Raw genomic sequence first — 72,089 nt, 5'->3', positions numbered from 1 at the left:
TTGTTGTGAGGGGGGAAGGGCAAGGAGATTGTAAGCCCTTTTGAGTCTCCTGGAGGAGAGAAAAGGGGGATATAAATCCAAACTCCTCCTCCTCCTCCTCCTCCTCCTCCTCCTCCTCTTCTTCTTCTTCTTCTTCTTCTTCTTCTTCTTCTTCTTCTTCTTCTTCTTCTTCTTCTTCTTCTTCTTCTTCTTCTTCTTCTTCTTCTTCTTCTTCTTCTTCTTCTTCTTCTTCTTCTTCTTCTTCTTCTTCTTCTTCTTCTATTGAGTGTCCTTGCGCCCCCTCCCCCTGTTGGGTAGAAACTTGGAAAGCCCATCTCAGAAGCACTAAGAGACAAACTATTCCGTGTGAACTGTCGTTGGTCACATTCCCCCACCAGCAGCCAATCAGAGGAAAGGGGAATAGGTGGAGTGCTGACGTCACGACGTGACATCGTGACAAAAATTTTTTTAAAGAAAAGGTCACTGCCCCAACGCGACGTGGCAGCCAATCAGAACATTGCTGCCAAGCAGAATGCGTGTGCGAATGGAGGCAAGCATTGTTGGAATGAGTGATAGATGCACATGTCAACAGTGAGCGCACACTGCTGAGGGGAGGGAGAAACATCAATGAAACCTGGATGAAAAGGTTCTGATTCTTTTGAATCTGTATTGTATCTCCTTTTATTTTTCGGTGGGAAAATGGCCAATGTTTTCTTGTTCTTTGATTTTGGGGATTATTTTTCTTCTTAATATACCTTGCAATGCTATAGTTAAATGAATTATTAACTTCAGTCTTGGAGTTTCCTTTATTCACTTGTATTCTTTGAACAAAAGAAAAAGAGGCAAGAGCAAAGTTTAAGAAAACAGACAGCTGCCCACAGGCTATCGTGTTTGCATAATGAATGTTCTCCATCAAACAGAACACTTGAAGCCCTTCTCATTTGTGTTTTAACATTAACATTCTTGAAAACTGCCCTCAAACGTAGAATGAGCCTGTGTAATGTGGTTATTTTTTTTACAATGCCAGAAATTATTATACCTTAAGGATATTTCAGTTAAGCCCATGACTTTCAGTTAGTCAAGGGGCTTAAATAGCTTCTGATTGTTCCCAAGTCACAGGCTTGTACAAACAGTTACACACACAAACAATCTCTTGATGGTTTTGAGCATCCCCCCCCCCCCACAAGAGAGAAGTCATGGGACATTGCTGACATGAGTGGAGGAACGGCAAGGAGGAGCAGTGCCCAAATGTTTCCTTCCCTGCTTATTTCCCCACTAAAATTCACTCTCCCCTGTATATCTGCAACTCCTGAATGTGCAGGATAATATCTGGGGAAAGGGATTTAGGCTGAAAAACAGCAGCAAGAGAACAAAGTAGTTCCTTTCTTCCCCACCTACTGGTTCTTCTTTTTCTGTTCACAACTGGCAAGATTGGGAGACACATCATGCAGTGGGAGTGAATAGACTTGAGAATTTATGATAGTGCCAATATGCTTATGTATACAAAATAGAGAAGGGTTCAGTTTTGTTTTATTTTTAAAGTATTTTTCTGTGAGTGCAATTTACAAATGCCATCAATCAATCAATCAATCAATCAATCAATCAATCAATCAATCAATCAATCAATCAATCAATCAATCAATCAATCAATCAATCAATCAATCAATCAATCAATCAATCAATCAATCAATCAATCAATCAATCAATCAATCAATCAATCAGACAGTCAAGAAAATAAGCTTCTCTTGAAGGAACAAGCTGCTCCAGGGGCGTAACGAGGCAAACTGTAGCCCTGGGCAAAACCTGAGTTGGATGCCCCCCCATGGGTGGCCACTTCACCACAACCATATTTTTTTGCACCTGGACATTGGTGCCTTGGATGCATTTTTAGACATATCAGCACCAAAATTTCAGCATATCATTAGGAGACTTATGTCCTTATGCTACCCCCCAGGTTTGGTGAGGTTTGGTTCAAGGAGTCCAAAGTTATGGACTCCAAAAGGGGGTGCCCCCATGGCAGCTGTGAAAAAGGCAAATTCTATGATAGGGGTAATTAGGAAAGGAGTTGATAATAAAACTGCAAGGATTGTCATGCCCTTATATAAAGCCGTGGTGCGACCGCACTTGGAGTACTGTGTTCAGTTCTGGTCGCCACATCTCAAAAAGGATATAGAAGAGATAGAAAAAGTGCAGAGAAGGGCAACGGGGATGATTGAGGGACTGGAGCACCTTCCTTATGAGGAGAGGCTGCAGCGTTTGGGGCTCTTTAGTTTGGAGAGGAGACGTCTGAGGGGGGATATGATTGAAGTCTATAAAATTATGCATGGGATAGAAAATGTTGACAGAGGGAAATTTTTCTCTCTTTCTCACAATACTAGAACCAGGGGGCATTCATTGAAAATGCTGGGGGGAAGAATGAGGACTAATAAAAGGAAACAAAGATTATTGGGCACATTTCTGGGATGTTCCTGCAGGGGGTGCATTTTTTGATGTATCAGCACCAAAATTTCAGGATATCATCTGGAGACTTCTTGATGGGACCCCCCCCCCAAGTTTGGTGCAGTTTGGTTCAGGGGGTCCAAAGTTATGGACCCTCAAAAGGGGTGCCCCATCCCCCATTCTTTGCTAAGGACATAGTGGCTACCTTTTTGAGGGTCCATAACTTTGGACCCCCTGAACCAAACTGCACCAAACTTGGGGGGGTCCCATCAAGAAGTCGCCAGATGATATCCTGAAATTTTGGTGCTGATACATCAAAAAATGCACCCCCTGCAGGAACATCCCAGAAATTTGCGCAAGAATCTTTGTTCTGCATTGAGTTTTCTGCATTGCTGTCAATGGAGGTTGCAGGCTGGGGGGGGGCACATTTCTGAAGGCACAGTCTCAAAACTTTCATGGTTTCATCAGGAGACTGCCCTAATGATACCTCCCATGTTTGGTTCATTTTGGTTTAGGAGGGCCAAAGTTATGGACCCTCAAAACTGTAGCCCCCACTATTAGCTCCCATTGGAAACAATGGGGGATGGGGCACCCCCTTTGGGAGTCCATAACTTTGGACTCCCTGAACCAAACTTCACCAACCCTGGGGGGTAGCATAAGGACAGTCTCCTAATGATATGCTGAAATTTTGGTGCCGCTAGACTAAAATCTGCACCCCCTGCAGGCCAAAAATGGAAAACCACTAAAAATACCCCAAAACGAACCCTGCATTTTGATGCCCCCCACAAGGTGGTGCCCAGGGCAGCTGCCCACCTTGCTCAATGGGCATTACGCCCCTGAGCTGCTCCCTTTTTAAGGAAAGAGGGAACTCTGGAAAAGTATTTGCTGCTTCCACTCCTGTGGAAACATTTACTTCTAGTTTCTTGGGCAAAGTTTGACAAGATTAAAAAAGACTTCAGCTCTATGTAATTTCTTTTCTCTCCTTTTCTCTCCTCTACTTATGTTCCATGAGCTTCCTGATCATTCTTCAGTTAACAAAACATAGTTTGCCATCCATCTGACTGGTGAAATGTAGCTTTCACTAGCCCTGTAAACCAGGAATCCAAACTCTGCTTTGCTTCCAGTTTATAATCCTGGTTTGGAGGACAAGTAGAAGAGACAGCAACCTCCACCATGCTCAAAAGTCATTACAAAATAAGCAGGCTATTGATGGAGGAAAAATTGGGAGGAAGGATTTTGTAAGTTTTATCAAACTCCTTAGAGGCTCATTCACAAGGCTCCAAACTGCAATTTGGTTCTGTGTCTGAATCACCCCTAAATCTGATATGACAAGTTTCCAATGCAGTAATTAATGCATAAACAGTTGCTTAAACCAATGTGGCTAATTCACTGTTTTACAAGTGAACCATAGATGGCCAGCTCTGTTTTTACCTGCCCAGCAACTACTACCAGGCTTCTAGTTATAGCTGCATAGATTTACTCAAGCTTCTGTTATTTCTGTACTCCAGTCTTTCCACAAATGGAATGTGTAAACTCTCATGTCTTATTTTTGTTGTTGATAGTTCAAAGGTTAGACTAATGAAATACTTGTTTTAAAAAGCATTTTAAAGGCTTATTTATAACAATACTTGCAAATGTCTGATGAGTGTTGATCGTTTCCAATAAAGCATTTGCACAATTTTGCCAGCAATCTCTTACATAGATCAGCATTAAAGCACCATACATCAGAAATAATAAAAAGTGGAAATACATTTTGTCAGTATGTACCAAGTACCAATCAAAGTGAAGGATTGATGTTGTCTTTTTCTACTTCTTTTCATCCAAGGGGCATTCAAATAAGATTTAATGAAAAAGATCAATCCGTAGTGGCTCAGTAATTACCTAGAAGCTTTTCCTCCTTTCTGCATCAAATGTTGAATAACATGATCAAATTCAGTAACATTTTGTTTCCCTTTTTAATAATGGAGTTTTGATATTTTTGGAGGAAGACCTCCACTAGAATTATGTTCTGATGGTTGTTGTCAAGTCTGCTGACACAGTCTTCCTCAAATATATTATGTTTGTGTCTCCATCAATGTGCAGGGTCATTATGAAGAGGAAATCAATGGCAAACCTCTTCTGTTAGGCGGATTCCGTATGGACCATTACAGTAGCTTCCCACTGGCATATACGATGCTGGTGGAGCCCCAGGGCCGTTTGCATGCTGAGGTGTGAGCAACCCCAGAGCAGCCACGGCCCATGGAGGCGCCTCCTCCACAGCCTACGGAGGTGCCTCCACTTTCTTTCCCCACACTTACCTTCTCTCCCTGTGGAGCTCCACGGGGAGAGGCAGGCACGCACATGCTGTTCTCTGATCCCTGGGGGTCGAAGGGCACTGTGGGCATGCCTCTCCGTCCCTGCAGAGCTCTCTAGGGAGAGAAGGTGAATGAGGGGGAAAATGGAGGTGCTGAAAAGCAGTGCCTCCAACCCAGTGCCATTTGCATGGCGTGGGATGGGAAACGCTGTTTCCCAAAAGCTTCGCTCATTGAGCGAGGCAGGAAAACAGTGTTTCCGCTCCGGTGGTGGTGGTGGTGGGGAAAGCATGGCACTGCCTTGATGCAGAGGCGGCAGCTGTGTGTACAGCACCCCTGGAATTGTGTTTTTACCATTCCAGGTGTGCTGTTTTTGGCCCATGCAGAATCCTCCTTTGTCTCTCGCCTTGAAAACCCTACTGCGTTGCCATAAGTTGGCTATAACTGTACAGCACTTTACACTCACGCAACTCCACTGATTAGCCACTTATTGTCTAATCACCCATTCTGTACATCTGTTGCCACCATGTTCTTATATGGTACTGTGCATGTGCACATTGTTTACCAGTTGATAAGAGCATCATTGTTTACCAGTTGATAAGAGCATCAATGGACAGGAGACATAAAAGGAGCAGTTCAGGGCACAAAAAAGGAGCATGGGAGTCCTTATGTATATTCAGCTTCTACTGGCAGTGCTTTTCAAGGACAAATATCAGACAGCTTATAAATCAAAACTTCTATCCTATCTTCTAATACTGAATACATGGATTTTGACCATGCATAAACACACAAAGCTGTCTTATACTGAATTGGACCATTTTTCTGTCCAGGTTAACATTATTTCATCTGACCTCCAGGGTCTCAAGTCCTGCTGATCATGTATGGTCTGATCCTTTTAGCTGGAAATGCTGGGTAACTGAACCAGGTTCTCTACCACTGAGCCACGGCCATTCTGTCATGGATATATAGATTCACTGAAAAATATTTTTAGAATTGTGACCAAATCAATAGTGTATTGTCATTGGATGGATCATTGTAGCAGCTAAATGTTCCTCCATGTTTCTCTTCTCAATGATATATGTATTTCTTCTCCCCTCAGTAACCACTGAGACCTGAATGTATTCCTAAATATCATAGATAATTTTTTTCCATTGGTAGCCGTAGTAATTGTAAAATCATACCCACTAAGAAGCACATGATATTCAATTCAGTGTTCCCAAGTATAATGGCTGTAGGCACCATGGCACCCACCAGTATGTTTTGGGTGAGCACTTGCCTCACCTGCAAATAAAAGACCCTGTCATGGCTTTTCAGAAATGCCACTGAAGTTGAAGGATCTTCCAATGAATCCAGAAGGCAGTGTCCTTATGTCTGCAGGCAGCATCCGTCTGAAAACAACTGTTTTCATTACAGATAGATGGTTTGCTTGGAACTTTCACACTTTGTGGAACTTTGTAGTGTTCTGTGATTGGTCCCAGCACCCATTCTACTCCTGGTTCCCAAAATTCCTGTACTACTTTTTTGAACCTTATTCTAAAGGGAATAATTTATCAGATTAGATAACTCCTTGTTTAGGTCCAGTCTTTCTTTTACATACAGATGGAATACTTGCTTATCATACAGCAATAAGAAATATGAAGAACCTCCGACAGATATATGCATTTTTCTATGATAATTCGTCATAATTTCTGCAACATTTCCATTCAAAAATTGTAGTCACTGGACACATCAAATTTGGCTGACTTAATGCATTTGTTCTTGACAGGGAAATGTCACTACTTGGATAAACTTCATTATTGCCAACTGTAAGATTTATAAAAGACTGCTGCTGTATCAAGAATTATAGTTTTTCAGAGTCAGAACAGATGTACCTTGGGGACATCTCCCACAGCTCTGACTTTAGTTGTAAAAGACAGCAGTCCCAGATGGGCATATCCCAGTACTAGTGAGGCTGCATCATGTTGTAAAACCATGGGTAGATAATTTCCTTTCCGCAGTTTTCCAGTGGTTAAAACATGCTTACTAAAATATTTAATATTTAACTATGCAAAAGATAAACAAGCTGGTACATTATGACAGAACAAATCAAAGTAAAGATGGTAAAATGCTCAACAAATATTGAAAAATGATGAGAATGGAAATGTGATCATATAGACAGACTGCAGCTTAATGGGGAGGCAAATATTGACTGTTGTCCTAGAACTCACATCATAGGATTCAAGAAGTCTCAGATGAAACAGGCACTCTTTACCTTGGGGCATCCCAACTAATATTGCTGACTCCCCCAGCACTACCTTATCAACCTACCTTGACTGTGGGGCTTTCCGCACTTACTGTGTTGTACCGGTTTCTACTCAGGTTCAACTCAGTGTATCCACACTACAACCGAGCTCGACGTTGTCTTGTCTCTGTTACCCCCGCTCGGAACCGCGACATCCCTGTCGCAGTTATGAACCGCGACTCGCTGGTGGAACAAGGTCGATATCGCTTCGAAGCTTCGAAATGCAAACGCATCGAAACGACACCGCATCCACGCAACCAATCAGGAGCCACTTCATTCGCATGCGCAGAACGGGAGAGTCGTGACAGGCAGAGAGCACGGCTTTTTTAATACAGTTTCCCTCACGTTTCGAAGCTACGATATCGAGATCGTTTCAAAGCGACGATTAAACTGGAAAAATTTTGGCGCCAAAGCTTCGTAGCTCCGACTGCGACGGAAGTAGTTCACCGCGTCAATGCTACGTAGCTGCGACGTACGGAAACTGTAAAAAACAAAACAAAGAACGTTCCCATTTCCCGCCGTAACACAAGCGCCAATCACGATCAAGGAGCGAAACAGGTACCAAGATGATCCCGCCCACTTAGCTCGGTTCCAGGGGGCCAAGGAAGTTGCTGTGCGGACAGCCAGGAATCGCCCCCCATTGAAGGGAACCGAGTCGACCTTCACTCCCTTTTGTAGTGCGGAAAGCCCCTGTGTTTGATGTCTACAACTTTTGCTCTAGGCATGCAAGTCACCATGTGGCCCAAATGCCTGTCACAGACTCACACCGTATATTCTTAATAATAAAATACCCAATAAAATACTAAAAACCCACCTCCACCCAACTTCAGTATGAGAGGATATTTGTCCATCATCTATGGAAGGGATCCTATTTAGGGGAACATTTTTCTTAGCTTGATGCCCTTCAACTTGGGGACCCTGAATCTCCACAACACAAGAGGGGGACTGTTCTAATAAGTCCCTGAAGGTCTTGTTTACATGCCGCTCTCTCCCCATGTCAGCAACCCTAGTCTCAAGGAATCAATCCTGCTTCCTGAGGGCCAAGAGGTCTATGCATTGAACACGCACCCATGATTTCTGACCAATGGATAGTTAATCATACATGTCTTACTCCCTGCAAAACCCCCACTAAATTTCTTCTTTAATGACTGGTTTGGTTGTTCACAGATGTTTTACAGTTGAAAATACGGTGCCTACTTGAATCTGTGTAGATTTCCAAAGCAGGAAAAATAATGTAATATATGCTCTGTGTTGATGAGGACCTTGTTTGCTCCCTTTTACATCGGGGTGCTCTCCTGAAACCTCTATTCTGAACTCTTAAGATAAACATCCCTGACTGAAATCCACATTTGAAAGCACTGGATGAAAATCTAGGGAGGCAAGCAACCCCCAGGACACCTTTGTGGCTTCTCAGAGGGTGGAGTCACAGGATGGAGGAACTGATAAAATTGCTTTTCTTTGCATTCATAAACATCTTCTGTTGGATCCAAGCCAATATAACAATCTAGTATTTTTTCCCCTCTGTCCAGTGATATATACAGTCCTTCAGGTTTGGTGCTGTTTTGAAATAAGGGCAAACTGAATGACATCAGGCAGCCAAAAAAAATTGAAAACAAGTTCTAGGCTTTGACAGATTAGAAAAAGCTGTTTTATAGGTAACAGGATTCAAACTACTGTTCCATGCAGCAATATCTTTTGTTTGATTTGGGGAAGAAGAGTAGTATTTTACTCGTATAGAAAAAATGTTAATGCCTAGCAATGTAATCCTGAACTAAGTCTACTGAAGCCACAAGATCAGTTCCAGAGTCAATGGACTTAGAATGATATAACTCTCTATTTGTATGCAGTCATATCTGTCACCACTTTCAGCCTGCTCAACTGCCTCAACTGGAGACAGCCAGTGATACCTGCTAATTGTTCATATAATAACTGAGCATGCCAATTATATTCTCAAATGAATAGGTGAGTCAGTGAAGTAAACAATGTATCAGGTTTAAAACACAGAAAAAACCACTTAATTCCATTTTGCTCAATGCAAAATATTTATTTTATGATGCCAGGAGAAATAATGGTATTTTTAAAATCTCAAAATACCATGAAGTTGGAGTGGTAGGATATTAATTTTGCAGCTATCAGTACATATTAAAATATAAAATACTCACATGTGACTCTTCACATCATTCTTCTGCCTGTGGCTCGAAAGGACAATACAAAAGGTTTTTTATCTATTTTTTACTTATTCTAGCAGTTTTATTTTCAAGACAACATTTTTTCATTGCCCTCAAGACTCACAATTTCCATTTTTTTCTCAAAGAAGAAATGAAATGTGTTACCCTGTAGCCCTTCCTTGTGTATTACTCTTTATTAATATTTGGTTTGCTGCTGAGTGAGCCAGCCAGCCAAAAAATGTGCAGAAAACAAGGCAAATAGCACTGAAGCTGGCCAATACTTTTTTGCACCATGTTGAAATACTGGGCAACTTAAATTGAGAACAATATCCCAATATTTCTGATCTTAATTACAAACTATTTATTGGGTGATTGGCAAGATGTAGGACAAAACGTACGAAGTGTGAAGATCACACATGCATGTATATCTTCTTTGGAGTCCTAGCTAAGACCCTGAGGTGATTATATCAAAAAGAAGTTCTGGTAATCTATATGCTAGGAGAAACTACGAAGTCACCATAAAGACTGCTATTTAACTTGTTTATTTGACATATTTATATACCCTACTTTTTCTCCAAAACATTCAGACCCAAAGCTAGTAACAGCAAATACAAATGTGCAATAATAATCTGTTAAAATCATTAAACAAATCAATAAACAAATAAGTCATTTGTTTTTCAAATTAGGATGCGTGAATTCAGTAATATTCATAAATTGTATACATGTAGAACAATGACCACATTTTCTATGTTCTACAATGGGAGAAGTAATAGATGCATCACACATGAAATCAGATCTTACTCAATAATCTCATAAATTAGAAGTACGTCTATAACCAATTCTGGGATGATCTCCACATCCAGGAATATCAGCAATAACATGCTAATGATATTATATCATTATTGATATTATTGGGCAGTGGAGTAAAATTTAAGGCAAAAGTAAGCCAATTAGAGAGAGTCTTGGAACTTTTTTCAATGTTTGAATTCTATTGACTTGTATAACTCTTTGTCAAAGAAAGTGCCAAAGCATGCTTACAGATGGGGAAATACACAACGTTAAGGCTGACGATGTCAGGATATTGAAAATTGCAAGGTGGTCATATGCTGGTCTAGAATGACTGGAATGTAACAGTCAGCAGAATTGTAAAGGTCGGAGCCTCTCTGTCTGGGTCTGCAGTGATTGGCATGTAACAGTCAGCAGAATTGTAAAGGTCGGAGCCTCTCTGTCTGGGTCTGCAGTGATTGGCATGTAACAGTCAGCAGAAGTGAAAAGGTCACAGGCCAGGATGATTAGATCATCTAGCTAATGATTTGCTAACAAAAGCGATATAAAGAAGACTGCATACCCACTCCAGTACCTCTCCTTCACCTTCAGGTTCGGCTCAGATTGCATTGTCAGAGAGTGAGATGAGTTATTGTTATTTTGTTCCTTTGAGAAACAAGTGATAAAGTATTCCTGTTGGAACTAAATCTTACCGTCTTGAAAGTGTTTTCTTTTTTCTTATACTGCAAGCAGTTACCTCTGTTCCCAAAGGGTGAGTTGGCACTCTAGTCCTTCCGTCCGTGCACTAGGCCATCAATTTGGTTATGGGCCCAGTATCCAACCACTGAAGCTAGAGAGGTCGGAGGCAGGACACGATGACATCCACCATGTGCAGTTTGCCTTTTGAACGGCTGACTGCAGGGAACTACTCAGCATGGAGGTGAAAATGCAGAGCTTCATATCGGAAGATTTATGGGCTGTAGTCGAGACCCCACCGGACCCCAGGCACAGCAGCAGAGCAGAGGGTGATGCCAGAGCCAAGGCCCATAATGTTGGCTGTGAAAACTCCAGCCTATCTATCTACCGGCTGCTGAGAAGGCTTGACTGCCAGCGAAGGACCTGTACCAGACGAGACTGCTGGCCCTAAGGTAATTCCTTTGACCAGACGCTTATACAATTTGAAGTTGAAAGGAGGTGGAAATACAACCATGTCCAACAGCTGCGTACACTATCTGCCGAGCTGGTTATCAGAGGCATGACTTTCACTGAACAGGGCCTATATTGTACTATCTTCCTAGATGACAGCTGGGACAATTTCAGCCTATAGCGCAGAGCATAAAGGAAGATGGATTGACTGACTTGCATCGCACGGCTTCTGAGCTCCAGAAACAAAGAGAGTTTTGCCTTGAAGCACAGCCAGAGAGAGCCTGCTGTTTCCAGAGGCAAAGTGAAACCCAGCTTTCCCCTGAACTGTCCAAGGTCATATGCAGTACGGAAGGCTATGCTCGTTGTGGCTCTTACCAATCATCTTCTCCGAGAATGCCCACAGAAGGGGAGAAGAAGGCCAGCTAAAGGACAACGGGAAGAGGAAAGAAGGAGCACTACTTGACGGCATTGTTGAGAACCGGGATGTCCAGAGAAACTAACTCCATCTGGCTCTTTGACTCTCGGCTCACTCAGAGCATGTCGTGAATGCTCATCACCTATTGACTGAGGAGTCCAAGGCAAGCAGGAAGTTATGTCAGCTTCTTTGGCCGATGGATCACCAGCTGCTGTTACTGCAAGAACTGCCTAGCTACACCATGCCTGCAAAAGTTGCAAAATGTTGTGTGTTCCTGACTGATTTTGTTTGTTGAGTCCTAAGTTTAGCTTTTCGAACAAGGGTACACAAAACTATTCTATAGACAGGGTTGTACAGTATGGCAGAATGACATAGAGGTGCAAAAGGTACACCTGCTACAAAAAATGTATGTTATGACTGATAAAGGCAAAATGAAAATGTAAATGAATGTTTCAAGTTCAGCTAATAAGCCTATGCATGATGATTGTGCACTATCTTCACAGAGTCCTAGGACATGCGCCTTTGCCACCATAAAGCAGATGGCAAAAGCATGTGATTTGGATGTAAAGCCTGGCAAAGCATTCCTAGACTGTTCAGTCTTGTAGTGGGGTTAAGGTGAAATCCTATCCAATCCCCAAAAGAAGCAGACAAAATGGAAAGACCATTTGAACTAGTCCATGCAGACTTAGCTGGTCCTTTCCAATCAAGCTTAAGGGTGCACGACATATACTTCTGCTGGATTGATGATTACAGAGACTACGCTTCGTTGCTGTTGAAATCTAAGGATGAAGCCTTTAAGGCGCCATGAATGGGTCTCAATGATTGAACGGAGGTTCCCCACAAGGTGGCTTGCTCCGCAATCTGACAGAGCGAGTTCCTAAGGAACAAATCTTACCATGGCTGGACAATAAGTGTTAATAGCCACAGAGAACAAATCCGCTCAGCCCGGGCTGAAAATGGCGCGGGCTGAGAGGAGACTAGGCATTTTCAAACAATGCGGATTGCATGCTGATAAATGATGCCAAGGTTCCATCTCCATTTCTGGGGAGAGGCTGTCTTAGCTTTGCCACACATGTAATAAACAGGCTGTGGAGTTCAAGTATCAATGAAAACACCATTTTTCAGAATGTTTGGCAAAAGGCCTCCCCGAAACACCTTAGAATATTTGGGAGTTTTTTATTAACGCCCTCATTCCTGGCAGACAGCAACGAAAAAAGGACAAAAGAAAATGGCAGAGACTGCTATGCTGGTGGATATGCTATGAATACCAAAGGCAATATAGATTTTCATTGGGTCATGAAGAATTCATATCTCAATGAAAGCAAATTTTTTGAAAAGCGCTACAGGTTGGGAACATGTGCATCAAAAAACTCTGAAGTGTTCTTACCACCAGTAAGCCATGACACAGCAATTTCAGATTAGCATCATCAACCCCCACTCCCGGTTCAAGGGTCACATCTGCCCGAGCCTAAAGCAACAACAGAACAGTGATATAATTCAGCCGCGGGAGAGGAGGGGGCTGAGCAAACGGAGAAATAGCTATACCACGGAGATCAGAAAGAGCAAATAAAGGCATACCACCAAAAGGTTTATGGTACAAGGAAGCAGAGTGTGCTAATTAGGACAGAACCACAAGGTTTCCATGATATGTTGAAATGTCCACCTGAGGAACAGGAAAATGGAATCAGGCTATGGACAATGAGTTTGAATCCCAGAACTTAAAAGTGTTTAACATTGTTGATAAACCTACTGATAAGCCGCATCATAGGTGCAAGATGGGTATACAGGGCGTGAAACTCATGACCGGCGGGACTTGGGTAAATATAAAGCAAGATTAGTCTACAAGCTCTCAACAAAGTTTGACAGCATGATCAGACTTATGCACCTACTGCAAAGGCAGAATAACTACATGAGATTAGTGATTGCTCGCTGAGCAAAGTGAGACTTTAAAATGAGGCACTTTGATTTTGTTCAGCTTTATTTAAAATGCAGATTTGCAAGACTATATACATGAAGCAAGCACCAGGTTATGAGCATGAACAAACAAGCGATAAAGCTTTATAAGCTCAACAAAGCTTTGCAATGGCTGAAACACAAAGCCAGATGTTGGAACAGGTGCATACACAAAGCATTATGTGTGAAATGAATTTGACCAAAGCGTGGCCGATGTCTGAATATATACCACCAGAGGTACTGGTGATGAATGTATCATTCTTAATATCAGTGTTGATGGATTCGGTTGCAAAACAGACAACCAACCAAACAACTTTACACTGAGTTGAGTAAACACTTTGCTGAAAGACTTGGGGTATCTATAGCAATACCAGGGTGTTCAAGCCAGTAAATCTGAAGAAGGGGATGCTCGACACAAAACAAAAGATAGAGGGTGTCATACAAAAGCTGGTCTTCCGTAAGATGCCAAAGTGGCACAAAACCCAATGGTGGCTGATTTTGTAAGCAAGATAACAGCAAGCATTTGAAAGGCAAGACCTATTATTCGTTCACTGCAGCCTGTTGCACATTGCCACTCGAGCATCCTGACATAGCTTTTGCTGTAGGTTTATTAAGCAGAACAGTTGCAAAACCTACTGAGAAAGACTGGCAGGGGCTAAAAGAGTAATTGCCATTTGAAGGAACTGCTAACTATGGTTTTACACTTTTCTAACCAAACAACAAGGACTTAGTGGTGTATGCGGACAGCTCATTTGCAGAGGACTCCAGGATGTGTTTCATGAGTGGTTATTATATGCAATATGGCAGCCATCCCCGGGATTTGTTGGAGATCTCGAAACAAACAACGGCTGCCACTTCCAACTGCTGAGGCAGAGTATGCGGCTCTAATGAGGGCATGCAATGAGCTACGGGTTATGGGTTTTACATTTTGGAATTTGCTAAAAGACCTGGGTGAGAAATGTGAACAACCTATAACAGTTTTTGAAGACTCACAGACATGTATAGCTGGCAGAGAACTAAAACCTTAAAAGTCGCATCTTCAAACATGTAGCTGTGAAATTCCAAAATGTAAAACAACTGATACAGTCAAATATGATTAAGTTGGTAGCATTGTAGAATCATCTGCAAACATATAGCCGACATCTTTAACAGCCATTACCAATACAAAACATAATGACTTGGTGTTTGGCTCTGGCTTTAGCAGATGCAATAATTTGGCAAAGGACTCTGTACAAAGTGAGTGAAATAAGTAACTCTGTGTAATTGACTATGTACTAATCCATGTAATGAGTGTAAATAATGTGAATGACTTTATTTGTAATTATTTTGTTTGTAAATATTATGTAATGAGGCAACATTCCAACCAGATATGAGAAGGTGTCAGGATATTGAAAATTGCAAGGTGGTCATATGCTGGTCTAGAATGACTGAATGTAACAGTCAGCAGAATTGTAAAGGTCGAGCCTCTGTCTGGGTCTGCAGTGATTGGCATGTAACAGTCAGCAGAATTCAGAAGGTCACAGGCCAGGATGACTAGATCATCTAGCTAAGGATTTGCTGGACAACACAATATCAGAAGACTGCATACCCAATTCAGCACCTCTCCTTCAATCTTCAGGTTCGGCCTGTGATTGTTGTCAGAGTAGAGAGTGGATAGTTATTGTTATTTTTGTTCCTTTGAGAAACAAGAGATAAAGTATTCCTGTTGGAACTAAATCTACTGTCTGAGTGTTTCTTTTTCTTATACTGCAAGCAGTTACCTCCTGTTCTAGCAAGGGTGAGTTGGCACCTAGTCCTTCCGCTGTGCACTAGGCCAACAGACGATGAAGAAACTGAAATGGTAAAAGATGTTCTATTCCTTGGCTGCATCATCAATCAAAAGTGAGACTGCAACCAAGAAATCAGAAGGAGATAGAGACTGGGAATGGTAGCTATGAATGAACTAGAAAAAATTCTTAAATTTAAGGATATGTCGCTGTCCACCAAGATTAAGATAATTCATATCATAATATTTCCTATTACCATGTATGGGTATGAAAGTCGGGCAATGAAGAAAGCTGACAGGGAAGAAATTAATTCCTTTGAAATGTGGTGTTGAAAAAGAGTTTTATGGATACCATGTACAGCTAAAAAGAAAAATAAGTGAATTCTACATCAAATCATGCCTGAACTTTCCCAAGAAGGCACAATGACTAAACTGAGACTATTGAACTTTGGTCATATTATGAGAATACAAGAGTCACTGGAAAATGATAATAATGCTAGGAAAAGTTGAAGACAACAAGAAAAGAGAAAGACCTAACATGAGATGGATTGGCTCTAAAAAGGAAGCCATGACCCTCAGTTTTCAAGACCTGAACAAGGCTGTTAATGATAGGATGTTTTGGGAGTCATTAATTAGGGTTGCCATAAGTTAGAAGTGACTTGATGGCACTTAATACATGCACATGGTTCAAAATCACAGTTCAGCTACAATTTTTTGGTTAGAAGCATTTAATCATCTTGCTAAATTGCAGTTCAACCACACCTTGGTTTATTAACTGTCTTTTATTGTAGTGTCTGGATAAAACTCAATTGCTGAGGAAAGATTCAGCAAGATGCACTCTGATCTCCCTCAGGAATCTTAAACAGCAAAAGATGTATGGTGTACAAGCTGTCAACAGTCACTGTGCATCTTTTTTTCTTTTTTGGTTTACTGACTCGTTGCTTGGTGTAGTCCTATTTTTCTTCCCTTTACACATCTGAATAGACTCCAAATCTACCCAACCATAGACTTCAAACTTACCCAACAACTTACTAAAATGTAAATGTGAATTTCACAGTTAACTTCAGTGAAATATGCTGCCAGAAATATAGATGAGACTTTGGTGGCCAAGGATGAGCCTTCGCCCTCACCAAACTTACATTGCCACCCGAGGGAGAGATAGCTTGCAGTATGAACAAAACAAGGCAACAGTTACAAAAGACAAAACACTTTATTTGTGGTATAAAAAATGGCCATTGCCATAAATTTATTGGCTTGACAGAATAGCGAGCGTAAGGCGCAGCATGTGGTCTGATCCTTGTGGCAGGCAGCCCAGAAGGCTGTCCCCCCAAAACCCAGGGATTCCTCAAACCCGCGTGTTTGAGGAAATAAAATTGGCAGCAGTGAGGGGGAAATATCAGATGGGTGGTAGACCGCTGCCTGACAAATTTCCCCCATTCGCTGTGGGGTGCAAGCCAGCTCAGCCCACGCCTGGGCGGTGAGAGCCCTGGCTTGCTCCACCCCAAACCTCCTAGGGAGGTTCCCAAAATGGTTAGCAGGCAGCTAACCTGGCCAAGGATCAGTCCCACATGCACAAACCGCCACAGTGCTGGGCAATGCCCTGCTCCCGCCAAACGCCCCTATTCTAACAGCCAATTGTATAGCTCCCACCTCAGACTCTGGAGCCAAAGGTCCATGCCCCAGTCTGACAGGTGGACCCCATCCTTCCTATAGAGAGCGTCACATTTGTGGTAAATGTCTGGGTGCCAAATGCACCGGCCCCCTGCATCGGCAACCCAGCGCGAAACGGTGCGACAGGTCTTCAGTTTGGCCAAGTCCACCTGCTTAGGGTTGGTGGCCCCACGCCAGGACCGCCGTTCTAGCATTTTGGACCAAAAGAGGGTGGTGTCGGGCAGCATGGCGGTGATGTCCTCTAAATCCTTCAGCATTGCCTGTAACAGGGTTATGCGCTTGGAAGCAGGTAGGTCCTTCTCCCCGAGGTGAAGAACCAAGGCTTGCGGGTGACCTCGGCGATGCAGCATGTCTCGTAGGAGAGGCAGCAAGGAGCTCCAACGCATCCCTCTGACGCCCGGTCTGCAAGATACACGCCGGTAACCCCCCTGTGGGAGCGCTCCAGGTCCTGCCCCCCTATCCCGACGCAGGGAGGCATAAATGCGTGTTTCAGCCCAGTGAGACTTTATGCTATGCCCGATCACCCAGATGTTGCAAGGTCTACCTACAAGACAAACTAAAGACAAGGAAAATTAGTGATGGAAGAGGGGCCGCACGTACACCTTGTAAGCCGTGGAACGCCAACGCCCGAGAGACTGGATCCTGTCTGCGGGGAGGCCCAGGGATGCAGCGGTGGCGGCGCCGCCGATGTGGAATGAATGCAGGCCGAATTCGCTGTCGGGGAGGTGCACCTCCTTTAGGCACAGGTACAAAACGCTGGCCCACTGGTAACGTGAGAGGCAAGACCCGTCCTCGTGGATTAATAGGGGGCCATGCTGCAGGGGGCAGGCTGCTAAGAAGGCTGCCGTGTCAGCAACGGGGCAGGGGGTGCCAGTTGGCATAGCCCCCATGAAAATGGGGGTGCCCTGGGCCTGCTGATCGGTTTTGGACTGTCGGAGTAAAACCCGGATGGACTGGCCTGAGATGCTGACATCGTGAATGGTGATGGCCCGGCCCCTGTGGTCGGCCCGGGAGGCGGACACAATTTCACTGCTGCGAAAAGCCCCGAAGAAAGCCAGTGAAAATGTGGCCCTGAACAGAAGTGTCTCGTATTTGTTCCTGCAAACTTTGGGGAGCGCCTCCCATAACTGCTGCAAGAGCTCCCAAGTGATGGGCCGGCGGCCATCACGGTTCCCGGAGGAGCGCCTGGCCCAACCCTTAACCGCCTGCCGGGCCAGGAAGGAGTGGGAAGGGTCGGGGTGACTGGAGGCCTTGCAAAAGAACGACACGGCAGCTAAAAACACGAGCGCTGTCTTAGCTGAGCGTCCAGAGCACTGCAGGTGATCCAGATAGCGCAGGATTGCAGCTTCAGAGAAGGCAGAGGTGGGCAGGTCCAGAGTGTCCCCTTGGAAGAGCAGGAACGCTTGCAGGAACCCGTGGTAGGCCCGCCGGGTCGATGGGGCAAGGGAGTCCAACACCCTCAGCGCGATGCGTCGCTGCCAAGGTTCCAGAGCTCGCAGGGGAACGGTTGCGGGGCGGCCTCCGCGTTGGGGGCCAGGGACCTGAATCTCTCCATCTGGGCCCGAGACAGGGCATCCGCAACATCGTTGCTTAGTCCTGGGATATGCTGGGCAGAAAACGAGATGTTATTCACCAAGCAGCAAGTAACCAGTCTCCTGACTAAACGCATGACCCGCTCAGAGCGTGAGGACTGCTTATTAATCACCCGGACGACGGCCATGTTGTCGCACCAGAACGTGACCCTCTGGTTAGAAAACGCTCGCTTCCAAATGCAGACTGCACCTAATATTGGGAAGAGCTCCAAGAAAGTTAAATCAGACAAAAGGCCATCCCTAGCCCACGTTTTGGGCCAAGGTTGCGCACTCCACTGACCCTGGAAATAGATCCCGAAACCCCAGCTGCCAGAAGCGTCGGAGTGGACCTGGAGACTGTCCTGCAACTGCAAAGTGGATTGCCAAAGAGACACTCCGTTGAAGTGCAGCAAAAACTCCCACCATACTGCCAAGTCGGCCTTTAAGGCCGCCGTGAGGCGAATATGATGATGCGGGGCAGTGACCCCTCTGGTGGCATGTGCCAGCCAGGCACAGAATGGGCGGCCAGGGGAGACGACTCGGCAGGCGAAGTTCAAGTGACCCAAAACCACTTGTATGTCCCTGAGGGTGCACTTCTGCCTTGTGAGGAGCCCTTCGATCAACTCTAACAGCCTGGCCAGCTTGTCCTGGGGAAGGTGCGACGTGCCTGCGATTGTGTCAAGGGTAATACCTAGGAATACTAACGTGGTGGTGGGGCCCTCGGTTTTGGCGCTGGCAAGGGGGACGCCCAGTTTACTGCAGAGCAGTTGGAAGGTGGCGAGGCCCCTTTCGCATTCCCGGGTCCCTTGGCTACCTATGAACAGGAAATCGTCCAGATAGTGTGTGATGCGAGGGCTGGAGGCCCAGCCCTTGGCTGTCCATTCTAAAAAAGTGCTGAATGTTTCGAAAGTGGCACAAGATACTGAACACCCCATGGGCATTGCTTTATCAAAGTACTAGCACCCATTGAACTTGAAACCCAGGAGGGAAAAATCCTCCGGGTGTATCGGGAGCAGCCTGAAAGCAGACTGAATGTCGCACTTAGCCAATAAAGCCCCCGGGCATAGCCAAGACCCGGATAAAGGGGATATGGCATGATCAATGGTGGCATATCTGACCGGAGCTGAGCTGGGAGTCGAGAAAAATGGGGAGTCATTAACCGAGGACTCTCTGGGGTAGCGCTTCCAGGTGGTGAATGTAAAGCCTGAACTCCCCCCTGGGCTTTTGGGACTCACTCCCTAGGGGGGACACCCTCAGGTTGGGGAGGGAGTAAAGGAAGAGAAGGGGCCGGCTATCCTACCGGCAGCTCTCTCTTTCTCAATCTTGGCGGCAACTAATGTGGGGCAGGCATGTCCCTGGCTGATTTCAAGTTGCCACAGTCTGTGGGAATGCCGGGGCCTGTATAGGGGATGCGGAAGCCGAACTGGAAGCCTTCCGCGATGAACTTGGACGCGGCCTTGTTTGTGTAATGATCTAAAAGCTGAAGGAGGACTGGGGTGCGGACTGGGGTGTGGGCCAGGGATGTCAGGGCGCATTCACCCTCCAAATCAGATGGCCCCAGCGGCAGTGTTGCCTCCCGGCCCGCCGTCCTTCTTATTGTTGGAGCCAGTGGCGGGCTGGCACCCTCGAAAGGGCAGAGAGGCCCTGTCTTTGGGGCAAGAGATCCTTGCGTGGGGGCCAGAGCAGGTCTCACAGGCATGGTCAAATTTGCAGCGATTTTGCTGGCATTTTCCGGAATTAAACTCCCAGCACACCAACCGCCCACCGCCCTTATTGGAAGCCCGCTTTTTGGTGTTGGAAAACTGCGGGCGCGCGTAAGGCTGAACAGAATAAGTCCAAGCTGGGTTGTAGACGGCGTCTAAACGCGCGTGGGGGGGACAGGAAGCGCTCTTGTGGGCCTCTTCGTCATAGCTGAGGGCTGAGGCATCACCCGCTATGGCCCGGGCTTTTAGAACATGGCATTGGTGTGAAATTAGTTGCCAAGCGCGCGTCGGGTAAGCCGCCGCAATTAACCTGGCATACTCACTGAAACCGCCCAGCCAGTTCTCAAAGGACCTTTCAACCCTAACTTTGTGCCGGGTCCCATGGGATTTTTCTGGCTGGCCAGTGGGCCGCACGAAATCAAAAATGTCCACAAAGTAACCATTTAACGCCCGGTTCCTGAGCTTTTTGGAGACATGAAAACCGGGGGGGGGGGTCTGGAAGTGGCGTAAGATCAGCTAATGTTTGGGTGGGGGGGTTGGCCTCCACAAAGGCCTGCATGCAATCTGCCCTCCGCTTTGTTAGCGCAGGGGGGAAGACTAGGAATGGCCCCCGGGGTAACCCAGTAAGTCCCCTCAGCATGAGGAAACTCGTCATCTGACGAAGACTCACTTGACGATGAGCTCCCCGAAGACATGCGGCGGCTGCGACGTGAAGATTTTTTCTTCCTCTTCTTAGGGCGAGATCTCTTTGCCTGTGCGGAAGTGCCCTCGCCGTCGGACGAAGAGGGGGTGGACGAAACCTCGTCGTTCTCCTGCGTGGAAGAAACACAATCCCCTGGGACCTCGGTGGCAGGGAGGCGGGCGGGGGTTGGCGGTGGAACCTTCACCCCGGGCTTAACTGGGCTAGCTGCCGCATGGTTCCCCAGTATCAGCAGGTTGCTCATTTCAGCCCACGAAGATGTGGAAGCAGTTGGAGGGGCGGGCGAAGAGCCGCTCCGTCCCAGAGCACCCGCCAGCCGGGAGGCTGAGACCTGCCGGGGCGGTTTTTGTGCCTTATGGCCGGCTGCACCCTTGCCCTTGCTCGCTCCCTCCCCTGGGTTTCTGTGCCTGGCAGTGGAAGGCCTGGACACAGGCCCTTGAGTTGCCTGGTTCCCCCCAAGGAGATCTGGGCATGCCGGATCCGTGTCAAGGCCCAGTAGGGCTCGGTGCCGCTTAGTGGCCTGCCCTCGTGCAAGACGTGTGGCCGACTGCTGGATGTTTTTAGTCTTCGCAGTGGCCTTCTTGCCTGTGGGTGCCCTCACCCCCTTTTCAGCTGGTTTTGGTGCCATGGCTTGGGACTGGGACCGAGCTTTTCAAGGAAAGCGTGGGGCGCCTGGCAGCAAGCCTGAATCAACTGGCGCCGGGAGAGAGGCGCCTGCAGCCGGCAACGACTGTGGGCCTGGGCAGCAGAGGCGGGAGCCAATGAGTGAGGGGGGGCCGCGCTAAAGCGGCGAGGCGGCAGGCCGGTCACAGCGGAGGCCGGTGTAAGGAATTCCATAGAAGCAGAAATAAAAGGCTCTTTGGTGAAAAAGACCGTTTATTCAGACATCTTAGAAAGCTCAAGTACACGCAGTGGCAGGAATGACACTTCCCGCCAGAAGCACAGGTTATAACTCCAACCATCCCATCCCCCTCCCGGCTTCCCATGGGAACGGAGACCTCATCTCCCTCGGAGAGATAAGGTCTCTGCCGATGAAGCTGGCCCATCGCCCGGGCTGTGGAATGTACTCAAGGTTAGGTGGCTGCCCTTCTCTCATCAACACCACTGAATCCTTTTTACACTCTTGCCTTCCTTAAAGACCCCCCCCCCCCCCCCCCCCGGTTTATGGAAAGCGGGTGAAAAGCAGAAATGAGGGTGGGGGCGCTAATATTTTCTCGGAATAAACTCCATTGATGGTACCTCCAGAGGAATATCCCCACCCAAGCGACTCAAAATATTGCAAGCCGCTTACATTAAAGCTGGTGAGTCCAGGATGGCGCTAATTTCGTACAATGCTTGTGGCTATCAATAATAGTCGGTGGGGGTCTCTCCGCTGGTCGTATAGACATCGGAAACGTGGAGCCCCTTGAGTGTAAACTGGAATGGAAGACAGGATGAATGTTACTAAGAGAGTTAGAGCAATCCAATCGGGCAGTGACATCATTAATCACTTTAGTAATCTGAAAAGGTCCCACTTAATCTTTGCCTAGTTTGGAAAAATTTATACGCACGCCTTCTGAGATTTTTGGTAGACAAATACACCCAAGCCCACACGCAGAGTGGGAAACCTGAAAGGAAGCTTATCCGCTTGCAGCTTTTGATAGTCCTTAGCCTGTTGTAGCATAAGTAAAGTCTGGACCGCTTTTCCACCCCGGCTAGGGGATGAAATCCATTGTTGAAACTCTGGAGGATCCAACGTTGCCACGGGAAGTTGCGGTAACGCATGGAAGGGAGTTTAATTGCGGACACAATTGGGGCGGGGTTTTTTTTCAGATTCGCGGCGGAACCGCATTTGTTATAGGGCGCATCTTCGCGAACGGATCGAGTTCTCGCATCTAATTGTCTTGGTGGTAGTTGGTGTAATAACGTGCAATACTGCTCTTTAGGTTCTGTTCGCTCTTCTCCCGACTCACCGCCACTTTGAACGTAGAAGGCGACCGGGCGTCCCCTAACAACCCCAAAAGCCTTCCAGAACTTTGAAATGAATTGGGCCACGGTCGAGACCACCTTAACGGGGGCGGAGTGTAGATCGTAAACATGTTGGAATGAACAGCCGCATAACTTAGGAGCCGAGGGATGGAAGCACATGGAATAAATGGGCTTGTTTAGAAAATAAGTCCACCACCACCCACAAGACCGTGTCTGTGGGCCTGGGCAGCAGAGGCGGGAGCCAATGAGTGAGGGGGGGCTGCGCTAAAGCGGCGAGGCGGCAGGCCGGTCACAGCGGAGGCCGGTGTCCGAGGGGAGTGGAGGGGGCGTGGGCTGCACCAAGGCCGGGGCCTGAGAGGCCTGAAGCCGGCCGCAGGGCGCCGAGGCGGGAGGCCGCGTTGGAGCGGCAAGGGAAAAAACTGGGGCCGAGAGCAGAGGAGCCTGCAGCAGCCCTAAAATGAGGAGCCGAGGCAGAAAGCCGGAGGCTGGCCACCGGGCGGCAGAAGCGGGAACCGGAGGTCACGCTGGAGTGGCGAGCCAGGGACCTGCGCGAAGAGGGAGCCTGCGGCAGCCCGTCGCAAGGAGCCGAGCGGACGGCGCCTTAAAAGGAAGAAGTCGGGGGCCGCGCTGAAGCGGCTAGGCAACAGGCCGGTCAAACGGCCAGGAAGAGCAGAGTGACCTGCTGGTGTTCATTTTGGAGGGCTTTTCTCAAAGCCACATCTTTTAAAACAGTGTATTTTTAACAGGGGTTTGCAGGGGTTTTCTCTTTTTCTCCTTGTAAGGTTGCTAAGAGCTGAGACTGCTGGAGGTGGGGCTTAACAGGGGTTAACAGAGGTTACTCTTTGTCCTGGGCTGCTAAAGGTGGGGCTCCTGAGGTGAGTCATTCAGTCTTTAGTTCAGTCTCTGGAACCAGCAATTTCTTTCTTTTTTCTTTTTTAAAATAAATAAAATAATTAATTAATAAGGACATTTCTTGAGGGATAGTAGGTACAGATAGCTCCAAGGGGCACTGACTAAAAGTTTAATATCTAAATATCTAAACAAAAGCAGATATGAAGGCAGGAAGCCAGCAGGGGGATGGGGGCTTGCCAGTGTTTTGCACTGAGTGTCACATGTATGACTATCTGCCACTAGGCCAGAAGTCGTGGGTGTGCCCTCGCTGCAATGAGCTCCTGGCACTCAAGGAACGTGTCCGTTCTCTTGAAGCCAAGGTGGCAGACCTGGAGAAGCTGAGAGAGGCAGAGAGGGCAACAAACAAGGCTTTCAGGGACCTAGCAGCCGGGTCCCACTCCCAAGGTGACATCTCTTCAGATGTCATGGAGAATGAGAGTCTGGGTGACAGAGGGTGCCAGTCTGAGGTGGGGGAAGATGCTCCCTTAGATGGGATCCCTTCCTTAACTGGTGATCAGCTATCCTCTCGCACTGAGGATACCCCTCGGGGAGGTGAGGGGCTCCTTGTAGTGGGTGATTCGATCATCAGGAATATAGAGAGTTGGGTTTGTGACAGGCGTGATGACCGCATGGTGACTTGCCTGCCTGGTGCGAAGGTTGCGGATGTCACGCTACATCTAGATAGGCTGTTAGACAGTGCTGGGGTGGAGTCAGCAGTTGTGGTCCACATTGGTACCAATGACATTGGGAAATGTAGCCGGGAGGTTCTGGAAGCTAAATTTAGGCTGCTAGGAAAAAGGTTAAAATCCAGGACCCCCAAGGTGGCATTCTCTGAAATGCTACCTGTTCCACGCGCAGGGCGAGCTAGGCAAGCGGAGATACAGGGTCTCAATGCGTGGATGAGAAGGTGGTGCAAGGCAGAGGGTTTCAGATTTGTCAGGAACTGGGGAACCTTTTGGGATAAGGCAGGCCTGTACAAAAGGGACGGGCTTCATCTTAACCAAAGAGGAACCAGGCTGCTGGCGCTCAACATTAAAAAGGTGGCAGAACAGCTTTTAAACTGATCCCTGGGGGAAAGCCGACAGGAGCTGAGGTGACTTCGGTTCGGAATACAGAGTCCATGGGGATGCAGACAGAGAAGGAGGTTTTTTTAAATCAACCACATACAAGTGAGGAACATAGCAATGTGATACGTGATAGTGTCTACAAAAGGCTAGAGGGCAAAACACATAAATCCCAGGCTAGGGACAGAGACAGAGTATACAAGTGTCTCTATGCTAATAGTAGAAGCATTCGACCTAAAATGGGGGAGCTGGAGTACAGAGTTTTGAAGGAGGACATTGATATAGTGGGCATCACAGAGACATGGTGGAATGAGGAGAACCAGTGGGATGCTGTTATCCCAGGTTACAGGCTCTACAGGAAGGATAGGACAGGGCGTATTGGGGGTGGAGTGGCCCTCTACATCAAAGAGAGCATAGTGTCACATAAAATAGACAATGCAGGGGGAGCTGATTCCCCTACAGAAGCACTGTGGATATCAATACCAGGGGTGAAGCATAGTTTAACATTAGGAATATATTATCGTCCCCCTGACCAAAGCGCACAAGAGGATTCTGAGATGGAAAAAGAAATTAGAGAGGCCAACAAAAGCAAAAATGTCGTGGTAATGGGCGATTTTAACTATCCCCATATAAACTGGAAAAATGCATGTTCAGGTCATAGTAAGGAGAGAACATTCCTGGATATGCTAAATGACTGTGGCTTAGAGCAGATGGTTGTAGAACCAACCAGGGGAGATGTGATCCTAGATCTAATTCTATGTGGGACCCAGGACCTGGTGCGGAAAGTCAGTGTTGTTGAGCCGATAGGGAACAGCGACCACAATGCTGTCAGATTCAGTATCTCTGCATGCGAACAAGTGACAACTACTAATGTAGTTACATTTGCCTTCAGAAAGGGAAATTTCTCAAAGATGAGGGGGATAGTGCGCAGGAAGCTGAAAGGGAAAATCAAGAGAGTCAAAAATGTCCAAGATGCTTGGAGGTTATTTAAAAACACAGTCACAAAAGCTCAGCTGGAATGTGTTCCGCAGGTTAGGAAAGGCAGCGCCCAGTCCAAAAGAAAGCCACCATGGTTAACAAGGGACGTTGAGGAAATTATTAGGAAAAAAAAAGATGTCTTTTAGAAAATGGAAGTCCAACTTAACTGATAAAGAATACCAGAGAGAACACAAATGGTGGCAAAAGAGAAGCAAGTTAGCTGTAAGGGAGGCAAAAAAGGATTATGAGGAACACATGGCTGTGAACATCAAAACCAGCAACAAACAGTTCTTCAAGTACATCAAAAGCAGGAAGCCAGCAAGGGAAGCGGTAGGCCCGTTAGATGACAAAGGAACAAAGGGTGTGCTAAAAGATGACAGGGAGATTGCAGAAAAGCTGAATGAATTCTTTGCATCTGTCTTCACCCAAGAGGAGGTGAGGAAAATTCCTGCACCTGAACCAAGCTTCTTAGGAGGCGAATCCGAGGAACTAACAAAGATAGTGGTAGACAAGGAAGAAGTTCTGGCAGCCATTGATAAACTAAATGTTACCAAATCCCCTGGCCCAGATTGCATTCACCCAAGAGTTCTTAAAGAGCTCAAGCATGAAATTGCTGATCTTCTCACTTTAATATGCAACTTATCCTTGAAATCAGGCTCCATCCCTGAAGACTGGAAGATGGCCAATGTCACACCAATCTTTAAGAAAGGATCTAGGGGGGACCCGGGAAATTACAGGCCAGTCAGTTTGACATCTGTTCCTGGTAAATTAGTAGAATCTGTCATTAAAGATAAAATTATAAAACATGTAGAAAAGCAAGACCTGCTGAGAAAGAGTCAGCATGGCTTTTGCAGAGGCAAATCCTGTCTTACAAACTTACTAGAGTTCTTTGAGGATGTAAACAGGCATGTGGATAAGGGGGAACCAGTGGACATTGTCTACTTGGATTTCCAAAAGGCTTTTGACAAAGTTCCTCACCAGAGACTATTGAGAAAACTCAGCAATGAAGGAATAAGAGGGGAAGTCCTCCTATGGATTAAAAACTGGTTGAGAAACAGGAAGCAAAGAGTGGGTGTAAATGGGAAATTCTCACAATGGAGAGATGTAGGGAGTGGTGTCCCCCAAGGATCCGTATTGGGACCAGTGCTCTTTAACCTATTCATAAATGACCTGGAAGTAGGGGTGGGTAGCGTGGTGGCCAAGTTTGCAGATGATACCAAATTATGTAGGGTGGTGAGAACCACAAAAGATTGCGAGGAGCTCCAAGCGGACCTTGATAAATTAGGTGAGTGGGCTAAGAAATGGCAAATGCAGTTCAATGTAGCAAAATGCAAAGTGATGCACATAGGGGCAAAAAATCCAAACTTCACATACATGCTACAGGGGTCAGTGCTATCAGTCACAGACCAGGAAAGGGATTTGGGCGTCTTAGTTGATAGTTCCATGGGAATGTCAACTCAATGTATGGCAGCTGTGAAAAAGGCAAACTCTATGCTGGGGATAATTAGGAAAGGAATTGAGAATAAAACTGCAAAGATTGTCATGCCCTTATATAAAGCTGTGGTGCGACCGCACTTGGAGTACTGTGTTCAGTTCTGGTCGCCACATCTCAAAAAGGATATTGAAGAGATAGAAAAAGTGCAGAGAAGGGCGACGAGGATGATTGAGGGACTGCAGCACCTTCCTTATGAGGAAAGGCTGCAGCGTTTGGGACTCTTTAGTTTGGAGAGGAGACGTCTGAGGGGGGATATGATTGAAGTCTATAAAATTATGCATGGGGTAGAAAATGTTGACAGAGAGAAATTTTTCTCTCTTTCTCACAATACTAGAACCAGGGGGCATTCATTGAAAATGCTGGGGGGAAGAATTAGAACTAATAAAAGGAAACACTTCTTCACGCAACGTGTGATTGGTGTTTGGAATATGCTGCCACAGGAGGTGGTGATGGCCACTAACCTGGATAGCTTTAAAAGGGGCTTGGACAGATTTATGGAGGAGAAGTCGATTTATGGCTACCAATCTTGATCCTCTTTGATCTGAGATTGCAAATGCCTTAACAGTCCAGGTGCTCGGGAGCAACAGCCACAGAAGGCCATTGCTTTCACATCCTACATGTGAACTCCCAAAGGCACCTGGTGGGCCACTGCGAGTAGCAGAGAGCTGGACTAGATGGACTCTGGTCTGATCCAGCTGGCTTGTTCTTATGTTCTTATGTTCTTATGTTCTTATGCTGAGGAGGCGTGGAGCTGTGCTCCGTCGGTGCAGGGAGGCTGCCCAAGAAAGGAGGGTACCTGGGCCACGCTAAATGAGCGGGACCAGGAGCAAAGCCGGGCGCAAAGAAGAGCCGGTGACGGAGCGATGCGGGGCACTTACCGGCTTGATCAGGCAGCGGCAGGCAAAAGAGGCCGACACGTGGCCCGCCCAGCCTATAAAGGCGGTGGGCGGCGGCGGGGCCTGACGTCATGACCCCGCGACCCAGCTCGCCCCGCACGGCCAATGGGCTGCGCCGCCCAGCGCCTGCGCAGAGCAGCCCAGCGGCACCAGCAGGAGAGGGGAAGGGTGGGGGTAATGCGGCGCCCTTCCCCCGGCGGCAACGGCCGACCAGGTAAGTCTGGTCCGCTTCTTTATGATTAGATTCATTTTCACAAAGGATTAAATGTATGTTCAAAAAATTTGCTTTTCATTACCCCAGAAGGCTGTTTCACTCAAAAAAATTAACTAGAAGAAGAAAACAAATAGTATTTTGAAGTTCTAGGAAGTTTTCAGTGTACACTTGCCCTTTGAATAAAGGAGATAATGAAAAAAAATCATGTGTCCTTCCAAAAAAAAATTGTACACGAGAAAAAAATGCACAACAAGGCAATTTGCTTCTGTAACTAATTTTTCTTGTCCATAGCTTGGCAACATCAACAGTTTGGCAGCCAGTGGTTTGGATAATTGGAATAAAACCTAGTCTTCCAAGAGAAAAGCAGAAATCAAGTACTTTTTGCAATCTATAGGTTCATTTCTAATATCTAAATGCAAAAAAAGAAAAAGAATATTTCTCAGCAACAAATTGCCAGGAAATGGAAGATACTTGGTTCAATTAAATTGAACCACGTATTTTCTAAGAGTGTCTGCTACACTTATTTTTAGTAAAACTTGAGAAAATGGTTTTTATAATGATCTTAAGGTTCTTTTCAACCTAGCCACAAATTGCTAAGAAACAGAGAAATCACCAGGCTATGTAATGTGAACAAAATACATGAAGATATTCTCATTTGACAAATGTAGACCAGTTTGAAGTGTTCAGGTTTTGCAAGAAGCTCCCATCTTTGTATCACATTCACTGTATGAGCAGCAAGTCCCAACTCCAGAAGTTATTTCATCATTGTGAACTTAGAGGAAAAGTGTCGCTATCAAAAGAGTACCTCGCAGCTAGAAAGTCCTATCATGATCTTTTAAAGACCAAAAAGAAATTACATCTTACAAAGATTTGGAACAATCTCCATCAAGCCTTTAACTCCAGAGACAGCAAAAGCTTTTGGCGCATAATTAATTCAAGTGCCGTCGAGCCCTATACAGCCATCAGTTCTCAGATTTCAGTGGAAGCATGGAGGACACATTTTACAGCCATTTTCTGCAATCCAGAACTTTTGGATATTCCATGTGCAACTGGAGCAGCAAAGCACACCAGAATGGCCTCCTTCTGTCAGCTGCCATGGCGAGGTGGTCAAATTCTTTATATCTAACCTAAAAACAAGGGAAAGCGCCAGGCCCTGATGGCCTGCCAATCTGAACTCTTTAAAAGATCTCCGGAGTTCTGGGCCCCTATATTTACAATTCTGTTTACCAAAATTAATAACAGTGGCTGTATCCCTAAGTATTGGGCTGCAGCTATCATTGTACCTTTATATAAAAAAGGTGATCCATCAAATCCATCTAACTATCACCGATAAGCTTGCTTTCAGTGGCTAGTAAGCTTTACGCAAGGTACCTTTATGATACGCCTCACCGCCTGGTCCTCTGTGCGCTAGGCCCGGAACAGATAGGATATGCCACAGGTAAATCCACCCTTGACCATTGTCTGGTTTTTTAAATCATTTACGGAGAAATATTGCCACCCTTAAGGGTGGGAAACTCCTTGCAGCTTTCCTAGATCTGGAATGCTGCATTTGACTCTCTATCCCCAGGAATCAGCTGTGGGAAAAATTGACAGTGTTGTGGGAATAGACCAGAGATTACTGTTTCTTATTCGGTCAGTTGTGTATTCCTCAACCACTCCGTCAAGTTCGCTAGATCGTGTTGGCTGCCTAACTTCACCTATAGTTTCCTAACAAGGGAGTCAAGTTATATTGTATTCTTGCTCCTCTCCTGTTCAATCTTTATTTAAATCCACCTTTGTTCCTCATTTATCTCAGACTGAAAGTCACGCACTCCATTTTGGGACAAAGACCCACATGTGCACTTTCTCTATGCAGACGACACACTGTGTTACTGTCTCGGTCCAAGGTGGGCCTGCAAAGACTACTTCAAGCCTTTGGCGACGCATTCGCACAAACAGTGCCCTGTCGACACTATAACAAATCCAAAGTGCTGATCTTTTTTCGAATTCAAAAAAATCTCCAAAGCATCGTGGAAAAATAAACGGTACATTGATTGAACAGGTCCATTCATACAGATATATTTAGGAATCACCTTCCACCATTCCTTTCTTAACTCTGGACCTTCTCTATAATCCACCAGACTCTCAATACAAGTAAAACCAAAGTGTTGGCAATATCCAGATTTTTTTTCACACCAGAGGCTGGTCAATTTTTCCTGCCGCAATGGAAGTTTTCTTTTTCAGTTAAAACTACTGCCACTAATTACTTTAACGGAGCTCCAATCTGGGGAGCAAAACCCATTGAGAAATTCATTAGGAGAGTGTTCAATCTTTGTTTTTTCGTCGCTTATTGGGTCTTCCAAACTCAGTCAACAACGTATCAAGTTCTTTTGTTTAGAAACCGGAGCCAAGACGATTTTTTCCCGGGTTTGGCTTTCTTTGTTTAAATATTGGCTTCACCATTTTAGATGTTTCTCCTCCTCCGGCAGTCTGGACATATCTTCTGTTAAGCCGCACCACTTCCACTCCACCTGGCACACCAAAAAATTATCAATCAAATAAACAACATAGGTGTGTATCTTTTGACCAACTCCTACTGGATGGACGGCAGGGTAAAGACAGGCTTTCGGAGTTTTGAAACAACGCACTCTTGACATTGAAGGGCAGCTTCTCACAGCTGGAGCCTGCAGAACTTGTTCTCCCACATTTTATGGCATTTCACCACCATTGCCGGGTTTTATGGCTAAATATCTGTTGGAGTAATTTAATCAATCCACATCTCCTCCGTAGATATTTTATGCTTGCTCGGCTTACTGTCATCAAAGCTACCAACGCTGCCCAAACAAGAGTGCAGATATCATGGCATCCCACAGGAGAACAGGACTTGTTCCTGTGCAGCGGGCCTACCTGAAACAACTGAACACGTGCTCCTTCATTGTAAAGATTTGGCAGTCTATCGGTTGCTTTTTTTTTTCTCTCGAGGCCATCTTGAAGAAATTTTCAGTGAGATCAGACAAGGAAATAGTTTCATACTTGCTTAGTGACCATCATCCCCACACTACTGAATCAGTTGCCAGGTTTTTAACAAAGGCACTTGGATTAAGGGTGAAACCTTTGTGGAAATGTTAGTCAATTGGTTTTAACCTAATTTGTATTTTACCACTTTTTATATGCCATTAAAGGTATTGTATTTGTATTTGTATTTGTATCACATTCACATCCTCCCAGTATTGCACAGTAGAAGAGGAAGTAGACAAAGTAGGAGACCCTTTTCCCTCCTTTAATTGTCCTTCTCAACTCCCAGCCAGATTTTCTCATTCTTTCTAATTTAGGAGATTTTTACACAGATGCAATGTTCTACACTGTACTGCTGGACTAGAAACTGTATGATATATCCAAATCTTGATCCAAGCGTGGTTATTATCTATTTATACTGCATTGCTTTCAGTGGATGGGATGTTAATTCAGATTGATACCTAAGTGCGAAGCAGATAGACTATGTGGGGACTTGGATACATTTAAAGACCAAAATCAGCATTTTGAGTGGTGACATCTTACCTGTGGAATAGCCTGTCCTTAGAGCAGGGATCTTCAGCCTTTTTGTGCATGTAGACACCTTTTGACACAGGGTGGTGGACACAACTATAAAATGGCTGAGATAGGATGTGAAGCAGTCCGCAAAATGTCAGTGAGTGAGGTCATGCATAATGCTAATTCTTGCATACACAAAACTTGCCTTCAGTCATGCGGGGAAGATCCTTATGCTGTGGTGACTGCAGCTGCCACAGCAATGTTTTTTTTAAAAAAACATGCACAGTCAATCAGATCTTTAACATCTGATCGGAAAGCCTCCTAGGCCAGATACCCCATGGAAACTATGGATGGGTGGAGGGAATAAGGGGAACTTACCAGTGGTAGGGGAAAAGTCTAGGCCACATCTCTGCACAGCTTTCTACCCAAGATGTGTTCATGTTGAGTTTTTTCTCCCAATCCGGGTTTTTCAAAAATTGCTAAACTAGCGATCTTCCCCCCGCTCCAAGATGGGGTCAGATTGTTTCCTGCTTGCTGTGCGGAAAGCAAGCGAGCAGGAAACATATTATTTTCCCAGCCTAGTAATTTTAAATCTCTTGCTTTCATTTTTGCTTGCACCTGTCACTTTGTGCTGCTGCAGAAATTCTCTGTCCCTGCCTCCATATGCTGAAGGTTTCCCGTGGTTTCCACTATAAAAAAAATGCATGAATAAAGTTTGTTTTGCCTGGCATTCCTGTGCATGTGTTGTTTTTTCTTTTTTTCTTTTGTTTTGAGGGAGGTGTCTGCATAGCTACAATGTCAGGATATGGGAATTGCAGCCGCATGGAGGACTGGTCTACCTCCCACTAGTAAGCAGTTCTCTCAGGAGAACTGGTCTCCTCACAATGGAAAGTAATAAGTAGACCTTCTCATTTCTTCTTAATAGGAAGTAGATCAGCCCTCTGAGCAGCTAAAATTCTCATATCACGACATCATAGCCGCACAAAAAGGACACAGGCAAAACAAACTTTATGTATGTACTTTTTTACTGTGAAATCACGTGTGGATGAGCTGCTAGCAGCAGAAACCTTAGTGGGAAGCCTTTGGCAAATTGAGGGAGGAACGGAGAATCTCTGCAGACACACAACATGGTGGGCACAACAAAATGAAACTGTCAAGCTTCAGTCAACTAGTGGTGGTGGGGGAAGCGGGAAAAAGAATTAGTTTTACTGGCAATGCTTTTTTAATCTGTGCTATGCGGACAAAAAAAGTCAAAAAGGTGTTTTTTTTAATGTCTACAAGACATTTTATTTGTACTGTGCAGATCAGGCCTATATAAAACTCCTTTATATACCTTCATGTATATATACTGCGTATAATAAGTTTCTTTTGCATCTGCAAGCATCATTAGGCAAAAGACTACCGTACATCATTAGGCAAAAGACTAACTTATAACTGGGTTGGGATATTGCTGGAGATTGCGGGGAAAGGGGGGCTTAGGGAGGGATGTTTGCAGACTATTTTAGCATACAGTGCACTCTCCAAAGTGGCCATTCCCCCTCTCTTCATGGTTTGGTGACCATTTGTAATTATTGGAGATGTCTGGGTCTCACCTGGGGGTAGGCAACCCTAGTTTGCCCATGACCAGGTAAGGCCCTTTCCACACGGAGGCGGAAGGGCTTGGGTCGGCGTTTCTGACGCCGACCCGACGACGCTGGGACCGTCTGCATGGATGGTCCCAGAAAGAACCAGGAAGACGGTGCCGCTGGGCGCCGTCACCCGGTCGACTTATCTGATCTCCGGCCCTCCGGCGCGTTGCCGGGGCCTGGGGACACACCTCCCCTGCCCTGCACGCCTGCTTCCGTGTCGCAGAGCAGGGGGGCGTGTCCCCAGGCCCCGGTGATGCGCCGGAGGGCCGGAGAGCAGGTAAGTGAAGGGAGGGAGTGGGGGGGGGAAGTGCTGGGAAGCCACTGCCGTTCGCACAGCAGCGGCTTCCAGCCGGTGTTTCCAGAAAAGTGCGCTTCCCAGCGCGACTTCCAGAAAACGCCGCTCAAGGCGCCGGGCATGGCGGGGCAAAGGCCATGCAGCTGCAAAGCAGCTGCTCTCAGCGAATGGCTGCCTGGGATGCATTTTTGCCGCCTCCCAGGTTTCAGCCATATTCCCGCCTCTTTGGTGAAACGGCCTAAGATAGGGAAACCCTTCAGTCTGGCTTGATGTTCTTGGGCTTTTGGGGAAACTGCCACATTACTAAGATTTTTTGCTGTACTATTCAGCCTCCCCTCCCTCTTGAGGTTTGCTGGCGATCTCAGCCCATTTAGCAATACTAACCTCATTTTTGATGCTTGAAATGCTCTTCTTAAAAAGCTTTGAAATGAATTCATCTTTCAGTTCTCTGTTTCTGTTTCCTGGGGGAAATAACCACAAAGTGTCACAATTATGTTTCTTTTTCTACACTTTAAAGCTCGTATTCTTACTGATTATCAACTCTGTGTCCATTTCCAATAAACACTATATTAGACAGCTACAGATTTTTCTTCATGTGGAATTTAAAAAAATAATCTGCTATGAAAATTGGTTGGCTCAGTTCCAGCAAAGAAACACAAGCTGGAAATAAGTCTTTTAAAAAATCTCCATAGTATTTAGTAGGCAATATGTTATCTATAAATACAGTTGTGTAAATATGGGTGTTTTAAGTAATACAGCAACAGAATACTACTGTATTAGGATTTAGATTTTATAACCAGGGTCCTATCAATGTGCGCATGTGTATGTACAAGCATAATTCAGCTACTGTTTTGCTTATGATCCTAAGTATGAAAGAAAATTATATTTTATCTCTATATTTTGCACTGCAGACAAATAGTAGTTTTGTGAGATTCAAATTAGGTCAGGAGAAGAGTGGTTTGAAGATTGAATACCTTCTTCTAAAGCACCATTATAAACTACTTTGGGGTCATTTTCCAAAGAAAGTCTGTTTAAAATAGATTCCAGGCGATCCCAGATTTTACATATTGTAGCCCTTAATTTGTTCCTTGAACCCGAGAATAGGTTTTGCATCTTGATCATATTTCAAATGAAACCTTGTAGTTATTCTTATTACCTTCTCTGTATATTGGTACATACAAGTGATTAGTAATATCAACATCATCATTTATTTATTATTTATTTATTATTTGGGTTTATAAACTGCCCTCCCCCGGAGGGCTCATAAACCTCTGGGGACTGAAAAACCAATTTATCTGACTGAAAGCTCAACTTTATAAGCCACAGTTATAAAACAGCTTAGATACTCTTCAGAGGAACAAATATGAAAAAGATAAAAAGTGATTATGTTCAAAATTCCTTCATTTCTACTTCTATACACCATTGAAGCAATAGATCTATTCAGCCTCTATGCACTTGTATTTCAACCTGCAAACTGATTGCAATAGACCCTGCTCCACTGTAGACCATTGCTTGAAGAGTAGTTAATGTTATGAGGGACTGGGATGTTCTCAGTTACAGTGCATTCATTCTGGTATTTCTTCCGCTGCCTCTACAGTATCCAGAAGGCTTACACTAGTTCCAAGTTGCCACAGGGTTTCAGCCCATTCAGCAGTTCAGAGGTTGTATACCTGGTGCAGGCTTGAGACATTTCCCTCATTACGAACAGCACTGATTCTACAAACAAGTCCCACTGGGCTTCTCAAGAACCAATTTCTGTATCATGGCTGCCAATTCATCCATTTGGGGATGGATGACCAACGTGAATACTAGACGAATTGGGTCTGGCAGAGTGGTTTTGTCAGGTTGGCCATAAAGAACATTTCCCTGTCTGTCAAGATTTATCTCAAGTGTCCCACCTGTGCAAAGAAATATATCAGTGCTTTACTCACCCTAGACATTCTCCTATTGCAGATAGACACAGCTTCTGGAAATTACATGGCATAGTCCTTGATCACAAGTGGGTACTGGAAACTCTGGGGAGTTTGTGTTGGGGCCTTACAACCATGATGATTTGATCAAAGAGTGTCTGGAAACAGGGGCACCCTGGGTGAAGGGCATCCCAAGATTCCTCTGGCACATGAAATAGATCCAGAAAAAGGCCCACAGAAATGGATCAAGAGCTTGGCCCCTTGATGCCCTATGAGTAGTAATAGGTGAAGGTTAATAAGTTCCCCCAGTACCATTTTGGAGCCAGTAGCTGCCTCACCATCATCTATCCAGAGTAAGCCTGTACCAGGTCCCCTACCTGTCCAATACAGGGGCAACTTTTGGGCCCACCATTCATTCCAAACTGCTCCCTCCCTCACAACCAGCATTTTCCTTAGGGCTTCCAAGGTCCTAGCTATGCTATGCCTGTGGACTCAGAAAGTTCAGATTGCTACTCCAGGTGGGTCTGGGAACCAAGGCCAGCTCTTCCTGAGGATATTTGTGCAATAGCCCTGGCCCTTCTGGTATGTGTTCTGTCAGTAGGACTTTCAGTGGGGCTGCTGTTACAGTATGAAGAGTTTGATAAAAGTCAAGTGCACCTCTACCCAGCAACACCGGATGTGGAAAGATTTTTACCCAAGTTTCTTCTGCCTCCTGAGTTTGTCCATGATACAACATGGATCATACACCACTAAGAACTGTTCAGCTTGTCAATGAAAATAAGCAACCACAGTGATCCAAATAACAGGCAGATCCAGAAGCAACATCTGGTTCTTAATCATGGAGATGGAACTCCTACAATCCAACAGGACTGCCAACCCATGTCCTGTCGCTTGGACCATAGCTAGGAGAGGTCTTCTAATAGAGACTTTTCAACTGAATAGTTGAGTAGTGTTTACCATTAGGGACATTAGCTGCCACACATTATGCTCCACAAAGATTTTGGAGTATTCAGCTACTCAGATGAAAATAACAACCTTCATTCAAGACAATGAAATTTGGGATACATGAAGGAGCATTAAAAGATTATTTGAGAAATAATTTCACCCCAAGGGGTTTTGGAATGCAAAAAACACCTGGCACAATGAATGTAAGGATAGATGGTTTGTCATTTTGAATAATTGTTCAATGGGTTTAATGGCCAATACATTCATTTTCAAAGTGGAACATGAAAATGAATGTGTTTGTTTATATTTATGCTTTTAACCTATAGATATGGATTCCATATTTATATTGACTTGACTTTCTTTGGTCCTTAATTCTAATGCCATCACCACCTGAGTAGGGGTCACCAGCATAGGTGGCCTGAGCAAAGGTCAGCTGCTATGCCAACCTAGTGGAGTGGGCATGAGAGGGGTACAGAACCTTATAGTGAGGCCAGTGCCTACATTCTCCACCATGTTGTGGCATTCCTTCCCATTAGACTTCACCTGCTGACTTGCCGTTACACAATTTCCCCCATGAATCTCCCTAGGCTACAGAAGGAGCCAGGGTTTAAAGGCACCTTAGTCCTCTCTTGCCTTGGCAGGACTGCTGCAGTGACAGGAAACCTTCATCCTTCAGCCTCTCCATATCCTGGGACCTAGTTCCTGGACAGGATGTGTTCCTGGTTCTCAACCAGTTCTCCTACTTCATCCCTCCCCCCTCCACTGCTGGTTGCTCAGACTGGAAGCTTGTCAGTCACTAACAGGAGATGGGGTCCTTCCCATTCATCCTGTGGAGGGTGCAGCCTCACTGGTTACATTGGTCCGGCCCTGACTGCTGCTGCCAGTGTAAGGGGGCTGTTCCCCTCAGCTAGGTTGGCCATTGCTATGGTGCCATCTAGGGATGGCCCTTGTTCCAGTGCCAGCCCAAATCACTGAGATGTTCATCAGGCCTTAGGCAATCTGGCACAACTTGTCTCTCAGCTTCCTCATGTAGCTTGTTGGGACAGGGATTCACTGCCACAGGTAAATATCTAAGCCACTACACAATATCTAAGCCACTACACAGCAGTGGCATAGTGGTTAAGAGCAGGTGTACTCTAATCAGGAGGAACCAGTTTGATTCCCCGCTCTGCTGCCTGAGCTGTGGAGCGTTATCTGGGCAATTCAGATTAGCCTGTACACTCCCCCACACACCAACTGGGTGACCTTGGGCTAGTCAAAGTTCTTCAGAGCTCTCTAAGCTCCACCTACTTCACAGGGTGTTTGTTGTGAGGGGGGAAGGGTAAGAAGTTTGCAAGCCCCTTTGAGTCTCGTATAGGAGAAAAAGGGGGGGATAGAAATCCAACTCTTCTTCTTCTTCTTCTTCTTCTTCTTCTTCTTCTTCTTCTTCTTCTTCTTCTTCTTCTTCTTCTTCTTCTTCTTCTTCTTCTTCTTCTTCTTCTCCTCCTTCTCCTTCTCCTTCTCCTTCTCCTTCTCCTTCTCCTTCTCCTTCTCCTTCTTCTCCTTCTCCTTCTCCTTCTCCTCCTTCTCCTCCTCCTCCTCCTCCTCCTCCTCTCTTGCATTCTGCGTTCTTCTCCTTCAACGTGGCTAATGGCGAGGGTGTGAAGGGGTCTGGGATAACAGCTGGCTCTGGACAACTAATAATTTTTATTTGTAAAGTAAAATTTTGTTTAAAAAGATATTGATTAGCATTTTTATAATTTATAATTGTGAAGTTTTGTTTTTAAAGCCCCCTGGAAATTCAAAATTGATTCAGAGGGTGCAATATAAAATAAAATAAATAATAATGTTCTACTTCCCTATTTAGCATCTTTCTTGAAGTAATATAAAATACAACAGCTTGCATGATCATAGATGTCATAACCTTCCAAGTTACTTGGAGACAGTATAATTTTACTGTAAGTAGACCTAATGGGATTCTCAGCTATAATATTATTTTGGCTGTATTCTTATTGGCTTCCTCCACATCTATTTTCCATTCCTTCATCCTGTTTAATAACATAGCTTTACTTACTGCTATATTTCATTATCTTTTATTATCCTCCCTGGGAGAGATTGTGAATTAATGCCAAAAAGATGAAATAACTTGTCCATGCCATCCAAATTTCTATCTTACTTAATTTATTCTCCTCCATACACCAATCCCCTCCTTGGTCCTTTCTTTGCTCATAGCTATAACTAGTGAAAGTGAATAAAATTTTAGATACATTTGGTCATTATCATATTTTTCCAGCACCCTTGAACTGAATCTTGCTTTCTCTAATTCCATGATTATATGTTTAACTGTGATCCCATATAGAATGACTGCATATCTAATTGTGCACGAAAGAAAGATTAAAAATGGAAAAACTCATCTGTGCTACAAGGGCTTTTCAGTGTGAAAGTAATGGGTGAGGATCTGAGAAGCAGTGGATAGGCAAGGAGATCTGCAATTTAGCTTCTTGAACAAAATCAAAATGGCAGCTGCAGAGGCCTTGGCAACTGTCCTTGGTGCAAAGTCATACCAAACATTTCCTCAAATAAGGGCTTCAAACATTAGCTGCACTTTTGGGGAAAGTGACTCCAGCACAGAGAAGCAGCTGTATGATGCTTTCCTCTTACGTTACAGTTACAGTATATTAGTAAACAATATTCTCAAAGTACAGGCATTTACTGCTTTCTTTCAGTAAACAAAAAAAGCACCTGTGGTATAAACCAACCCCGCAAAACTATTCATTTTGTCATTGAGGTGTTCTGTTGCCCCAGCCTCAAAATACACTGGGGCAACAAAGCTTTTTAAAATAGAAAAATGTGGAATTAAAAAGGGAGGAAAGTTTGGTCAGTGCTGGTAGGTAACAGAAGACTTGTGCTAGGAGAGGTATTTTTTTCAGTTTGTTACTGTTTCTTAGTTGCCTTTTTAAATTAGTAATTTCTTTTGTTTTTGTATTCATACCTACAGTCTTTTTTCTTGTTTATGTTAATCATTAATTAATATTTATTTTACTGTTTATAATGTCGAAGAAAAGAGGCTGTCCTTTTGAGATCCTGTTGCTTGAACAAGACAGCTACATTCCTATGATCAACTTATCTATTATACATGAGTTTTCCTTATTCCTGTTGCCTTTTCACCTGCCAAGCTTAAACCTGAAACTTCTCTGACAGTCTGTCTTGACCATTTCCTTGTAAGAGTGAAATAAAACAATATCTAAATTGTGAATTCATATCACTTTCTCATGTGCCATGTTCAGAATATACTAATGAAGGTTTTTTTCAGTTCCTTAGCTTCTTAGGCTGTCAGAATACATTTGTATACATTTTAAGAAGGGTTGGTGGGGAGCAGATAGAGAAACAAAGAAAAAGATACAGGAGCCGCTGAGTTAAGTGAAAAAAGAAGCAGGAAATTGTCATGAATAATTTTAGCAGGCAACTGAAACATAAGAATTGGAAGCAACAATGAGGTTTTACTGGGTACCTGGCTGGGGTTTAACATTGATGATATTTTATTTTTCTTAATGTATTCAAAACTTTCAATGGACTTAAATATTAATAGTTTTGGTTTGAGGCTCCTTAGAAGTGGAATTGCAAACAAACTACAATAAATCTGAAATGCTGTTCCCCCCACAAAATAGTACCGTATATACTCGCTTATAAGTTGAGTTTTCAGCTCTTTTTTAGGCTGAAAAATGCCCCCCTCAACTTATACATGAGTGAGAGTGAAAGAAAGCCCAACAGGAGTCTGGGGCGCTGCCAGAGATGGGATGCAGCCGCTTGGTAGCTAATTATTGGCTAGTTCGCCAAACTGGTAATCCCACCTCTGGCTCCCTCCCCACCCCCCAAGAAGCCGACTGGCTTGCTGGTGGTCGCACAAGAGTCCTCGCCTCATCCCCAAGCCAGCTGGGCAGCTCCATGCAGGAAGGAAGCCCCAGCAGCCCCTAGACAAGGGCTGCTGGCTTGGGCTCCCCTCGTTTCCACAGAGGCTGCTCAGCTGGCTGGGGAAGAGGGGAGATTTTCCCCTGTTCCCCAACCAGCTGAGCCACCTCTGTGCAAGAGAGGAACCCCAGCCAGCAACCCAGAATAGAGGACTGCTGACTTGGGCACCCCTCATTTCCATGGAGGCTGCCCAGCTGGCCGGGAAAGAGGGGAGATCTTCCCCTGTTCCCCAATCAGCTGAGAGACCTTCACGCAAGAGATAAGCCCCAGCCAGTAGCCCCAGTCTGTTGTTCACCGCCCTGAGCCCTTCGGGGGGAGGGCGGTATACATATCCAATAAACTAAACTAAACTAAGCTGCTGCATTTCCCACCCTCGACTTATACATGAGTTAATAAGTTTTCCCAGTTTTTTGTGGTAAAATTAGGTGCCTTGACTTATACTCGGGTCGACTTATACACGAGTATATATGGTAATTTAGACTTTCTAATGAGGCTGTAGCAAACTCTCATATTGAACAAGTTAGGAAATTTTGTTATTTGGGGATTGTTTTCTCTTCATTCTTAGTTCTCTCTCAAGATTGCACTGAAAAAAAGATTAAACCTATTACCAGATATATCTTGCTTCTTCTTTTTTTTAACCAGTGGAGGAAGATATATCCCTGGTGCCATTCATGTGTTTCATTTCAAAATAATTTTATAGCTACTCTATGATAGAACAGCATCATCAGCAAAAAGTAGAATAGGAAATTTAATGTTGACAATGCGTGGAGAATAACAGCCCTGAGTAGAGACAGTAGAACTCATATCATTAATATATAAGTTGAACAATAAAGGGGTCAGCATCCCTGCCCCCATCCTGATGTACTCCCTTTTATAGGGAAATGTTATGTCTCGGAACCTTAAACCAATAAACAGACTCTGAAGTATCAATCAGCTTCATTTATTGATAAGATATTCAAGCACCATACTTGGCAAAGTCAGTTCTAAAGAAACTGTCATTTGCAGACCCATATATCCCCTAAAAAAATCCCCCGTCCCAACTTCCCAGAGGTAGCCTTGTCTTCTGCCCACAACAAGATAACAGTTGTAACTTTTTTCTCACAGGAAAGGAGATGTAGGGGATGCCTAGTTTACAATCCATAGAACACTAGTTGTTTGTTCCACCCAGGTTTTTTTGATCTATTTTATTTATTTCTATTTTATTAGTTCTATGTGCTAGCCTTCCCCTAGTGGGTTCAAGGACGCTTCCAACAGATTCAATAAATATACAAAACCACAATTTGAATACAATAACAACCTATTCTAAGCCTAATGGTGACAATATGACTCAAAATTGATAGGAGTAATAACTTCTTGCCAGAAAAACCAAATGACTGCACCCAAATGACTGGACCCACCCAAAGCTTATGTTTAATGGACATGCATTGGGAATTACAGGGCCAGTAGTTAGACACTTGATTCAATCTTTTGCAAAACAGTCACTGTGGCATCCGGGATTAATCAGAGCTTCTCTCTGATGAGTATCAGCAGATGCCATATCTAGACCGGAAGTTTCCTGAAATATAATATATATAATACTATGTGTCTAAATGCTTGATGCTTAAATTTTACATAAAAAACAATAACAATTGAAGTTTCTTCACTTTCTGATTTGCTTACATGTCTACAATGTTAATCCATGGCAGAAGAAAAACAGTCTTCAGTTAGTTTGAACTCTTGATTTGCCTTTGCTTTTCAAACATGGATTATAATGTAGGGGAATTCAGGCCCATCAACTAGAGGCTAGACCAAAAAAGATACAGAAAATAGCCTTAAGAAATGTACAGTTTCGATACATAAGAAGTCAGTCCCACCAGGATGGCTGGAGGAAGAGTTCCCACGTTACTGCAGATTTCACTAGCATTTTATAGCAAGAGATAAACACTTACTGCAATTTCATAAAACCCTTGCAACAGATTACATTTTGGGCAACTATTACAGTGTCTCTGCCCCTGTAGAATTGTGGTACTGTCCATTGTTTACCCAAGCTGGAAAGTGTACCCAACTTAGAATACAGGATAACCCATTGAATCATTAATACTTTTTACTACAAACAAGCTCAGAAGCAAAAATATATATTTGGTAAATGTGTGTCACAAATTACTGTAGATAGTGACAGATAGTGTTGGCTAACTTGAGACAAGTCAGAGACCTGGCTTTTCTTATGCCTGCTTTCTCAATTTTCTTAAGTTTTTTCTTCCTTCCTGAACAATAACACCAATGGTACATACTGCTGAAACAGTAGAGTAACTCATGTTCTCCCAGTTCGGATCACTTCTGCTAAAAGAACACTGGAATGGCTTTATAATGTGACTGTTGAGTGCTCATTGAACTTACTGAGTTGGAGCTGATTGCAATAATCATCATGGTAGAGAACTTGCAAGCTTGGGGGCGGGGGCAGCAGTAACCTTCAAGAGATTGCTTTGATAAATGTATTGAACACTCACAACAAGGATTTGTTTACTGAGTGCAAAGGTAGCATGCTGTGTCTAGCAAGCCAGCTTCTAGCCTCCACTGTGAAAAATGATGCCTATCAATCATTAAAAATCTTAAAAACTCAGCTTGACAGGCCAGGAAGTGACCTGGCTTTTAATATTGAAGTTAAAGCTATTCCACACTTCACATTTGCCTACCATTTATAGCCACTGAAGAATAATAGTTACCCTCTTCAGTTCTCCCTTTTAATCAATGGATACTTCAATTTTAGACTTTTTCTCTGATACTAGCATCATTCATTCACTCATTTATTACTGTGTGTCCAGACAATGTTCATTGCTAAACTATTATATTCATCCTTTCCACTACAGTCATCTCAGTATTTTCAAGTGCTGATTTCACTTTGGTTTATTGAGCTTCCAGTGAAACTGGACTGTAATATTTTCAGTTTTTAATTGACAATGTGTTTTTGTAAAAGGTAATATAGAGAAATTTTTGATGATAATAGATAAATTTGGAGGAAAGCAGTCATCAACTATTTCTCCATATCAGCTTGTTCTCCCAACCTATAACTCTTTCCTTCACTATTCCTCCCTCCTATCTCTGAAACTTACATATTTAGTGGTAAAGCCAAGTCAGTTTTATGTGTTATTGACTTCTTTTTAGATGACTTTTAAACCATAACAGCTTTCAAAGCCATAATGAAGTATGTCAACTTCAGAGGAAGAAACAGTAGGATGATTCTTTCTCACCAACACTCTCACTATATAGCTGTTACTTCTTCATTGGGCCAGAGGCAGACCTTTGCATTGTGTGTTCTTGATAAAAATCAAAGTAATGTTATGTTCACCAGCACATGTTCTCATTATTTTTTAAAGAACCTCCTCCAAATTCCTCTCTTATCTTTGCAGCCCAAATGCTGGCAAAAATGCTGTCATAATGAAAACTTGGGAAGATTTTCCAGGTTTCTAATGTAAGGAATTCCATAGAAGCAGAAATAAAAGGCTTTTTTGGTGTAAAAGACCGTTTATTCAGACATCCTAGAAAGCTCACGTACACGACGTGGCAGGAATAAAGTCTCCCGCCAGAAGCACAGGTTATAACTCTGTCCATCCCATCCCCCCTCCCGGATTCCCGTGGGAACGGAGTTCTCATCTCTACTTAAAGATAAGGTCTCCTTGCAGATGCTATTATCGCCCGGGTTGTGGGGAATGCAGTCAAGGCCAGGCGGCTGACCGGCTCATCAACACCAACGAATCCTTTACACTCTGCCTCCCTTAAAAAGACTTCTCCCCCCCAGGTTTTGTCGCGGAAAGGTCGCGATGGAAAGCAGAAATGAGGGTGAGGCGTCAATCCCCCAGAATAAACCCATTGATTAGACCCAGAGGAATATCCCACCCAAGAGACTAAATATTGCAAGCGTTCGCGGTCAGCAGGGGAGTCCAGGATAGCGTCCAATTTCGTAATGCTTGTGGCCATCAATTACTATAGTCGGTGGGGGTCTCTCCGGTGGGTCGTGCCAGGCATGTCGGAAGCAGAACCTCCTTGAGCAAACTGGAATGGAAGACAGGATGGATATTACTTAGAGAATTGGGCAAGTCCAATGGGGCGGTGACATCGTGTCCACTTTGAAAGTAATCACCAGAAAAGGTCCCGCAGATCTTTTGCCCAGTTTTGAAAATTTATGCACGTCTCTGAAATTTTTTGGTAGACAAAATACACCCGAAGCGCCCGCTGCGCAAAGGGAAATCCGAGCGGTGCTTATCCGCATGAAGTTTTTGGGAGTCTTTAGCCTGCTGTAAGGCAGTCTGGACCATTTTCCACCCCTTGGCCAGAGATGAAATCCACTGCTGAAAATCCGGAGGATTCGCGCTTCCGCGAGTAGTTGCGACAAGCGGAGGGAAAGGACCGACCAGACACAATTTCGAAGGGGTTTTTTTTTGTACTACTATGAACCGCATTATTATAGAAGTATTCTGCAAGCGGAATTAGCTTCGCACCAATTGTCTTGGTGGTAGTTGGTGTGGCTCGCGTAAATACTGCTCCAAGGAGTTCTGTGCGTTCTCTCTGGCTCACCGTCACTTTGAACGTGGTAGGGGGCGGCAACCGCCGAGGCGGCCCCCAACAAACCCAGAAAAGCTTTCCAGAACTTTGAAATGAATTAGGGCCAGCGGTCGGAATACGCCGCGGGCCCGAATTAGCGGAAACTGATAAATATGCTGAATAGACAGACGCAGCTAACTTAGGAAGCCGGAGGGGATGGAAAGCACATGGGATGAAAATGGGCTTGTTTAGAAAATAAGTCCACCACCACCACCCACAAGACCGTGTTGCCCTGACTTTCTGGCAAATCCGTGGCAAAATCCATGGAGATGACTTCCCAGGGGCGGGAGGCCACCGGGAGAGGCTTTAATGAACCGTAGAGGTTTTCCCGGAGCGTTCTTGGCTTCCGCGCAAACAGAGCAACCTTTAATATATGTCACCGATGTCGCTAGCGCGTCATTGCGCCACCAAAATTGACGGCGGGCCAAATGCCAGGAAGTTTTTTAGGAAGCCAAAATGTCCAGCCGAAGGCGGGCATCATGACGAACCTCGAACACCTGCTTACGCTACGGGGAGAGCGCATTACCAACAATCCCCATGCCGCCAAACACCATTCTCCAGGCGAAACATGGCGAGTCACCTTCCTCCGCTGGCGGCTCGCGCAGCCACGCCTCCTCGAGTTCCACGTAGGAAAGGAGAGACCAGGCTAGGAATGAGTGGAGAAAGGAGGAGTGGGCGTCTGAAGAATCGGGTGACAATAGCCCTAATTAGGAGGGGGAGAGAACAGTCGCAGCGGAATATCCCGTGAGGCAGCTCCACCCCCCTCCCCGGGTAGGCGCGAGAGCGCATCAGCCAGTTTATTGGTTTTTCCGGGGAAAAAAATGGACAGTGAAAGAGAAACGAGAAAAGAAATGCGGTAGCAGAGTTGTTTTGCGGACATCTTGAGGGGGTGGAGAGGGCGGCCAAGTTCTTGTTTTGCGACCAAACTTAAAAGGCGTGTTTAGCCCCCTCCAGCCGAGTGGCGTAAGTGGAAAAGTGCTGCTTTGATGGCGCCCAGTCTCTTTATCCCCTACAGTCCAGTTGGAGCTCAGCACCGGAGAATTTCTTTGATAAATAAGCACACGGAACCAGCCTATCATCTTTATTTCTCTGCAACAGGAATGCCCCAAGCGCTTTGTCCGAGGCATCCCATTGAACCACAAAGCGGAAAGATCTGGGTCAGGTGTGTTTCAGGATAAGGTTCGTGAAAAGTAAAAGCTGATTTTAAAAGCTGAAAGGCTGTCTGACATTCTTTAGACCAGGAAAGGGGGGCCCCTGGCTTGGCAGCCTGTGGATCTTTACCCTTATTGCGTAAGAGGTCTGTGAGAGGGAGAGTCAGTTCGAAGCGAATTGAGAATATAAAGTCCGCGATAGAAATTAGCAAACCCTAGGAAAGATTGGAGTTCCTTTTCGATTGGTAGGGGCGGGCCATTGGAGGACTCGCGTCGAAATCTTATGGATCCATTTTTAGCCCCTCGGGAAGAGATCCATTAACTTAAATAGTCGATAGAGGTTTGGTGGAAACAACATTTAGAAAGTTTGGCAAAGAGGGAGTTGTTGAGCAAGCGTTTCAATACTTCCCGAACCAATGCTTCATGCTCTTCCATGGTTTTGTGAATAAATTAAAACGTCATCTAAGTACACCACTACTCATACCTTGTATAATAAATCATACATAGAACTTAGATTTGATAAGGGCCATAAAAGCTCCGGGGGCCCCCACTTAACCCGAATGGCGTTATTGAGTATTCATGCATGTCCAAATTTTGTGTTAAATGCAGTCAAATGTTCATAGCCTTCCATAATCCACAACCCTGTAGTAAGCTTCTCTTAAAGTCCAACTTAGTAAAAATGCGTCCCTTGCCCAATGCATCTAAAAGGTCCTTGATTAAATGGCAAAGAATTATTTATTGGACCAGGGAAACCGCGTGGAGTCCTCGGTAATCCGTGCAAGAGCCTTATGCAAGACCCATCCTTTTTTTAACAAACAATGCAGGAGCAGCATATTATTGTGTTTGGTAGCCGCCCGTATGAACCAGCGAGCGAGGTTCTTGTCTAAGAAGGCACTGTTCGCTTCTCCTCATTGGGACTCATGCGGTAGATTCTACCTTTGGGCAGTTAAGCCCACAAGCTGTAATCTGATTTTGCAGTCAGTGTCTCTATGGGGTGGCAATTGATGGCATTCTTGCTCCTGAAAATAACCTGGCTAAATCTTGGTAAGCCCGTTGGAATGCCGGTAGAATCGGGAGCAATTAGAGCGTGCATCGCTGATGAAACCAAGGGGGGGGGTTATGTCAGGAGAAGGTGAGTTTTCCCTCCAATTCATGTGTTCTCCGCAGGGAGGGTCAGTGAATTCTAAGATCCTTTCTTTTCCAAATGAATTTCGGTTCATGCAACAACAACCATGGCATGCCCAGCACTATGGAGTGTTTATTACACCGGCGCCAGAATAAAACTAATTTTTTCCCAATGGTCAGTGCAGCGGAGGAGAACCGGTTAACGTTTTGAACTGGGCGGATCATACGACCCCGAGAGGACTGCAGATCCATTTGGGTGAGCGGTATGGGCTTAGCCAGGGGGACTGGAGGTCTAGACCAAGTTCCTCCATACACCTGAGGCCGCATTAAACAATAGAACACCCAGAATCTACAAGGGCTGGGGGGCTATAATAAATTATGCTTAAAGCGGGGTTGGCCAGAAGCGCTTGAATGCGTAATGGGAGCGCTGCCTTCACTCACCGCATCTGGAGTCGAACCCATATCCATGGGGGCTGAAGAGAGGCAAACAGCTGCTTCCCCCTCCACTGGAGTGTAGCCTTCGGTAACCGCCTTAGGCGAGCCCGTTGGAAGCGGCCCGGAGTTGCGTGGTGGCTTAGCAGATGGGGTCTTGTGCGCGGCCGGAGGCGGTTAGCTTCTGTTTTTTCGAACGGTTGGCGGCTAGATGGCCGGTCCTCCGCGAAGTAAAGACACAATCCCAGGCAGCGGCGGCGCTCGGAGGTGGTCTCGGTAGAGGCTGCTGGAAGGCTTGGCAGGAGTCACAAAGCGGTAGTAAGTAGCGGCGGGTTTGAAGCATTAAAGTGACCCCTGCACGAGCGTAATCCAAGCGAGGCGCCACCTGGGATCCCAAAGATGATCCAATCAGCAATGGTCGCGGGGGATCCGAATTAGAAACACCGTTTCACGCAGTTTGCCGTCGACGGCATCCGAGAAGTATTCGCATTTCATGCGCTCAGGCCACCACTCAGGAGGGAGTCGAGCAGCCGCCGCATACCGAAATTCACGGGCAAATTCTGCAAGCGAGCGACACTTGCCTTGCTGAATAGATTTGATGGTGTGGATGGCTTCATTTTCAGCACCCGGATCTTGGAGGCGAGCCCTTAAGGCTTGGAGGAACGCCCGGCACCGTCGCGAGTATCCTCATCTTGCAGGTCAAAAGAGTCACAAACCGATCGGCTGCAGCCCCATCTAAAGAGCGGAACCGATGTCCCGTATTTTTAAGCGTTCAGATCGGGTACAAATCGTCACTCAGTCCTCCATGTGGGCGTCGAGGTTGTAGGATGAAGTAGGGAAGTTTGGGAAGCTGATCCCCATCGAAGCGGGCAGGTATTGGAAGTCATATGTATCCTCTCTCCCACGGCCCTTGAAACCCGCTGGGGCGGCGGTTCGCGCCAGGATTGAGACAGCGGCGCAGAGGGGGCCGGAGTCGGTGGAGGTAGAGTACCAACGCCCGGTGCCGCTGGTGTTCTGGTGGGAGCCGGTCCTTGGAAAGTGGCAGATGCGCGAGTAGCAGGACCCAGCAAGCGTCGCCCCTCTGGCGTTAGCTGTACCAGTGACAGCGTGGAGCTCCAACTTAAGGGCATCTTGTTCTGCTTTCTGCTTCTTCAGTTCCCTACCAGAAGGCGGCTAAATCTCTCTCCTTAGCGAGTCAAAGGCATCCTGGTCGCGCATGCAAAGCTGCTTTCTCTCGTTCCAGTTTGGCCAGTTAGGTCACCGTTGAACAGCTGCAGTTAGTTCGCCTGCGTACGCAAGGTACAAACGCTTTAGCGTTGGCAGCTGTAAGTCCAGTTTGGAGTGTTCCAGGACTTTATCATGGACTGATAGAGTTCTGCACACATATTGCCGTTGCCGAAGCGTCTTTGGCATGGTCCAATTAGAGTTAGATTTCTTTTCGCTGCTGTTCCCGGTCTCTGTGTAGGTTTTTCAAGCTCTTCTTACTGCAGCTGCTCTCGTTCCTCTTCCCATGGCTGGCGTTCACGGGCCCATGCTTCTTGGGCATCTCGCAGGCGGCCCACTTCCTCACATCCCAGCTCTCTTTTGATGGGAGGGGGAATAGATCCGGATAGAATGCAGGCTTTTCTTCGGATTCCTCTTCATCCAGAGCGTGGGACATCGTGCTTACACCGGTGGCTCCGCAGGGAGCACCTCGAGTGCAACTGCTGATCCCGGAACTCAGGAGGTCCGATCGGAAGCTGATACGGATACCCCTCCCAATCCCCGATATAGTCCCGGTTTTACTTGAGGTGAAGTCTTCGGACGGAGACTGATGCTATGCCACGGTGGATTCTTGGGAGCATCACCAAAATCACGAGAGTCCAGGAATCGGTCCATGGACTCCTGTTTTTCCGCAGGAAAGGTGGTCGAACCCGTCTCCTCCGTGACAGGGCTGCATCAAGGTTTGTAATCCACGCGGAAGCGGGCGAAGATATCCGATCCTGCGCTCGATCCATAGACAGCGCCCAAAGCGACTCATGTAAGTCCACATGATCGTCTCCACCGTCCCTCGTCCCAACGAAGTAAAGGGAAAGACTTCGTGTCGATCTGAGGGCGGGAAAAGAGGATTATAGCGAGACCCGTTCTCCCGCCGGCTCCTCCAAATCCAGAAGGGAAAGCTCGGAGCCCTCTTTGGGGGCTACCGCACCTTCCACAGGAATATTCGACCTCTCCATGCCGAGACACCCGAGGTCCACTGCACTAGGAAGATAGATGAACTAAGATTCCTGCCACAATGTAAGGAATTCCATAGAAGCAGAAATAAAAGGCTTTTTTGGTGTAAAAGACCGTTTATTCAGACATCCTAGAAAGCTCACGTACACGACGTGGCAGGAATAAAGTCTCCCGCCATGAAGCACAGGTTATAACTCTGTCCATCCCATCCCCCCTCCCGGATTCCCGTGGGAACGGAGTTCTCATCTCTCTCGCAGAGATAAGGTCTCCGCCGCAGATGCTGGCCCATCGCCCGGGTTGTGGAATGCAGTCAAGGCCAGGCGGCTGACCCGCTCATCAACACCATTGAATCCTTTACATCTAAAATAACTGATCCCAACCACTTGCTAAGTAACTCAGGAGATTTACTTATGTATTGTGTATCTTGGGCCTAAGCTCCCTAACTGCAACTCCACAACACAACTTCTCAGACATCACCAGGAGGCAGATGATGTCTCCACCAAACATTAAATCATCTTTAAGGGTATCATCCTTTGTAACTCTGTTAACTAGTGGTAATGTCAAGGATGGATGAGGTTTCCCTACTTTACTAGAGGTTTACCAGTGCTGGTATTTGCTGTCAGATGGTTTTCCCCAAAGGAAAGAGATACCCCAGACCTGTGTAGAAAACAGGGGGGCTTGCAGCACAATAGAAGGGTAGAAAAAGAAGCATGAAGGTATAGCCATATTGGGGATCCTTTCTATTCCAGGCTGGACGAAGTCTAAATCAAAGAGTAGCAACTGGAGTTTAGAGACTTCATTGATGAGACCAGCTCAATCTCAACAATGTGGTGGCTCCTTCACCCAGGGATGCTTTTCCCCCTTTCCAAGGATCCATGTGTAGCTACGAAGGTCTTTAGGAGACCTCTGTGGCCACACAGTGCCCAGGCCAAAAAAAAGAGTATCTACCCCTCCCCCGGCATGCTTGGGATTATGGAATGTTGTTTGGCCAGAGATCCCCCCCGCAACCAAGAATCATCCCCCCTGCAACTGAGAATCTCCCCCCCCCCATTGGAACATGGTGGCTGCTATTTGAATGGATTCTTTAGAGAGGGAAATTGGACACTTCCTGCTGTGGTAGTTTGCACAGGCAAGCAGGAAGCGTTGAAATCTGGGTTACAGGAAAAAGATTGCTCATTTAGTGATCTTCATTTAACCCACTCTGGCCTCTCTAAAATGATCCATTTTGGAGGAGTGTTCTGTATGAACTTCTGCTCGCAAAACATTTTTTTTGCCCCCTTATCCCATTTTAGATTGGCTGTGGAGAATCCCCCTAAGGTAACCTACTTGTTAATGTGGTTTTACCCATTGCCATAAACATGTGAATATCTAATAGTGCCTGTGAATTATTAGTCAGTGTGGTATAAATGTGACCTTTTCAGTATACAAAAATTTAATAAGAAAACTCCTTTTTCCTGACATGCTAGTAACAACTATGATCAATGATTGATTTCAAAATCTAATGAATCCATCTCTTCTGATGAGGTGAAAAGCTTAGCTTTGCTTATTTCCTCATCTTGTCCTGTTGGGACATCTGTAAATCCATATGAAATTAAGAAAGAATCCAAGTGGTCAGATAAGAACAAAACTATAGCTCTGCTTTAAAGGGGAACACACTCAAGCCTTATCCAGAGACTTTCTTATTCAAAAGTTGAGCACACAGATATCAGGAGAGTTAAACACTAGTTTTCGTATTTGGTGTGATAAATGTCTACATGTGAACTTACACAGGTATACAAATGCTGCATGTAAAAACACACCAACCAGCCACACATAAGTGTGCAGAGAACATGTGTTCATCATTGTGGAGAGAACTTACACATCCCTATAAAAGGAAAAATTGGAAAACTGTATTTTGTTTTGGAGTCCAGTATTTTGGAGTCCAGTCCAGTATTTTGTACTGGATGGTACTATGGAAGAATGGGAAGCATGTGTGTCCTATTCAGTCAGATCCCTGTGAATCTTGAATCAGCTCACAGAGTTAGTAGGAATTCACAGCCCAAATATCCTTCTCAGTGCACAGTGATGGCTCCAAAGGAGTTTCCAGATTTTTTGTAACTAGATCAAAATAACTGTAACAAGACTTCATTAAGGAGGAAATCAACATGATATATCAATCCAATACCCATTTTTTTATGTCAGTCTTACATCTGCTTCAACGATTATGATTTTTGGATATTGAAATTTTTGCACATACTTTAGCTTTCCTTTGATTCTATGGCTAGTTTGACAGAACAGCTTTATAAACAGTCCTTGTGGAGCTAAATGCCACTTTACATGTTAAACAATGAATGGATACGTACTGTTATATGAAGGGTCTCTTATGATGTATTTAATGTACTTTTTTGACCTAAAATATACTGTGGCATAAAGAGTGGTACTTGGATCCTGGATACACGCTATGATATACACAGATACATAAAAATGCATTATTTTCAAATGTTATGTGGTTCATTGCAAAAATCTGCAGAATGGATTGTCCTCATTTGATTTAAAAATTTCCAGGGTTTTTACCTTTATATTTTTCATATGCTCATTCTTAACTGAAAAAATATAAAACAACTAGCGGACCCAGCCACGCGTTGCTGTGGCAATGTTCCTCCTCAGGGCATTTTTTTCCATACTGGAAAGCTGCAACGCCTTTGCTGGAGAGAGACAGTGCTTGGCACATCCCAGGGCACGGAAGAGCAGCTGCGTTTGGAGGGCTGGCGGCAAGAGAGGAGAGAGAGAAGATGCACGGGGATAGGGAAGTGACAACCCAGCCTCCTTGGGAGAGAGAGGATGCGGCGAGAGGTGGATGTGGCCAGAAGAAGGCTGTGAGCAGCGTCTCTCTCTCTCTCTCTCTCTCTCTCTCTCTCTCTCTCTCTCTCTCTCTCTCTCTCTCTCTCTGTGCATCCTGTGTCTCTCCCAGGGACGTGCCACTGACAGGCTCGTCCCCTGGTGCACCAAGGAGGAGGCTGTGGGCGGCACATCCCTGAGAAAGACAGAGGAGTGGCAGAGAGCAAGAGAAGGGGGGATATAAATCCAAAATGTTCATCTTCTTCTATGTATTTTCAAGGAGAGAATAGTGGAAGCAAAAATGCTTCCAAAATAGGCATCAGAAACAGTAATCCTGCATCAGATCCCCAAAGAGCAACATGAAGTGCCTCATTCTGGCAACCAGCAATATTTTTGCACTTTTGCAGACACCAGCTGGGTGACCTTGGGCTAGTCACAGCTTTTGGGAACTCTCTCAGCCCCACCCACCTCACAGGGCATTTGTTGTGAGCGGGGAAGGGCAAGGAGATTGTAAGCCCCTTTGAGTCTCCTACAGGAGAGAAAGGGGTGATATAAATCTAAACTGTTCTTCTTCTTCTACGCATTTTCAAGGAGAGAATAGTGGAAGCAAAAACGCTTCCAAAATAGGCATCAGAAACAGTAATCCTGCATCAGATCCCCAAAGAGCCAGTGGGGTGGGGTGGCCGAGTCCTCCATGGTGGGGGGTGGGGGCAGCAGGCGGTGATGTGGGCGGTGGCTGGGAGAACTGAAGGTGGTACGTGGGGCGGGCGGGCGCTCCCGGGGCATGGGTCACTGAGAAGAGGGAGCTGGAGGTGTGGGAAGCAGGTGGCTCGCTGAAGTTGCTGGCGACGTGAAGAGAGCTGGCGGGGGTGGGCGCGCTTTGAGGCTGGGCATGCACATTTGGAGGCATTGGGGGAGGGGGAGGGGGCCTGCAGGGCGCGGGTTGGTATACTGGGGGCATGCACATTAGGTGGTGTTGGGGGGGGAGGGGGGAGGGGGAGAGCGCTGGTGGAGCACAGGTGAGTTTGGCGGGTGAATGATGGAGGCGTTGGAAGGGTGCTGGTGAGTATGCGCAGGCGGATTTGGGGCGAAAAAGCATGTTTCCAGGCACAGATGTGGCCTGTGTGGAGGAGGAGCTGTAAACACGGACGGAGCCATCAGGGACGGCGTGGTCCAATGGCAAGCTGTTTGGTGAAGGGGTTTGGGAGGTTACCTGTAACCCACAAACTCACAGATAGGATTTTATATATATATAGATTGCTCTGATTGGCTCATAACATGAAATCAAAGGCAAGCACTCTTAATAAAGTGCAAGGTACTTTTTGTACACACAAAATCCACATGTATCTGAATTTATGTCTAGCTTTGGATAGAATAGCATAGTAAACTGATGTTGTTATAATGAAACTATGCCAATTTCTCTTAAGATCATGATTTGTCAGGGGACTTCATGCATAATATTTTGCCACTGAGCTACAGAGGTGATGAAACCAATGCAAGTAAATTGGCAATTAAAGTATTGGCTTAACTGATGTTTCCCCCCATAGCCATTACCCTTTATATGAATGGCCAGAATTAGAATTAGAGATAGCCCACCTAATTTCACTTCCTCACAGCTTCATTTTCAGTACAGTTTACAGCAGTGGTTCTGACTATCTGCCTGAAGCTTTTGTAGCCTGCATAATTTTTCACATTGGTCAACAACTGGCCCGGCACTGGCCCAGTGGTGGTATTCTAATTATTTAAATACTGGTTTGCCTCCCAGCCTCCCCCCACTGCATGGCCCTGCACCCCCAACCCCCCCACTTAGGCTGCTGTGCCCCCTTTTGATGTTGGGCTGGGGGGGATGCGAGGGAAGGGGGCGGCTGCAGCTTGACCTGTGTGCCACTGGGCCAGCCGCCCGGCCACTGAACAGGCTGGGCTTCCTTCATGGTTGGCCTTGGTGAGGAGGGCCCAGCGGGCTCATGCCAGACTACTGCTGAGCCACTCCCCCCACCTCCATCAGAGCCTGTGAGGAGGTGCAGCTTCCAATAGAGGTGCAGGGGTGTTACAGCCAACCACAGGTGCACCAGGCACCCCTCGAGTTGAGGAGTGCCCAGTGGGACCACGGCATACTGCTGCCAGCCCAGCCTCCCACACCTCCATTGGCACTCACATCTGTTCACAGGCATGGCCTCCAATAGAGGTGGGGAAGCTGGCAGAAGCCAGCGTGGGGCTGGCAGGCTGCTGCCCCCCACTTCCATTGGCCAGTGGCCAGGCAGGGCGGTGTGGGGTGGGAGGCCTTTTCTCTGGCATTGGCTGCCCACCCAGGTGCACTGCCCTATCTGTGGCCGGTCAGCTTCCTGCAGGGACTTCTGCTGCTTGCTACCCAGCTGGGCCTTCCTGAATCAGAGCAGCTGGCTGCTCCCGGGCTCTAAAAGCTCCCTCGCTCCCACTCCCCTGGGAGAGGGAAGGATGGAGCTTTTTGCTCCTCAGAGCAGCTGGCCACTTTTAGCAACTGGTTTGCCTGAACTAGTGCGAACCGACTGAATCCCACCACTGCACTGGCCTTTAGATGCGTTTTTTGAGACCTAAATGTATATCTAGACATAGGCTTTTTATTTCAGTGAGAATATGATTCCATCTCATTTGATTAATGGGATGTAGCATTTTTCCCTTCTTCTAGAAGCAGCATTAGTCCCATTCCTGACTGGCTGGCAACAACAAAACTGCCTCACTCAGAGAAATCATTTCTGATACAGGAAAAGTGTTGAGATTTGTTGGAGTCTTCAATAGCCTTTTTTACACAGGTGCCAAATGCTACCTGACAGCTGCAGATCTAGAAGAAGAAAGTGAAATACTAACTATTCAGACTTAAGATGTGTTCTGACATATACTTGCCTTGTTCAGTTACCAAAATGTTGACAGTTCCTGCCTTTTGACAAGGAAATATTAGTTTGTCATACCACATTTTCAAAATGACCAAATTTCATATATTATCTGGCTTTGTTGCTGATGCTCTGGGAAGCTGCTTGGGGTGATGAGGTTTTGAATTTGTTTATGGTCTTTTTCCTTGTTCTTTCCAGCCATTAACTGGTACAGCTGTCCTTGTCTCCTTCTTTGCATAAAACAGCATGGGAACAGCTGGTCACTGTGAGGCTCAGCAAATTAGCTGGTAGAAGTGGTACGTAGTGTCAAGAGAGAATCCATTTTGTTTGGTGAAAGGCCTAGTTAAAAAAAACATGTTTTCCTTTCTCATGAGCTCAGAAAGCAGGTGTTTGTTAATTGGGAATGAGTGTACTATTTCTCCAAGGCTTGTTAGAACTTGTTAGAGAATATGGAGTCATCTTCGTTATTTCTGACCAGCTGGAACTGGTAAGTTGGAGGCAATTTGGAAGGGTTTTGTTTTAGGAGGGAGGAGTAGATTTACTCTTAATCTATAACTTTCTGGTCAAGACAGACCCTGATTGTTTTACTAGTGATCACTTGATGTGGCCACCCCAAACTTCAAATTAGTTCTATTAGTGTTAGTGTTCTATGCTTTGCTCTATCTGAAAAGCTATTGGAACTTTGCACAGGTATTGAAGATTCCCAACAAACAATAGGACTAGAAAAATCCCCGAATAGTTTTGACCAAATTATATTGGGCCCCAGAAAAAAGATGATCAGTAGGTTGTACAAACATATTCTAAAAATTGAACTAGAACAGGAAATCGTAAAGGAATCCATGATTAAATGGGCACAAGACCTTGGTAAAATATACCTGGATAGATGGGAGCTTGGAAGCTTGACACCAAGAATTTACCCTTAGTAGGGACCACCACAGGAAAAGGGTACATGGGTATGTCATGGATTGGTTGCCTTAACTCCTCAAAGGCTTGGCAAAAAATTGACAAAATGCTCTTCAACATGCTGGAGATTTAAAGATGTGTGGATTTTATATTTCCCACCTTTGGTGGAACTGTCCTAAGATCAGAAATTCTGGATTCAAATACACAAAAAACACAAAATATTGGGTGAAAATTCAAGACACAGCCAGGAGAAAACTACCTACTAGGTATGACTGGGATACCCACCAGTAAGAAATATTAATTTATTTTATATCTTTCTTAGCGAAAAGCAAGATACAGATTGCCAAAGGTGGAAAAACAAAAAAAGGGCCAAGCTGTTACAAGCAGTTTAAGAAGTTAATTGAATGGAGCATGAACAAACTCTCCACTCACCTGAGAAGATACCACTCTCAAGATATGAAAAAACCTGGAAGGAACTTCAACATACTTGGAGAAAGAAGATGGAAAAAAGTGGTTAAAATTAATCTGTTCTTGTTCCTCTTGCCACAATGAAACCACTAAAAATCAGACTTGTCTATACAGCAGCTGAATAGACAAACCCATATAAAGGGAACATTTTTTTTCTTTGTCCTCTGTAAGCAAAGGCTCTAAAAGAGCGATGTCCTATTTTGTTATAGTTTGACATATATTTTATGTACTTTAATTTTTTTAATTTAAAAATAATAATAAAGATAACAATTAATTTTGAATGTTTCTTTTAAATACATTAACACTTTTATATTTGAAATTAGAAATAGATATGTAATAGATTAATTAATCTTAAGTAGAAGTTAAATTGAAAGGGTTAAATACAAATGTATAAAGCACTTAAGAATGTAACACTATTGAAGTTGATCAAAGAACTTATCCATTAAGGAAGGATTAATGAATAATCAAAGGAAAATTACTCCTGAAGTACAGCAAGGAAGTCCTTTAATTTTGTTGTATAAAATGAGTTATAATGTTAGATATTTGTGTGGCATTGTAACCAAATATGGTATAAGTTTTTGTTACATATCTGTGTAAACCACCTCTTTTTTTAACATTTCAATAAATTTTATTTAAAAAAAAAGAAGGAAGATTTCCAGTATTTTTTGCCTGCAAGTATTTCCTTTTGGTATGTAGCTTTCAGCTTTTGTTGTTTTATGGCATACCTGTATTGCACTTTGATTTGTGTTCACTGTTATGTTTTTAAACTTATGTTTACCTTCTTTTTAAATAATATTTAAAAATACTATTTGTGTCTGGAGTTTTGGTTCAGAGTCCATGGCTCACCATTGCTACCACCCTGAAGGCTGGGTCATGTGTTTAACACATGGACAATAATGTGACATAGACACTGTTATTGAAATTGATACCCATGTTTGCCAGAAATGCAGGGTCAGACTGTGTCATTAGGGTAATTTCTGTTGGGTCAAACACTCTGTTGTACACAAATGCCCAGTTTAATACAACACTGATTGAGGAGGAAAAATGAGGTAGGCTTTCCAAGAGGAATAATATTTATTCCCCTAACAAGGCCCAAGATCAAGAAAAGTGAAATGCCAGAGAAAGGAAAAAACATGAAACAATGTTGGAGTATAGCAGTTCAATCCCAGCAATGCTATCCTTGGTTGTTGCCTGGTTGGGATAAAAGAGGCACCTCAGGGAAGATAAATGATGAAAAGAAAAGGAAAAAAAAATGTACATTGTTTTATCCTGAGAAGAACAGTAGTGATCTAGGACAAAAAGGAAAGGAAACTGACCCAAGGAGAAATAAAATCCAAATCAAAACTGGGTAAGAAGTTGGGGATACACAGTGTGAGATTCATTGATTTAGAAAAAAGACAAAATTTTGGAAAGCAAGCCAAACCACAGAGCTGAAGAAGCAGGCTCAGGTACAAAACCAGCTACCATGCTGAAGAAATTTGAGATTGTTTGTGTATAGGGTTTGGAACAGTGAGTACTAGGAACTATATTGGGCAAGAGTGCAGGGTACAGAACTTGGGAAGAGCAATGTGACTTCCAAGTAGGGTGATAGAATCACCATGCTGGGAGACCAATTCAGGGCTACCCTGTCAAAGGGCTGAGTAGCTGTAAAGGATTTATCCTACTGCAGAGGGAGAGAGCAGAGCCGAGAGCAGCTCAGAGCAATTCAGCAGCAGGCACCCCCCCACCCCTCTTCAGGCAGATTCAGTCAGGCTATATCTCATTGCCACCTCTGAGGGAAATTTGTTATCACTGTGAGGAGATCTCACAAAACTGTTTATTCCTGATAAGCTGGTTTAGGCCCTCTAAAAGAGACACCGTGAGGCTTCTTAACAATCAAAGTTGGAACGTTTATTTACACAATTAATAGATTAGATGTTATGGAGATAAGTGTCACTTTTTCTTAGGCAGGAAAACTCTTTGGTTGTTATAGACAGTTCTTAGTTAATCACCTTAGTTAATCTTCCTTCGCTAAATTACTTTCCTGTGTATTGTTCCTGTGATTAGGTTTCCCTTTGGACTTAAGACTCAGGTATCACACACACACACTCTAGCTTTTCACAGACCTTCACCAAACATTGGCTACCTAGCCCCTGGTGAAGTAATATTCTTTTTCTCTCAGCTTTGAGAACTCTTTCCTTTTGGCACTCCGTCTTTCTCTATCTCTGACTTCCTCAGGAGCACACACCCTCTGGTCCTTGTAGATAGCTACAGCTCAGCCAGCCAATCAGGTGGAGCTCTGGCCTAACCAAGGAATCTTTTACCATCAGAAATGCACCTTGAAATTAACCCATTTTTAAGCAGTCAATCACAGTAGCACTTTGATGATATTTCCCTAGGTTCAGGATTGAATCATGGGGGCAGGCTGGATAAGGAGGAGAGTTCTGTGGCCTTAGGTTATTACCCAGTAAAACGGAGTCAATCTGTTTCTAGTGTAAGGGAAGTTGAGAACAAAAAGCCTTTGATTATGTGCTTGTTAGAGCTTTCCAGCAGGTGGGCTACTGTCTTGCAGGTGCATCCGTAGGAAATTTCTACTAGCTTAGACCCCCTGTTTTGAAATCAAGCACCTGCTTGATTCCAAGTGTTGTGACAGATAGAATGTTAACTAATCTAACTAACCAACTAAAATAATATATGTTAAGAATGGGATGACCCAGAAAGAGGTGGAGTCTGAAAGAAGCAGAAGGCTGCAGAACTCATGAGGTTGGAGGAAGCAAGGCTGCCAGGCTGGGACCTGAATATATTATGATAAGCTCTTAATACTTTGTTTAAGGTAACTGTAATGTTATTGGGAACTAGCAGGAAGGGAGTTGTTTATTTTTGTTGTATTATAAATGTTTGAATTTATTGTTTCAGGGCTTTTTGTGTATGTAATTGGTGAGAGTTCTTTTGGGGACCTTCATCATCTCAAATCCAGTTCACCAAGCCTCTGGAATCTTCACGAGCCAACCACCAGCAGGAAAAAATGGACTTGGCATTATCAGACTGTAATTAAAAGGACTTGGAAGGAAACTTGAACAGGACCTTGAAGTGTTAGGTTAAATGTTAATGTTTGATAAGTGTCATATGTTAAGGAAAAGTAAACCATTTTGTTTAAAATTTAGTTGTTGCAAACTCCTTCCAAGTTCTGCCCCACAGAACTCACAAGCAGAGGTTACACAAGCATATGGCAGCTAAGTTAGAATGGCTTTTTGAAGTGTGCAAACACAGAGGGCCATGTGGTTGGTGTCCTCACTTGAAACCCTACCATAATGGACAAAGGAAGGTTGGATTTGAAGACTTGGAGACTGAAGATGCTTGGTTCCAAAAAGCAGCCCACTGGAGAGAATATGAGGTAGGACCATTCTTTTTACTTACTTCTGGGAGAGCAGTCCTGTCTCTTTCCTTGAACTCGCATGAGACTAACCCAGAACCAACTGTGGTACCAAAATATTCTCTTCTAGTAAAATATTGAGTCACCAGGCACTGGGTGTTGACTATGTTGGTTAAAATAGCAGAGTTTGCCCAGTCATGGAAGCATGATATCGAGTAGAGTAAAAATCAATCCCCCCAAGAACTAAATTGCAAAAAGGTAGAACTTACATTTATTCGAGCAGATTCTGTTCAAATTCTTGTTGCCATTGAAAGAAAGATAGAAATTCTAATGTAAAGAATACACTTCCAGCTGTTCTGGCTTTATGTCAGTGCAAGTATGGAATATTTGCTTCTACAGGAGAGACCTGTAAAAATGCCTGACTCCATGCAGGTCCATGTGGAAAGTGAGACAAAGAACAATGGCTACTAAGAGAAAAGGAGGAGGGGTCTGAGGGCAGCTCCCAGGTACAAAGTGAGGAACATCACACCAAGAGATAACATACACTTAGAGAGATATAGCAACCCCTTCCATGTCCAGACATGTTGAGCTGTTTTCATTCCAACACTGGGAAGCATTCTAACCCCATTGGAGTGCTCATCTCTGCCATTACAGATGGTCACTTCAAATCCCAAGCAGTATTCTCTGAGGGGGCAAGACATGAAAATGTTATTTCCCACAGATCTATGTAACCTCCTATTTTTTTCTTTCCCCCCTGTTAAATAACTGATGGAAAGGCTGTGGTAAAGAGTTTAAATTTCACTCCAAAATGTTTTCTTATCCTGTAATAACCATGAGTCTATCCCCCCAGGGCCATACTGGAGCTAAATTTTACCTGGGGGCATGACCGCTTCCCCATGCCCCCTACATCCAGCTCCCCATGCCCCCTTTACCCCACTTACAAGAGCCAGAGAGCCAGCAGGGAGAGCAGGGCTTGGGGGGTACGATGGCAGCAGGCTGGCTTCTGGGACACCCACTGCTAATCCCCACCCCCTGGTCTCCCTGCAGACCGGCTCCTGCCATCCCCAGGGCCTGGGGAGGGCAAAAGCCGGCCTGCAGGGAGACCAGGGGTGGAACTTGGCAGCAGGTGGCTTGGACTGGCGCTGCGGTGGTAGGCTGGCTCCTGCCTCCTCCAGCCTCCCTGGGGGGAGGGGAGCCAGCCTGCAGCCATGGCAAACAACTCACCCGGTAAGCAGAGCCCTGGCACGGGGGGGGGGAGCTGTCAGGTATCGACCGGATTGCCATGCCACGTCTGTCCCCACCCCTGAGGATTGCTGTCGTGGGCCATACCTGGGAAAGTGATAAGTCCTCAGGGAATGACCAGAGCCCTGTAAGCCCAGACCAATCTGGGACAATTGCACTGTAAATGAGCATTAACTTTTAAAAAAGATTTGGGAAATGCTGTGCCGTAGGGTTCTTTTAAGAAACTTTAAATGCTTTAGCAAAGCAGAATGTGTTGTTTTGTATCTGTAGACATACACCTCATGTAGTCATCTTTCCTTTATCAAAATGTTAATTGGATTGTTGTAGAAAATGGCACTTGTCTTGAATATCTTGGTTTATGATACCTAGCATACACAATGTATTAAGCATGACAATATTTACTAAAGGTGCATTCTAAATGAGAAAGGCCTTACTGGAGCAATAATTATTCTGCTTGCAAGTTTTATGAATGCAATGAGGTTGAGCTATCAAACTACCTGATTAATTAAGTGTTGTTTACACCTTTGTTCTTTCTATACTTATTGCTATTATGAAAATCCCCTTGCGGAGATTTGTTCCTGGCCCTCGGTATCATTGACTTTGGTTGGAAAGAAATAAATACCTGTTCTGATGACCCTTAATTAGCAGACAAATTTATGTGCAGCATAATTATTTTGTATTCCCAGTTGCCACTTTGTCATACATCTTTGTAATATCTGTGCATCAGAGGCTACTTAAATTCTCTAAAGGCCACTGTAAAACATCAGTTTTTGCTGTAGCTGAGGTGGTACTTGTATTTCCATGGTGTTGTGTGTTCTTCCCTCCTACCTTGCAGATGGGTGACGGGGGAGTGATTTGGAATGTGAGCTCCATGGCATTATACCCTAATGAGGTCCTTCTCCTCCCCAAATCTGTCTTCTGGATAGCCCCATCCAAAGTAGAGGTGGTGAGCCATGGCACCGATGTGGCACTGTCCTGTTGCTCTCAAAGAGATTTCCCGGCGGGATTGCCCCTCCACTCGGGTAAGTGCCCCGGGGAGGATGAATCTGCTGGCATGACAGCATGCCACTCCAAAAAGTGGATTTCCCCCCTCCTTTAGGATGGGGCTCTTAGGGTCCATTCCCAGAAGCTCTTGAAAGCTGGTAACCCTAGTGACAACCAGGCTTTAATCTCCAGATCACTTCATCCAGTTCATGTAGGTGTTAAAAAGCATGGAAGACAAGATGAAACCTTGTGCAATCCGCAGAGACCAAAGAGTTGAGCCAGGGTGACAACACTGGTTGGGGAATTCCTGAGGATTTGAGTGTGGAGCCAAAGGAAGACAGAGTTTGGGGAGGGAAAGAAACTTAGCAGGGATGTGAGTCAATAGAATTCAACCTCCAAAGCTGCAATCTGGAGATCACTAGTAATTCTGGGAGGCTTCCAGGCCTACAGTAAGCAGCAGAGTCCTAGGACCACATTGTGGATTTGATCCAGACTAAACTTTCTGCTCATAGAAGAGGAGGAGTTTCCACCATTTCCTCCTTTCCCATCCTCCTGTATACTTTCAATTTACCCCTGTTGTTTCTGAGGGTTGTTTCTGAGGGTCATCTGTCTGCCACAGATGCAGCCTATTACTCAAAGAGAGTAATAGGCTGCAGAGGGATGGGAGAGGCAGGACAATTCTTTCCTACTGGCAGACATGCCTTTTTGAGTTACTCTGATGAATCTAATCTTTTGAAACCAACATTCTATGTAGGACTGAACCCAGTGCAAAATAGTACTTCACAGTTTCAGATCCAAATGGCAGTCTATTTGGATACCATGATTGATAGTGCCAAACGGTACCAAGATATCCATAATGCTGCTCTCAATTGCATAGCTAGGGTGGTCTGGGGGGCTGGAGCCCTGATTGCTACTTCCTGGGGACACAGTGTAGGGCAGCACTCCCCCCCCCCCAACTACGCTCCTCTCAGGAACTCCCCATGAGTTCAGGGCAGGGGCGTAGTTGAACATTGGCAAATTAGTCTCACTCTGCTCCCAATCTCCACAAGGAGATCAAAGCAGCAACAACCTGTTTGATCCTGGCCTCAGCAAGACTTGGATCCAGCTTTAAACTGCAGGCTTTCAGCATCAGATTGTGTATGGAGGCTGTTCACCTGTAGCCTTATACTGTTGGCTCCACCCCCAAGCTCTATCTGACTGCCTCCACATGTAGATGGGGCAGGGCAACCCTACTTGCTGATTTTAACTGTGCCCCTGCCCCACCACAGGGAGTTCAGGGTGGGGATGCAGCTGTGGGGTGATGGAATGTGGCACCTAGGATATGCCCCGGGCACAGTTTTAGGAAGCTACACAGTTTTCTGTGCTCTCTCTGTCCAACTCCCACCCCAGGTCTGGAAGACTTCCAGTGGTTTGTACTGTGCAGATGTAATGATGGTGCTGAAGCATGATATAATTGCCGCGAAGTACAGTTTAAAATGAGGTCTGGCCTGTATCTTGCTGGCTTTCTCCTCCCACTGTATCTCAAAGTCTCTCTTGTGTCTTCTCATAATCTGTAGTCCATCATTAAAGCAAGAGGCTGCCTTTGCATTAAAACCTGAGAGGGGGTGCCTAGGAACTGTCTTGTCAACTATTTAGTACATTTCTTCATTCTGGATGCCACAAGGGCATCAAAGGAGCACCAAATATGTCAACAGGAAAATCCCTGTTAGTCAGAACAAACCCACTTAGGTTCATAGTGGTAAATCATCTTAATTAAAACCCCTCTCCTGAGTTTTGGTATCCCTATCACTGTCAACTCCAGCAGATAGTTATCCGTTCATGACAGAAGGACTGACTTCAGTTCCATCACTGTCAAATCATCTTTTTCCTGCCAAGAACAAAATACCAGAGGAAGAGTGTGGCCCACACAATGTGTAGGGTCAGTTACATGAAATCCTGAACTGTTCCTGACAAGATAGCATCAGCATGAACACTGGTTTCCCCAAAACAGCTAGTCTAAGGATTCTCAGCAGCACTCTGCAGATCACCTTGGTCACCTCAAGTAGAGAAATGATTAGACATTAGAGTGGGTGATACACCAACAAAATCCCAATTTTGCCTTGCAGTTCCCACACTAACTTCACACTTTCAAAACTGGAAAATTCTTGAACAGCATGCTAGACTATGGAGGTAGAGTCCTGATAGGTTACAACAACTTATGTGACATGTCAGGGGACATGGATCTTTAGCATTAAGACAATACACAAATTTACACTTGTTGAAATTTAGCTGTTCCTTGATTGTTATTATATTTGCTTTCTCACCCAATTAGATTTTTATTCTCAACATTACAGTGCTTTTTTAAATTTCCCCAATTGTAGTGGGATTTTTGAAAACAGTAATTTATTTAATGTTGTGAAACAATGGAGTAGCTAAGCAGTCCGGGAAGAGTTGTCTCTAAATGTCTCTAGATAATGTGGCCATGATGGATTTTTCAGACTGCAAAACGAATCACCCAATTCACAATTACAGTAAGAAGCTCTTGAAAATGCTGCATTGTTTGCAGTGATGGGAACATAATGGCATGTGGTTTTGTTGGAATTATTTTATTCTCTTTGCAACTGTCTATAGCATGTAGGCAATTGATAACTGGAAGCTTCCCAGGTAACATCCAGAATGATCCTAATCCTGATCCTTCCTCAGAATCATCCTCTCAGTTAATTTCTACCATGCCAGCTGAGGACTCCCCTCCCCCCTCAGATCTCCATATGAACACCAGCAGAAATTTGTTTATTCCTCATTCACTTCACAGCTGTCATTCATTTGTTTGTGCTTCATATTCAGAAGTGAGCAGCTTAAGCACATAAGGTGATGAGTATATCTAATAGACTAGATAAGCCACATCCTGTCAGAGTTTGGAAGTTAAGCTGCATCAGTCACAATCAGTACTTAGATGGGAGACCACCAAAGGAGATTAGGGTTGCTATGCAGGTGAAGGCAATGGCAAATCACCTTTCCTCCTACCTTGCCTTGAAAAATCCCATGAGGTTTTCCATGAGTCTGCTGTGACTTAACAGCACACTTTACATTTATGACAAAATAGTGTTTATATGGTTTAAAAATACTTTGCCAATGTACATTCATAATAAGGAAACATCCTTGCTAAAATTTCATACGTATTTATTTACATTATTTGTTCAACACTTCTTCATAAAATAACCTGGGCTAATTTACACTAAAATGTAAACATAATACTGACAATTCACATTGGGATAGAGAGGGAGTGAAGAACCATTTGTCCATGTCTGAGCTTGTAATAGGAACCAGGAAGTAGAAACTGTGTGTGTGTGTGTGTAAAGTGCATTAACTTGCAACTGACATGCCAACTCAGTAGAGTTTTCAAAACGGGAGATTAACAGTGGTGGTTTGCCATTGCCTTCCACTGCATAGCAACCCCAGTATTCCTTGGTGGTGTCCCATCCACATATTAATCAGGACCAACCCTGTTCAGCTTCTGAGATCTGGCTGGTCTGTGTCATCCAAGTCAAGGCAGTAGAAACAATACTACCGAGTATATAGTTGGAATATAGCAATGTCCTGAGTACAAAGAAGTAGAAAGAAGATCCTGTAGGAGACAGCAAGGGCCTAACTAGCCTGTACTGTCGGGGGAGTATCTTTTTTCTAAAGAGGCTTCGCCTTGTTTGTTGAATGCTACTGTTAGACTTTTCTTCTAGAACAGTCTAGAGTTCTCTCTCAGATAGCAAGGCAACTAGCAGTGGCATATCTTGAGAGGTGAGGGGAATCTCATGACCCAGACACCATAGGCCTCAGTCATGTGGGGGGCACATTCAGCCACCCCTTCCCCCATGCCCCCACCCACCAGCATCTGCACACCTGCCACCTTGCAGGGCCCTGGATTGCATAGCCTGCCCCCTCTTTCCCCTCACACCTAGCCAACCCCCTGCCTTTATTAAACTCACCTGCTTCCAACTCACCTGGCCTACTGCCTCACCCACCCAGCCACCTTGCCTGTTTCTGACTCACCTGGCCTGCCACCTCCCTCTCTCCTCCCTGCTGCACTTGCATGTCCCCATCTCACCACCTCACCCATCTGTTGCCTCACTTGGTCCTGGCTTGCTGCCTTCCCCCAGCCTGCTGCCTCCCTCTCTCACTCTCACTGCACTCACATGGCATACACATCACACTCACTTGCCATCTCCCTTGGCCACAACTCACCCTGACCCACTGGTTTCCTTCCCCCCTCGCCACATTTGCACAGCATCAGCTCACCTCACCCAGTGCCTTGTATGCCCTGCCCCTCCTTCTCTTCCCCCCCCCAGCTTCTGGCTGAACTCCCCTGGCTCCCTTGCTGCTGAACTCCCTCCACCCCCCGACAGTGGGGAACCAGCAAGGGGGGGGGGGAAAGCACCCAGGGCAAGACCTGGGGACCATTTTGCAGTGGTACATTGCTAGTAACTAGGTTTATCTCTTCTCTTTCATGTAAAGTTTGTTAGTTCCTGAATAAAGTATTTATTAATCTTAACCAGTTCTCTGTTCTGAATCCTGCATAAACATTCTGTCAACATAATAGACCAGAAGAATGGTGATCCTAATAAATAATGAGATTAGTGCAGATATCTAAGTAAGGCAAGGGGTCTTGCCTTCTGAATTCTCCCAGGAGTTTTATTTATTTATTTGCGTCAATTATACACCAACTTACTTTTATAACCCATCTTATTTTCTAGGTTATTTATTTATTTATTTGTCTCATTTATACCCCATTTTACTTTCTGATGAGAAAAGAAAACAGCTTACAGTCTTCTCCATTCTATTCTCACAACAACCCTGTGGAATAGGTCAGGCTGAGAGTATGTGACTGCCCTACTTACCCAGCAGACTTGCATGGCAGAGGGGGAATTTACCCCTACTCTACATTTTTTGTTGCTGGGGCTTCTATCACTGCTTGTTGGTTCTGGTTTTTAGTATAAATATGGCAAATGAAGATCATGATGGGTGGTTAAGCTTGAAACCTCAGAAGAGACAATCATAATCTAATTATATTTTTCTCTCTAAATGATTCTACATTAATTTTGAAAAGTCTCCATGTTGGATTGTCTGTACTGTTTTGTTGCCTATGAAAGTACTGGAAGACACCTGCTCTCCTTCATATTTTTGTTTTTACATGGGAAATCTAGCTCCTGGCAATCTAAAGTATATTTTAACTGCCTGAATCCTAGAGTCAAATGGTGACATCTTCTACTCCAAGAATACATTAGTGTCACTAATATTTCAGCAAAGATAGAAGGGCTGATATTTTCCTTTATGTGGGAACCCTCTGGATGTCTAACTAAATTTTATATTACACAATGATGTTCTTGTAAAATTCTATCATGGCATGCTTATCCCAACCAATTTCTAAGTAGGGTGATCAGGTAATATAACTTCAGTCTCTGCAATGTTTTTGGAACAAATAATTCTGCAACAGCTTTTTGTCTAACCAATGGACTAGGAATATGCCTTATCCTATTACTAAACTTTGTTGGGCTGCATAGATTAGAGATGTTTAGGGAATTATAGCCAGGATAATTATGGATGGCTATTAGGAGTTAGCTTCATTCTTCTTCTCACCCAACTGGTTCATCAGGCTAGGCACTGCATATAGCTGTTCCTACAGTTGATTTCTGGAAAAATAATAAAATTTAAGAGTGTCTTTTTCTGGCAGAAGGCCCCTGTCTACTTATGCTCTGGGCCTACAAGGAAATTACAGCTAGCATAACCAGTACCCTGCCTGCCCTAGGAACCTCCAGTGAATCCATGAGGTAGAACTGCAGAATGCAGAACTGAAATCTTAGAGTCATGGGGTTGGAAGGGGCCATTCAGGCCATTGAGTCCAACCCTCTATGGCAGTGGTGGCGAACCTATGGCACTCCAGATGTTCATGGACTACAATTCCCATCAGCCCCTGCCAGCATGGCCAATTGGCCATGCTGGCAGGGGCTGATGGGATTTGTAGTTCATGAACATCTGGAGTGCCATAAGTTCACCACCACAGCTCTATGGGATCATCCTAGAATATCCCTGACAAGTGTTTGCCAGCTGCCGCTTGAAGAGTGCCAGAGGGATTCACCATCTCTCTAAGTAGCCGATTCCACTACTGAACTGCTCTAACCGTAAAAAAAATGTTTTTCTAATGTCCAGCTGGTATCTTTCTGCTTGTAATGTTCTAGTTAGTTCCATTCTGCATTCCCATTAAGTGCTTATCCTATTTTGACATTTTTGCCAGAGTGATACCATGATTGAACTAAGATCTGGGAGACCTAGATTTGAATGTCCATTCTGTTATGGATGCTTGCTGAACAACATTGGGCCAGTCACTCTATATCTCTGCCTAACCTACTTCACAGCGTTGTTGTGAGGATAACATGGAGAAGGGAAGAAAAACGTTGTAAACCACTGAGTCCACATTGAGGAAAAAATCAGGGTATAATGATTTCACATACATTAAACTATTGCTGGAATATAAACTACCATACTTCATGTGACAAACACTAAGCTCCCTTAGTAGGTCATTAGTCAACTATTATCACATTTATCCCTTGACTGAAGAACGGTACACTCCTATCTGGGATGGTTGTCCTCTTCCACCGAGTGTGCAGCTTCGGGAGGGACGCACATGGAGTGGTGAGGGAGGTAGGGGACACCCGTCTAGCCAGCCAGATCAGCCGAATCAACCCTGGCGATCAATGAGGTGACAGATGTCGCAGTCAGATCACGCTCACATTTATCTATAGCAGAGCGTGGTGCCTGTGGATCCCATGACTTCTGCCAACACCTTCCCTGCTGCCTGTTTTTAGAATATGGAGAATATGGGTGGGGCCAGGTAGGGCTTCTTCCCAGCAGGGCTTCTGATGGGCCACTGGAAATCTGATTGACTAAGTGGGGGTAGGGGAGGGTGGCAAGGGATGGCTAAGGGTGAGTGAGAGTGGATGTTTGGGGGAGCAGTGGAGAAGAGGTCTGTTGGACTGCAGAGGGGTCGGCTGGCCTTTTGGGGGTGGGTGAAAAGGCCCGGCTGGCTTTTTGGGGGTGGGTGGTGCAGAGAATGTATCTGCTGAACCCCCTCTGCTGAGCTCAGCTGGCCTTTTGAGGGGGGGAGCTGGGAAGGCCTGTGCTGGGGCCCCTGCATGTCCAGCAGGAATTTTGGGGGTGCCGGGCTGTGGAGAACCCAACAGGACTTCTGAGGGCAGTGTGGGGGCAGGGGAAGGTCTTTGTTTGTAATGGGGAGGGGAGTTGGGAAGACTTTGCCGAGCCATTGAGCAGCTGCTCTGCAGCTGGGCAATGGCCAATGGGAGTGCAGGAGGCACAGCAATTGGCTAAAGGTTCATTGTCGGATGTTCAAACCCTTAGCCAATTATGTATTGTAAGATTTATGTCATTCCAGAAATGAAACAGAGTTTTCTTCTATTGGTCATAAGATTATATATGTGGTATAGAATCAGAGAGGGAGGACTTACAACTTCATACAGTGATTGGGCAAAATCCCCAGATTCTGCACTCTTGTCTTGGTCTGTAGATTTTGCATGCACTGGCAAGATGCTGTAATTATGGCTTGTCACTTACAGTTCTATGGAAGAATGCCATCCTGCCAATCATCTGTATAGTGGAAGAGTGAGAAGAAAGATACAATCATGACTGTCTCAGTTCTGGGACTCCTTTTGCATTTTAATTTGACCAGGAGGTGCAGTGTTTATTTAGTCCTTTTAGCATTTGATATTTTTAACAATGATACGGAATAATATCAAAGACCAACAAACAACATATATTATCCCCCATTAGCTTTTTCTTAAAAGTGGTATCCCAATTTTTAACAGATGAGAAATTCCTGGATACCATATTTTAGCAATTGTCCTTGAGTTCTTAGATAAGGTGCTTGTTAACTGTTCTGTTTGGTCTTGTTTTGGTGTTTTGGCTTCGTTCAAGTTTGCATTATGAAAGTGCTAATGCCAATAATTACAGAGCATTACCTCTTACCACCTCCCTGGTTAGCTTCCACATTGAAATGTTTACTTAAAGCAGAGACCCCCTATCTTGCTGAACCTGTGGACACCTTTGGAATTTTATGAAAGGGTACTTACTGTCACCATATTATGCCACAGGGTTGGGGTCAGTCTCAAAATTTTGTGATGTTCCAAGCCAAGCATCCTCTTACAATGGGGGCAGTTGCTCCGAACAGGTATTCCCTTTACATGCATGATCTTTTTTGTCTAGGCTTCCCATGTTGCCCACTATGGTGGGAAACCTTCTCTTGCCTGTTGAGCAGTGGGAAAATATGAAAAAGTCTAGGGATATAAAAATGGCTGCATTTATAGCTAAGCTTGTAGTATACCATGTACATGCAATTATTAAAGATCATTCTGAAGCTTGTGGTTTGCTCCCCACCCTTGGTTAAAAACTCTCAAGATTTTGTCTGAAAGACTCAAGTGGACAAAATATAGAGTGCCAGCATCCAGGTAATGGCTGGAGATCTCCCACTTTAACAACTGATCTCCAGGTGAAAGAGATATGTTTACCTGGAGAAAATGGCCACTTTGTAAGCTGTACTCTATGGCATTATAGTCCACTGAGGTCCCTCCCCTTAAGCACCACTATCCTCAGGCTCCACCCACTAAATTTTTAGGTGTTAGAATGTATATTCCTGGTGGCAGCTGCCCTATGGGGAAGAATTAAATATTAGTTGGCACATTATATATTTATTTATAAAGGAAAAAAGAGTAGACATTTATTTTGTGGGCATAGGTGGAAGGGTCATTTGTATCCTATATACTTGAAAACAACAATCAAACTCTGCTCTTGGAGCTTATGAAACATTCTTATGCAAATGATTGGGGTTGTTTAATCCCATTTTGCGCTCATTAATGGAAATGTTCAATAAAATATGAGCTCATGAGAATAGTTGTTCTCAACCATAGCAACTATAATGAAACCTGGATCGTTGTGCAACATTTTCTAATAGCTATCATTCTTCTTCTATCATTTAGATATGCTGCCATTATGCATAAAGAAGGAATTTTGTAACTACTCATGACCATGACCAACCAAGTATCAATCACTGGAACAGAAACTAGGTCATCTAGATCACAGGCAGAGACTTTTTCTATTACATAAATTTCATTCAAACAAATGGCAACAGAGCATTCACAGCAGTATTGCTTCTTTGTGGTCGGACAGTTAAATTCTGTGATCTTTTTATCTGTGTGATAAGTACCAGTTTCAGAATATTTCACAGCTGCATGTTTTTGACAAAAATGGGAAATTCTAAAACATAGATTTGTTACCAGAACACAATAATAAAATTATAAAACTGAACATTTTATACAACATTGAATCTTAA

The sequence above is a fragment of the Sphaerodactylus townsendi genome, linkage group LG08 (genome assembly GCF_021028975.2).
Source record: "Sphaerodactylus townsendi isolate TG3544 linkage group LG08, MPM_Stown_v2.3, whole genome shotgun sequence".
Taxonomy (NCBI): domain Eukaryota; kingdom Metazoa; phylum Chordata; class Lepidosauria; order Squamata; family Sphaerodactylidae; genus Sphaerodactylus; species Sphaerodactylus townsendi.
The sequence above is the reverse complement of the archived record's forward strand: the minus strand, read 5'-3'. Positions refer to the sequence as shown.